Source organism: Ylistrum balloti, unplaced genomic scaffold (genome assembly GCF_031769215.1).
Source record: "Ylistrum balloti isolate Yb309-2 unplaced genomic scaffold, AGI_CSIRO_Ybal_v1 Utg370524, whole genome shotgun sequence".
In the NCBI taxonomy this organism is placed as follows: domain Eukaryota; kingdom Metazoa; phylum Mollusca; class Bivalvia; order Pectinida; family Pectinidae; genus Ylistrum; species Ylistrum balloti.
The window spans coordinates 2,886-74,974 of NW_026782335.1; the positions used below are offsets into that span (position 1 = coordinate 2,886).

General features: G+C 34.3%; 2 protein-coding genes and 1 long non-coding RNA gene across 3 annotated transcripts; 1 reads left to right on the forward strand and 2 right to left on the reverse strand.

Moving 5' to 3' along the window:
* Window positions 1-18,560: 18,560 nt before the first annotated feature.
* Window positions 18,561-19,818, reverse strand: LOC132555912 (uncharacterized). Its single transcript, XR_009554457.1, has 2 exons — window positions 19,649-19,818; window positions 18,561-18,775 (listed from the first exon to the last, which is right to left on the reverse strand). It is a non-coding gene; the product is annotated as an uncharacterized LOC132555912 (long non-coding RNA).
* Window positions 19,819-22,504: 2,686 nt separating this feature from the next.
* On the forward strand, window positions 22,505-30,802 carry LOC132555913 (uncharacterized). The gene is made up of 9 exons (XM_060220291.1): window positions 22,505-22,529; window positions 23,610-23,661; window positions 24,224-24,346; window positions 24,632-24,827; window positions 25,920-25,989; window positions 26,362-26,494; window positions 27,494-27,576; window positions 29,022-29,098; window positions 29,751-30,802. The coding sequence occupies exons 1-9, from the start codon at window positions 22,505-22,507 to the stop codon at window positions 30,702-30,704; spliced, it is 1,713 nt and encodes a 570-aa protein (XP_060076274.1). The 3' UTR covers window positions 30,705-30,802.
* A 7,690-nt stretch (window positions 30,803-38,492) lies between these two features.
* LOC132555899 (sentrin-specific protease 8-like) lies at window positions 38,493-60,099 on the reverse strand. The gene is made up of 6 exons (XM_060220278.1): window positions 59,978-60,099; window positions 58,543-58,631; window positions 57,880-57,988; window positions 50,604-50,719; window positions 47,069-47,122; window positions 38,493-44,855 (listed from the first exon to the last, which is right to left on the reverse strand). The coding sequence occupies exons 1-6, from the start codon at window positions 60,097-60,099 to the stop codon at window positions 44,683-44,685; spliced, it is 663 nt and encodes a 220-aa protein (XP_060076261.1). The 3' UTR covers window positions 38,493-44,682.
* Window positions 60,100-72,089: the final 11,990 nt, after the last annotated feature.

Below are 72,089 nucleotides of genomic sequence, written 5' to 3' on the forward strand. Positions count from 1 at the left end.
CTCTAAAACCTATCGATCACATTTCTCCACCTTCTCATATTTTGATAGGTGACCGTAAATTAAATATCATACTAACGAAACTTAGACACCAGTGCAGTTCTTTAAATTATTATTTATTCAGGATAAACCTTGTGGATATCCCCAGTTGTTCTTGTGGACATTTGTGTGAAAATTCTTATAATTTTTTCTTCATGTGTTGTCATTATAATTTACAAAGAAATGTTCTTTTTCAACATTTAGATGATTTAAATTTACCCATACATTGTGATTTAGATTTGATATTGTATGGTAATAATGATCTTTCTTTTGAAACAAAATCGAAATTTTTTTTGAATGTCCAAAACATTATTAAATCTAGGTTCACTTGACGTCATCTGCCAAAACTACCCCCTAAATCCTCTCTCTCTCTCTCTCTCTCTCTCTCTCTCTCTCTCTCTCTCTCTCTCTCTCTCTCTCTCACGCGCAAAATGTGGTTTAGGCGGAATTGGCAAGTTTTACTTCACTGTGGGGAGACCATTTTCTAGTTGGCAGTAGTCGCATTTAACTATCATATATCATTCATCAGATGTTTAACATTGTCAACACTCATTTTATAACATGAAAAGTAATTGAAGTAGCCATTTATAAAGCATGAAACATTATGAGGAGTCCGAGAATACTCTCACTATTATATGGCATGTATATCGGAACCCCTCTCCCAGAAATGAGAGAAAACATTATTGCGAAGAGGACTTACAGAATCACTTTCCCGATCTTAATTAATTTCAAAAGTGCCATGGCTCACAATAATACATAAATGGACTTCGTGAATTTGTGAGTTTTACACACTGACGTGGTCTATAGTACACTATGTTCTAATATTCATATAACTAAATACACATTAGCAAACTTTATTAATACCATAAGTGATTAGAAAAGTTGAGACCTAATACCATACACTCATTAACTACTTGTACTTGCCACATCCTGACAGTTTCTTCTCAATATTTTCTACACCTTACAAAGATTACACTTCCTCTTATACAAGACTTCCCGTAAAATGTCCCATTGGCTATGTAATAGATTTATTTCAATAATCTCCACTTCTCATTAGTATTATCGACCAAACATAAAATTCGACTTTCGATATTAATACTTCAAGCCCGTTATGATATGATCCTTATAATGCCTCGCATCCGCTGTAACCTCTCATAGAATTTCTCACCCACTTTACACGTAATACGTTGCTCCTAAAGTTTTACTCTATTCAGAACAGACTACCAGAAAAGTTTACTTTATTCAAAACAGACTATCAATGAAGTTTGAATTTATTATTAAATAAACAAATACATGAACTAATTCACTCCTGATAATCAACATTAAATCATCCTGTTTGGTATTTTTGTTAACTAGCATTGGCAAAATAACTAAATTTTCAGAAAACCCTTAGTTTCTTAAAGAATTTTGATTGATTTTAGGATTTGACATCGTAGATATTAAAAAGTTTTCCCTCAATTTTCAAATTGATACTGCTTTAGCAGCAAGCACTAGCTTTTTTCATCCACCATTTTTATTGTATAAGAATCTCCTTTGTAAATGTGTAGTTGTAACTCACTTGATATGCATAATTGACCCTTAACCAGGTTCTACCTTATTCATACGTAATATTATTCTCTATGACAACAATTTTTTCGGAGTTTATCCATCTTAAGCTTAAAACACATCACTCATGGAAATTAGCAGTAAAGTTTTCTCAATATTTATATACAGTGTATTTTAAAAATATGTGTAAGCTCTTGCACTTTGAACCATGAGGAATTGTGTCACTACTGCGGTATGTTGTGCGATGATTCTATTACATATATTATTTGTCACTGCTATGGAAATATTGATATTTGAGATAAATTAAGGTGTCACTTATTTAATGAGTTGGGCATAAATTTCATGACGTGGTTGAATAATTTGTCAGACTTTGACTTAGCAAATACTTTCTTGGCGAGTACTTTTAGCTGTGAAATGTTGAAAGAAGATTTGGAATATTTTTTCAGACTTGTAAATTTAAGATTTCTGTATCAAATATTTAAAACTTCTCACTTACACTATTATGATTTGTTTTGTACATTTATACAACTCTTCTTTAATGCTAAGTTTGTTTTAATTGTATTCATTCTTTTTACGTAATATTGGAATAAAAGGAATAATAATAACTTAATAATAATAATATAGAAATGAAATCATTCTTTTGATTTGATGTCAACAGGGGAATATCTAAGAATTTTACATGTTTGGAAAAATGTCAAGAAAACATGAAGCTATCTAAAAACATTGTGTATAATGTTGCATTTTTTATTGCTGCTAAAAATACATAGCTTCAAGCTGATATCCTTTTGTAGTTTCTGACAACATCAATATTGACAGAGGGGAGATAACTCATAACTAGCCATTACAGTTTTCTTTTCACAACTTTGAAGTGACATTGTGTATTAAAAATTAATTAATGAAACAAAGACATAAACAAATTTTAAAGTTTTGTGCAAATTTTAAACGCGTAATATTTCAAATTTTGGCAACAATTTGAGTGCATCAATAGAAAATATAGGAAAATGTTTATACAATAACTGTTAGCTTAAGAAGCACAATGGGTAGTAGTTTCATGTATGAGTTTGCTGAAGGTCAGAGGGGAAAATGCACAGATTTAATTTGATTTCTTCCAGATTTGTATATCCTATTTAAAAAAATCCTTTTTGAATTTTCAATTTGACTGGAAAATCTCTAAAGTAAAAGATATTTGTAAGATAAATGTATCTAAATCAGTTATGTAATATTTTGATGGTGACTTGTCAAACCTGTCTGTTATAAAATAAGACACCAGGGTCATTAATCATCTACCTCAGTTAATAGTTCAATTACAGCGTCATGTTGATTTTATTACAAAGAGGACAATTTTGAAAATGATTTCCATCCTCCCATTGTCATATTGTGGGTTGGAGACCCTGAACAACATGATTGGCAATTATGTCATGATATTCAATGATGAGACCAATTTTCTTGTTTGTAAATGTAAAAAGTCAATGACATAGCTGGAATTTATAGATAATATAGAGATGCTATAACATGAACAGAAATACAGAGAAAGGCAGAAGAAGATAACATTCCTATATAAATTGTAGAAAAATCTTCCCAAGGGGAAATGTGAAACCCTAAGGGCAAAAAAAATCACATTTTAGTGAATCATCTTTAATCCTTCCATCCCTGAAATTTGAATCAATTTGATAAATTTCAGTCCCCTACTTAGAGCTCTGTGGGTGGGGAGCATATAATTCCTAATCTTATGTAAAATTTTATTAAATTTGGTTCAGGACTAACCAAAAAATCCCCAGCATATCCAAAGTCCAGTTAACATTACAAAGAAACAAAATTCTGTGAAGTGTACAATTGTCTTGTAGGTATGGAAAACAAAATATACAAATGCCTTATGGCTGCTATGATTTTTATGGGATCTACATACATTCTTTTCGAATAATGAACAGGTAAAATTTACAGATAATTTTATTTGTTTTATGAAAGGAATTATGAAATGATGCCTTTTGGAATAACTAGGTAACATCAAGAATATAAATGTTCTTCAGTGTTACTATTAAAACCTGCACGAAACTGATGTTGAAAATGTTAGATATAATCCATAGAGTCACATGTGTATACAAAATCCTCCTTGGTACCATGTCCTCTTGTATTTCAATGATTGTCAATTAATTAGTCCTCCCAAATATCATGAGGTCACTGCTGCTTGTGTCCACATCACAGGATCAGGTTCATTGACATCACTAGCTACTCCATGTTTCTTCTACAGGAAAAGAAACTAGATTTAATTCACATTTTAATCTATTTTAATACTTAACAATCTGCAAAAAAGGTAATATCTTCACAACTTATTCATGTAAACAATCTAAAAGTAATATAAGGATATATTTCATTTTGTTTTTATATTTTTTCATTATAATTTTGATAATGATACGTTTCGTGCTTGTCTGTTGATAGGTGTCGTGTCTGTCGTTGGTAAATTGGTCAGTAGGTGTCGTGTAAGTCATCGGTAAGTTGGTCGGTAGGCGTCGTGCGTGTCGTCGGTCAGTCGGTCGGTAGGCGTCATGTCCGTCGTCGGTCAGTCGGTCGGTAGGCGTCGAGTCTGTCGTCGGTCAGTCGGTCGGTAGGCATCGAGTCCGTCGTCGGTCAGTCGGTCGGTAGGCATCGAGTCTGTCGTCGGTCAGTCGGTCGGAAGGCGTCGAGTCAGTCGTCGGTCAGTCGGTCGGTAGGCGTCGAGTCCGTAATCGGTCAGTCGGTCGGTAGGCGTCGAGTCAGTAGTCGGTCGGTAGGCGTCGAGTCTGTCGTCGGTCAGTCGGTGGGTAGGCGTCAAGTCAGTAGTCGGTCGGTCAGTCGGTAGGCGTCGAGTCCGTCGTCGGTCGGTCAGTCGGTCGGTAGGCGTCGAGTCCGTCGTTGGTCAGTCGGTCGGTAGGCGTCGAGTAAGTAGTTGGTCATGTCGGTCGGTAGGCGTTGAGTCCGTCGTCGGTCAGCCGTTTGGTAGGCGTCGTGTCCGTATTTGGTCAGTCAGTCTGTAGGCGTCGTGTCCGCCGTCGGTCTGTCGTTAGGTAGGCATCGAGTCCGTAGTTGGTCGGTAGCCGTCGTGTCTGTTGTCGGTAAGTCGGTTGGTAGGTGTTGTGTCCGTCAGTCGGTCGGTATGTAGGTCTGTAGGTGTTGTGTCTGTCCTCTGTATGTAGGTCTGTAGGTGTCGTGTCAGTTTTCGGAACATAAGTCGGTTGGTGTCATTTCAGTCGTTTTTAAAGTGTTATGATCATCAGTATAATGTTGATGATAGTTTTGTCGTAGGATATTACTTGTTTTACCTTAATAAACAATGACTGTCCTAGTCTTTAAAATAAATGATGGTTAGACTAAATAGAGAACGGAAATGTTAGTCAAGTGGAAATGGATAGCGGGTGCATGCTGCATACTTACCGTAGTCTGTCTTGTGTCTGGCACTTGAAAAATTAACGCGTTTAGAATCAACATAACATACACACAATTCCATTCTTTTATTCCATAGATTTCAAAATACAATGAAAATCGAATAAAATCAAAGCAATTGACAATATATACTTACAATGATACTGGTGTTTTGGCAATCTTCTCTTTTTCTCTTCATTTTGATGAAAGAAGAACGGGCAGGGGTGGGGCTGGGGAAAAGTGATATTGTCAAAGTAAAGATCCAACAAGAATGAAATATGTACATATTCAGGCATTTTTCTCTAAATACAATAAATAAAATGGGTAATTTTATATTGATTTAATGGATCAGAAGTCAATGATAATGCATTATATGAAAATTCTAAAACAAATTGTAGTTATATGGAATGATCTCCTTTTTTAAGTTTCCATACAGATTACAATATATTAAAAAATGTTAAATGTAAAATCTATTTAAGTAAATACAAACAGATGTACATGTTTCTTGGGGCAGTGGGGACATGCAGGCAAACTTACTCGGACTTTCTTCCAGTTTTTTTCAATCAGTTTCCTAGTTATATAATCTGCAATTCAAAAGAAAATGAAATAAAGGTAATTTACTGTTACAGAGTAATTTAACAGGTAGTAACAGGCAACAACAGAAAGTAAGAGTGAAAGTAGAGTATCAAGTAGTAACAGTTGATAAATAAATGTCACTGAAAATGCAGTAACAAGTGGGAAATATATGAACTCAGCTGAAAGTGGAGTTACAAGTAGCAGCAGGTATAAAAGAGGAAAGTAACTGAAAGTGGAGTAACACGTAGTTACAAGCAATACAGGAAAGTTATGAAGTTATGGAACAAGTAGTAAAGACAAAGGAAATAACCTGAAAGTGGAGCAATTAGTTAGAGGTAATAAAAGGAAAATAACTGAAAGCTAAGGAACAAACAGTAACATTCATTAAAGGAAAACACTGAAAGTAGAGTAACAAGTAGTAACAGGCAACAAAGTAATGTGACTGACAATTAAGTAAGTAATACCATGTGATCAATGAAAGTAACAGAAAGTAAGGTAACAAGTAGTAACAGGCAGTAAAGAAAAGTTACTAAAAGTTACAAGTAGCAACAGGCAAAAAGGGAATTAACATAAAGCTTAGTGGAGTAACAAGTATTAACCGCCAATAAAGGAAAGTAGTGCAAAAACTTCTGACAACAATAAATGAAAGCAATGTAACTGGAAATAGTAACAAAAAGGAACAGGCAAGAAAGTAAAGTAACAATTAATATAGTAACAAAGAGTAAAAATCAATAATAGGAGGAACTGAAAGACAAGTAACAAGTTGTGCCAGCCAAGAAAGAGAAGTAACTGAAAGAGGAGTATCAAGTAGTTACAGCAAAGTAACAAAATTAAGAAACAAAGTAGTACAGACAATAAAGGAAATAACCTGAAGTATAGAGTAAAGTTTTTACAGCAATAAAGATATGCAAAGTAACTGGAACGAATCACAAGTAGTAACAGGCAATAAATGAAAGAAACACTTAACGTTGAGTAACAAATAGAAACAGTCAATAAATGGGAGTAAAATGGAGCAACAAGTAGTAACATGATATACAGGAAAATAATAAAGGTAATAAACAAGTAGTACAGGCAATAAAGAAAAGTAACACATACAGCTCAAGTTACAAGTACTGACAGTGATAAGGAAAGTTACTGAATGTATGGTAACAAGTCTTTTCAAATTAGAGAAGTTAAGTAACTGGAAAAAGTGGTAAATACCTATATGCATTAAAGGAAGCAAACTAAAAGTAAAGTAACAAGAAGTGACAAACAATGATAGGAAGAACTGAAAATTAAGTAATTATTAGTAACTGAAAATAGATTAACAAGTAGTAAAATGCAATACAGGAAAATAACAAAGTTAAGTAACAAGTGGTAACAAACAATAATAGGAAGAACTAAAAATCAAGTAATTAGTAGTAACTGGAAATGGATTAACAAGTAGTAACAAGCTATACAGAGAAATAACAAAGTAAAGTAACAAGTAGTTACAAGCAATAATAGGAAGAACTGAAAATCAAGTAATTAGTGGTAACTGGAAATGGATTAACAAGTAGTAACAAGCTATACAGAGAAATAACAAAGTAAAGTAACAAGTAGTAACAAGCAATAATAGGAAGAACTGAAAATCAAGTAACTAGTTGTAACTGAAAATAGATTAACAAGTAGTAACAAGCTATACTGGGAAATAACAAAATTAAGTAACAAGTGGTAACAAGTAATAACAGAAAGAAATGAAAATCAAGTAACTAGTTGTAACTGAAAATAGATTAACAAGTAGTGACATGCAATAATATGAAGAATTGATGATAAAGTAACTACTAGTAACTGAAAATGTATTAACAAGTAGTAAAATGCAATACAGGGAAATAACAAAGTTAAGGAACAAGTAGTACATGCAATTAGGAAAGTAACTGAGTGTGGATCAACTAGTAGTAACAGGCAAAAAGGGTAAACAGTTCTACAGAATTAAGAGAAAACGAAACTGGAAAGAAAAACAATTATTAAAAGGCAATAAAAGGAGCGCAACCGAAGGGAAAAATTAGTAGTAAAAAGCAATATAGGAAAGTATCAGAAAGCTAAGTAACAGGAAGTAACGGGCAATAAAGGGAAGTGAATGAAAGTCGACGAGTAGCAACAAGCAATAATGGATTATTCCTAAAAATTAGAGAAACAAGTTCTTACAGTAATAAAGAGAAACAAAGTAACTGGAAAGAGTAACAAGCAGTAACAGGCAATAAAAGGAAGTAACTAAAAGTAAAGTAAGCAAAAATGAGCATAAAATAATATTTAAGATAAAGAAAAATATATGCAACTTACTTCCTTCAAGTCCAGTATACTGAGCTTTGTATTCCCTGTTCACTCTATCAATGTGGTTACTAAGGTCCTGTATCAAAATAAAAAAATAACTATATATCACAAGAAATTCATAATTAAAAGAAATAGAACACATTTCAACATGCAATATGGTGAAACTTAAAACAACACTTAGAAATTTGGTCAGATGTATTTGTTCTATATATAAAAAAACAAGGAGAAGTAACTCTGTTGTAACAAACTTCAATATTTTAACTGATGACGTCTGCAGCACTTACAAATACGGACACTTAATAACAAATATATTTGTAGTCCTTTCAAGCAAGGAATTTATTTCATATCAGTATTTCTTAAGTTCCTTTTTAGAAACATGGCAAACTTCAATAGTTATATTTATTGGGTAAGACAAGCAGTTATTTTTTAACCTTTTCTCAATAACGGAATCCTACTTTGATGAATTCCAATGAAAAAGATTACATCAAAAAATACAGAACTTGGGCTACTTTATTATATACTTTTTAAAAATCATAAGCAGGGGAGTTAACACATTTTCATGCTTCTTAAAATCTTAAAATATGAAAATTAACACTTACTTCACTTCTCAGGGTGTTGATTTGCTATAAGTGAGAAACATACTACTGAGTCCGTGACGTCTGTCCCTAACCAGTTTCTCCAGGCCCGTTGAGAGTGCCCCGGGGTACCGCCGGCCAGAGACCCTGGATTCGTCGTGGGTTGTCGTCAGTAGTCTGCTCATCGCCCTCTATCATCAGCATCAAATTACTCTGTCCACAAGGTCCCTTTGTTCTGTATTAAAACAATGGAAATATTTCACAAGGGGAGACAACTCAAGATCCTTACCAAAACTATACATATACATAAGTATATATTACATATATTAAGATATAAAGGTTGGATTCAGTATTGTGAAATATATTGAAATAACTTTTCAAACAACACATCAAATCTAATCTTAGCATTAGCCCGTTCATTTCTGAATCCCATGTGTTTATAAAGTAATGAAATTAACACTTACATGTATTTAACCGGTTAAAAATGTAATAAAAATTATAATATAAAAATTAAAGAATCTCTGGAATTTTTCTTTTAATCAAACAAATAAAACAAATACAAGCATATTTCGACTTGGAATCAAATCAATATTTAAAGACAAGAAAAATAAAATGTATGTGTATAGATGTATTTATATATATAACAAAAAACCATTCAGTTGAGTAATGATCGGCACGAATTATTCCCCTTATTAACACCCATTTCAATACTTTCAAAATGTGAATTTGCTGAAAATACGTCGTGTTCACAACAACATTTATATCCATCTTTATAATAATTATATACGTAATACATGTGTAAGTTGCTGAGAAGTAACAAATTTGACACAGACCTTATCCACAGAGGCAGCTCGTCCGGACATTTTTTCGCTAATGAAAAATGCGCCCAATTTTTTCGCTGCAGCAAAACGTGCAATTTTTATAAGTATCTGATTGGCTGTCCCTATGTACGAACCATTTCATTGGTCATTGGGATAAAATGACCATGATATTCCTACTCGGTATATAGATATATAATATACGTTTGTGTATATAACAAAGGAATGGACACGGTTTAAATTCTGGACACAATATAGTTCCTTATATTAAGCAATATATTTGGCTAAATATGCGATACCAATATAATCTATATATATGGTGAAAATAAAGAGACAGTTACATAGTACATGTTTGTAACTAAAAGAACACAAAGACTTCAAATTGTAATCCGCACTATATGTATTACATACGTGTGTTTGAGAGTGTGCTTGGAGAAATTATGAGTAGATGTCACCGATTTTCACTAATCGTCCCAGTTACATGTTATATGTGTGGTATACACAATATGTCGACTGAAACATTTTAAAAACTAGTTTCAACCTCGTCGTGCTTCTTTCAATTTGGTATGTCTGTAAAGAGTCTGTCCACACATATTTCCCAGTCCGTCAGTGAGTCTTGTTTGTATATAACAAAATACCTATGATTTATCAATCTACATTGTAGATTAATAATTTGAATAAGTCATTATAAAGCATACTGCACTGTTGTCAGATTGGTATAATAACAGATCCCCACCCCAACCCTCACCCCTGCCCCATCCCTCTCCTCACTCCTCCTATGACACTTAGCTAATCATTATATATTTAATTATCATGTCTGATAAGCCACTAGTCACTGTTTGGTTAGATATGTTTTTTATGACGCATCAATTATCATTAAAAAGATACATGTATATTCTATAATGTCTTTGGATATCTTTAACATTACGATTTCTGTGTGTTCATGATATATGAATACGATAGGATATGGAAAGAATATATATATATAATATATTTAAATGTTGGAATTCTATGTGATTGTAGTTTGATTGAATCATTCTTAACAAAAACCGTTTTCATTTTCTAGTTTTCCAAAAAGTTTTCAGACGACCTTTCCAGTAGATGGCATTCAGTGACGATTTACACGTATCGAGAATTAGAAGTTTGTCGACTAATACATTTAAATCAGTGATATAAGACTCCGATTTGAGCAAGAGGCTTGTAACAAATATCCTCGAAATGTTGTATGCATTCCCAAGTACATGTGGCGTTTTATAGTTACTGTAACTGGTACAAAAATACCGACAGTTGTTTCAATCGCCACACAATCTGTCAATTTAGAGAGTGTGCCAGGAGGAAGCTTCAGATGAAATGTATCTCCAACCGATATTCTCTTTCTCCTCCTTCACTCCCTTATTCCCTATTCCCATCATTCTTCCTCCCTTTTCCCGTTGTTTGGTTCGATTGTACCGGTAACGATTTATACTTAGCTCAAAAATTGTACAACGTCTCTGTCGCCGATACTATTTATACATCACGTCGTGCGAATCATGCTTTACTCAGAACACCTGCCAGAATTCAGCACGTGTACAGTAACACACCTGTCAAACTTGTCCAATATCCATCACGTGCTTCTCAGCAGAAACGTACGCGTGTTACATACGTCTCTGTTCTCAACAAAGCGCACTGTATATAATAATAACTCGTGAATAACATAGCTGAGCATAAAACCATGGAAAATGGATTTCTAATGCGGTATCACTTTCCGTCCCTCCATCCATCCGTCTGTCCCATTTCTAGAACAGGTCTTGCTTCAGTGCAACAACGGAGGTGGGGGCATCAATCGTGCCCCCGATATTCCATATCCAAATCTATCGGATCTGTAGTGGTGATAAGGACCGTGAAAGTCCGGTCATTTTTGGCAAGAAGCTCTGAATATCAACGGTCATGACGGAGATGTATGACTTTAAAAACAGAAATTTCTTCAGAGTACGTAGATAAAGGGAACTGGGGTCATAATCACTTGATAATATTTTCAAATACATTGCAATTACCATATTAGGAACTACAGAGAAAAGAACAGGAGTATGTTATAAGTTTATATGCATGTGACGATGAAAAAATGATGATATCGAACTGCTGATACCCAGTATGAACGAAAAAAAAATTAAAATAGTAGCACAATAACACTTATGGCTACGAGAAAGCAGAAAAGAAGATTTGAAAATAGTATTGTGAAGACGTATATATGCAAAATAAACCGAAACGTGTACTGAGTGAAATAACATCAGCCATGAAAAGTACTGGGAATTATAACCAGAAGGATTGGAAGGGGACAAATATAAGTTGAAGAGAGGCGTTTTTGGGTGTCTGGAGGATTATCATGGAATTGTTGACCCAACCCATCCTTCTTACTACCCATTTACTATGTAACATTTGATGTTAGATCAATTACGATTAAATTACTTCAAAATCCGGATATATACTATTTTGAAATTTGTATTTTGTTTATTCTTACTTATAGGTACATGTATTTTATATAGAAAGATAACTTGATAGCAGTGAGACTTTTTGTAACTCTTCCCCATAAAGCGATATATATTTCCCCGCTATTTTTTCCCGCCAAGAAATACAGCATCTAAAAAAATGGCAAAGAGGTACTGAATGGGAAATGACTCATCATTCCTAGACAGTCGGTTTACGGTGAAGTGATAGTCCATGATACGTATTATAAGGAATTTTCCATGTTTGGCCTCATTTTGTTCAGATTTACACCAGGATCACGAAAATATACCATATGTAAATGTGGGGAACTAGAAAATTCCCCACAAACTGAACGAACCCCATAACGTTGGTCCTAAGACTGCTGAGAGTTACTCACAACGTAGCGTATGCTAACTCTCTCTCTCTCTCTCTCTCTCTCTCTCTCTCTCTCTCTCTCTCTCTCTCTCTCTCTCTCTCTCTCTCTCTCTCTCTCTCTCTCTCTCTCTCTCTCTCTCTCTCTCTCTCTCTCTCTCCAAAAATATGTAGTTAGTGTATTTGTTTCCGTATGGCTATTGCGTTGTCTAATTCTATTTTGTTATATATTAGAGAAAGGGTGTTTCACAAGTTTTAATAACTTGTACCTAATCCTGTTGTTATAATTTTTGTAATAAAACATGTTTACTTAAAAATTAAGACAGTTGACCACTCTGTCATCTACGATAATTACATTCGTGTACGTTAAGTAAACCTTTCAAATTTGACAATGATTCAAGAGTACACCACTCAAAATGAAGTGAGTTCTGGACCCCTCAATATCGTGTGTGTTCCCCGCGAGCTGCAGTAACTGCACGAACTCTTTTGTGCATGGAATTGATCGGGGTATTAATCCTTATCATTGGTATACGATTCCATTCCTCATCCAACGCAAACTGAGCGACGTTGATTGGAGGATTCGGCCTACGTCTTATCCTTCTGTCCAACTCGTCCCATAAATGTTCTATGGGGAGAGGTCAGGGCTGTATGGGGGCCAGTCTAAGGAGGGGACATTGTTTGCTGCGAGATAACCACGGCAAACCCTCGCTACATGCGTCCCGGCGTTGTCCTGCTGAAACGTCAGTTGACGCTGCTGTACTAGAGGAACAATCTGCGGCGCTAGGACTTAATCTCTTTAGACGGCCTTAAGATTTCCCTGAATAACGACCGGAGGAGTCTTGATACCATGCGCAATCCCTGCCCATGCCATGACCTATACTCCTCCAAAGCGGTCATTCTCTATCACGCAAGCATCTGCATAGCGATCGTGGGTACGTCTATAGACACGACGTCGGCCGTCTGCCCGGTAAAGCGAAAACCTGGACTCATCTGAGAACAGGACCCTTCTCCAACGTTGCATTGGGAAGCGCCTTACGGAATGTGCGTTCAGCCATTGCATTCGTCTGGCACGTCGCCGCGCATTAAGCTGTGGTCCAACATATGGCCGCCGCGGTCTTAGACCGAAGGCACGCAGTCGAGTACGCACTGTCTTTAGATCAAATGGAACATGATGACACCCAATTGTATTCCTTGCTGTTTCCGTGGCCGTCAGAAAGCGATTGCGTAGGTGCGAAAGTCGCATTGCCCTATCCTGCCGACGCGTCGTCACACGAGGGCGACCGCCTCGGGGACGGTCTGCAACCCTTCCGGTGGCATATAGTCTTTGTTCGATGGATGGACTCCAAATTGATTAGCAACCTGATTTTGCGGGGTACCTTGCATAAGAAGTGCAATGGAACGACCCCTGTCAACTTCGGACAGTCGTGGCATTTTTTACGGTGAACTGTTTATGCTCAGAATGTGGGAAATCAAGACGGATATGTCTGAAGATTCGCACACACAGATTTTGAACCAATCCTTTATACTGGGTAAGAGATATCGTGCTTTTGTCTCTTATTCTTTTGTACAAGCGGCGTGCGCAGTTTATTTATGCATCAGTGATTTTAATACGGTTCCATAGGGACCTAGCTCAAATGCACGCATTTGTCAAGTTTCAAGTGTGTACGTCAAAGATTTAATTTACAATATCAACTTTCTGCTAATTGCGTTTCTTTTTCCTCTCAGTATATAAGCATATATTTCTCCCGCTATTTTTTTGGGTTTTTTTTTTTAATTGGTTTTGATATTGTTTTCGAAATAGTGGTTTCAAACGTTTGATGTTTTCAGCACCCAGATGACATTTTAACCGAGTAGGCTTTTTGCCGCTATTTCTTGGACGAAATGGATGGATCCTTTTTTCAAGTTTCGTGCGTGTATGTGTCGGTTTTCTTTTTTCCCCAGTGTTAAATGTTCAGTTTTGGGTACAATAGAAAACACCGGTTTACAAAAGAACACATTTATGTTGAACCTCGGACTGATCGTAAAGGTAACTTGCGGTCGCTATTTCAAATTCTAAATTTGAAAAAAAAACTGAAGGGACCGTGCTCTATATGAATGATACGTTACCTTCCCTTCAGGTCTGTTATTATGAACTTCAGAGAATGAGAATTAAAGAGAATATTTAGATAGTCAATGTAAAGAAATTTGTCGATGAAATTACATAGTAAAAAATTGTCAGTCTGATTAGGAGTGTAGCTCCGATGTTTTTCTATGAATGCTAACATATAATGTCCCTAGTTCGTGTGTGATTAAGGTGCCGTACACCCTTAAGTGTATGGGTCACTTGGTCAGTTATTTTAGGAGATGCCTTATACAAAGGTATTAGCCTCAATACATGCAAAGTATAAGTGTATTGACAGACGAGGCTAGAACCTGTGGACCATAGAGGTGTTTCAGGTAAGTGTGAGCTATCCCATTTTTGGTCCCCTACAACCTCTAGTACACTAAAAGATCCGCCGTCCTTGACATGTGTATATCATAAAGAATTTTCTGATAGAAATTAACATTAATTCCTCTTTAATTCCATTAATTATCTATAGATTTCTTCTTGCAAACTTTTGCCATTCTATGTTCAATTAATTAGGGGATAGTATGTTTGTTTTCATGCATATATAATTGCTAAAACGACAAAATTCATTATCAAATCTCAGTATATGCATGAATACAAGCATACTATATCCGTTCTAAAATAATTTGAGTCAATTTGTACAATTTTGTTCGAAACGGTCCCTCACGATGTCATAGCCAATCAAAACGCTCCTTTCAAGTAATTTTGTACATGTATTATCTGATCAGACACAAATTCAACATGGCACAACTATTAGATACCATGGAAACCCCATATATCAATTTAAAAAAGGGCAATAACAATCGTTCATTGTCAAAAATCCAAGTTGGCCGCCTGTCTTTCTTTCGATCAGTCCCCAAAATCAAAAGAGCACGTTATTGGACGAAGGGGAACCTACACAATGATGAAATTTAAGAACGAACCATCCAGTACTTCTCAATAGAGCTAACAAGAACTGTGGACGAACGGACGCACAACGTACCCCTCGCCTTGGACGGAAGGTGATTTCAATAGCCCACCATCAAGTGATGATGGGGTACAAGTAGGTATTTTTATGGGGATCATGACTGCACTAACATGTTACAAAATGGATGCCATGGCTGCCATATTTTACAAGGCCATAAAAATAATGCATTTTGTTCGCTTCCTTTTCTTAACATACCCACCAATTTTCAGTCCATTAGTACCGGAAGCAGTATTCTATGCAGAAATAATGTTGCGGCAAGTAGGGAAACTATGGCAAAATACAGTCTTGGTTTTTATAAATATAATTTGAAATCTAAATTTTAATTTAAAAGTACATGTATAACGAAGAGGCAGTAAGTAACAAATCATCAGCATCCCAGAAAACCGAGGCTATAACTTTTCCAGTCGATAGAACAGTATTTGCTTTCTTTGGCGGGGTTAAACCAGGGTGCTTCCATTATTCAGACTGTTGTTTGGCCTCTGGGGTGAAATAATGGATCTGGACCCATGCTACATCCATAGTCACAAACATCTCCAGAAATTTAGTAGGATCTGCCTCTAAAAGGTTCAGATTTACACACGACGAAGTCCGAATGGTGTGCATCTGATCAACTGTCAGAAGTCTTGGTACCAACCAGGTGAGAGCTTCCTCATGGCAAGATCCTCCGTAAGAATGGAATGTACTCTTTCCTGTGAAATCCCAACTGTACTGGCTATATCTCTCAATAACTCGCCTATCAGCTATAACAAATCATGGACATTACTGGCCAGTTCTGGGGTTGCAAGTGTAACGGGCCTTCCAGGACGGGCGTCATCCCAAAGGTTCTACCTGCCTGGCTTTAATTCTGTGTCACCCACCTTTACACTCTAGCATATAAAGGGACAGCACTCTTTAGTTTTGCTACCATATCAGTATGGATATCCTTAGGTGCTAGACCTTTCTTACTGAATCGCAGCTCTTTCAGCGATTTTGTCCATTTTGCAAAAGACACCTGTTTTGTTTACTTTAAGATGCTACATCCTCGACATAAACAGACCAAATAACACCAGTCTTCGGGTACACATCTTTAAATAGCCAGGGAATCGTAGAGCGGAAAAAGACATCCTTATATAGCCAGGGAATAGTAAAGCGGAAAAAAAACATCCCTGTTTAACTTCTTCCATACAAGGCTCACAATTTATCAATCAGTCTTCGTATCATGCAGATATTTGCTTTACCAAAGCATTTAAATCTCTGTCAGCGTACATCTTGCATAGTATACCTCTTCAAATTAAAACTATTCTTTGAATCAATAGAAAAATATCTTTGTATCACTGAATGTAGTCTATTCTGACGTAATTAAATTAAAGTTGGAAACCAGTCGCATCACAACGTTTGTTGTACATCCACATAAGGGAGAAGATTCTGTAATACTTGGGTATCCAATATTTCGCTGATGTCTGTACACAAGTAAGCAAATGCTACGCTATTTTAAAAGTTTGGTCTTCTCATACATTAAAATGAAATATTTTCAAGATGGCAGCCAAGGTGGCCATATTGGATTTCAGACTGACCAGATAAATAACAACACTATACATCTCAGGATCATTTCAGCTCACTCCTACTGTCTTAACTTGAGGATAAACTTTAAATAGGTAGTGTTTAGAGAAAGCATGATTGTGCAACCATGTTACAAAAACGCCGCCAATGTATAGCCATAATGAACTTTTGACGAGGCCGAAAATTCCAATACTGGTTTCCCTTCTTTATTGTTCCGATAACTTTCAGCTCAATGGCACCAGCGAAATGTGAGAAGAAGTTTAACTATCTTTTACAGGATTGCAGCCATATTGGATTTTCACCAACTTCACTTTTCACTTTGTAACGACCATCTTAAGAATTTCATATCTTTTGTATTTTTTTGGATGGGGGTTCCAGAAAAATGCAGTTTATGTAATATATTGAGACTTTAATTAGAATTTCAATTAAACATTTATGTATTTATATTGATTTTCTGAATTACAATGTATAACACAATAGTCTCAACAGTGATTATAACTTTACTCTCTTTTTGCTTAAAAACTGAAGGTTCTAAACAGAGACGTATATATCACACATATGTGATATATACGTCTCTGATTAACAGTACGAAAACTCTCAATAGCAAAGAGAAAAGAAAAGGATGGGAGAGAATATTCTGATTTTGAAAATGAAAACTTGTTAAACATATAAGCACCGCCTTTACAAATGCGACTAAAACCATAATATATTGTCTTTCACCATATTTTGACTACAAAATTCTTTCTTTTTTTAAAGCAAAGATGATAGATAGTCCTCTCTGCAATAGCTGTAACTCTAAAAGGAGAACTTTTGCGCATTTATCTTTTTTATCAATTTTTATAGTCTAGATATGTTGTCAAAGTCTTTATTAATACATTTATTGTTACCATTGAAACCGATAACCATCACAAATTTCAGTATTACTGAGCCAATACTCTGACAAGGTAATTGCTCAAAACTCTTCACACACAATCATTAAGCTAGTAGTATCTTTTGCTATGGGGAAGTTCTCCATTTAAATACTTTTTATGTTATCATGGAAACAGATAGGCCAAATCACAAAGTTCAGTTTTTTTCAGACCAGTTCTCTTAAACCATTCAAGGTAATTACCTGTTATTCAAAGATTTGTACAGGCATCAAGCTAGTATTATAGCAGAAGTTCTCAATTTTAATGCTTTGTATGGAACAATTAGAAATAACAAACAGAGATTAACTTGTTGTAATATTAACACACACACACATATATATATATGTGATTGTGTGCCTTTATTTTAAACAGCTGGGCAAAGGGAAAATGCCATGTTTTGCGTTATCTTGTCGTCTTTTGTTTTGTTCTTCATTGTCTGCCTTCATGGTGTATGATTGTATGTGCATGACTTACTAAACATATGGAAATTTTATTATTTCAACTTATAAAAATCACACTTGTAAGCATGAGAAGGTTCTAATTTTAGGAGAAAATCTGTATCCCTTCGGGAAATCAAACCCCAAACGGCTAGGTGAAAAACAAGTGTGTTACAACTGGTGCACAAAACCACCGCCTGATCACGGTGATGAATTGTTTTCTAGAAGGAGAAGAAGATGTGTTGCTGCTGCTGATGATGATATATTGGTACATTTGTATGTGCCGATGTTTTGTTAAAATCTTAAAAAACAAGCTTCAGTGCAGACATGGATCAGGCTGTACAAAATGTGCATCTTGTTGGCCAACTTGCGCTTGCTTTTAGGCAGTGTCTATTTCATATTATTTTCATTACAAGTAAAGCATAGGCCTTGGGGCCGTCAACGTAGCTAAGTACACAAGTTAAAAATGATACTCTACTTGATCATTTTTTTATATCCGTATCTAGAAATTCAAAAATAAAAATAGGTCTCAGCTTCATATATAAATTTTAATTCTCAAAATGAAAAAGTATTTAACAGACAATTTCTCAATAACCCAAGCATATTATTTACATTTAATTGTTTTGTGTATTCTGCTTATGAATTAGATATTTCCTTTTTTTTTTCTCCTATCTTTCTTTCACAATATTTCATGAACTCTTCTCTGATTTTTTCTTTTTCTTCTTCAACTTGTTCCTCAATGCCCTGTTTTAAAAAAAAGTAAAATTTTGTTCATTAACAGTTAAAGTAACCATAATATGTTGAAAAAAATATCTTCTTTGCTCTTTTGTAAACCATTCAGTTCAAAGGGTTCCAAAGATGATAATGCACAACTAAGGACCACATATACTGTCAAAAAAAGCTAATTAATAGAAGATGAGCATCTGTTGACCACCCTGTTTTTCTGATCAGTACCAATGGCCAGTCACATATATATAAATCTTTATAATTACTGCACTCAATGCAGGTAACGCAGTATATGTTGTACTTGTGAGCAAAATGTTGCTAAGTACATTCTTCTAGATGTGAAACAGGTCCTTAATACTGTGACATAAATCATTTCAAAGAGTTGTTGTAACACTTAACATTTCTCTCAATAGCTTAAAAGTAGTCTGTGTTACAAGAATCATCTAGTTTGTGACAATTGACCGTGTGTCGTCAAACCATAAAATGTGTTTGATGCATATTAATTTTAAATGAGACTGGTAAGTAAATCACAAACCCTTTATTCACCAATTTCGTGTTTCAAAAATTATTTGTATTTTAAATTTATTTATAGCTAAATCAAATTAAAACAATCTAGAATCAAGTATGTATAACTGTAGCTGGATCTGTAGGGCATGACAACTCTGGGAACAGTATAATGCTAATTGTATTGAGTGCATCTATATCAAACACAAGTGTTCCAGGAAGAAGATTTAGTCGAGAGACATGGTTTCACTGCATAACACAGGGAACTTTTTCTGTAAACAGTATCACACCACATGAACATGCATATGTCACAACTGCACAAAGTGACCCTTTAAATTTGGAACCCTGAGTCTATTAAATGCTGTGCTGTTGCTAATATTTACTTACTTCAAGGGGCTTGTACCTATGGAAGACAACAGTTGAACCAGCTATCCCAGTCATTGTAAATATCACTATCGTTGTTAAATACTGTGTTGCAGAAACACCAAAAGGCATGTTTGCCCTTTCCTAGTCCTAACAATAATAATCAAAAAATAATTCTCGATCACAATTGATCAGGATGTGTCATTCTGGTCTCCGTCTTTCCATAAGGAAGTCCAGTGTTATTTCTTGGTCTTTTATCAATTCATGAATGGCTTGCTTTTTGGCTTGTGTCTTTCTGTACGTTTTATCTGCAAGACAACACAAACATGAAATGTATATTATTTAAACACATGTAATATAACAACAAAAGTAAATGATATTATATCCTGTCCTGGCAACTAAAACAATTTTAGTTGTAGTTTTCTTATAGCAGGTTTTATTGAAAAAGTTAATGATCAATGCATATTTGTGAGATTTATATCTGATGTCATATCTTATTTGTATCTCCATCATAATATAGTATCCTGACACTTGTTCTGGCCACGCTATAAAGTATCAACTTATTTACAATTATATTCTAAACAAGTGTGTACCATGAAAATATGTTTGTTATATGATGACATTCAGAAAGCCAAGTCTCCAGGGAGAGATTCCTCAGACCACTGACTTATAGATTATATCAAAGTCCATAATCAGATATATAGACAGGAGATATATACGGTGGCCACCAGAAAAGCATCTATGGGACATTTAGGAAAACATTGAGGGAAACACATATTAATGATAGCCACATACATATCAGTTTTTTGCAAAATATTTACTTGTATGTAAATTTGTTTTTCAACAATGACGAAGCATAGTGTTTGAAAATAAAGAGAAAACTTTTATTTCAAATTTGGTGTAAAATAAATCTGTTAAAAAAAAGATGTTTTATTTCGCTTCAATATTGTGCAACAAAATCAAAAAAAGGGCAGACTCCCTGCTGGAAATATTTAACAGCATGTTGAGATGCAGAAAAAATTGAAAGTAGCAATGAAATATTTCTATCAGATCTAGGATATATCCTTTTTTCATGAGCAAGATGCACCCTTGTTGCGCTATTTCTTTATTTTTCCCCTTCGCTTCACGTAACATATTAAAATGTTTGTTAAATTGTAGGTGTTTTTACGTTGTTTTTATTCTTTGTTTTATTTATTTATTTTTTTTGCGATGAAACAATGCCATGTTTAATTAATGATATAATACAAAGTTTAAATATTACAAGGGTGATGTTTAAAACGCCATGAATCCTTTACTGGGTCAGCAATATAACACAGTATACACACATAAACACGACACACGTAACGCATTATGCAAGTGTACAACTTTTTACTGCTTACAAAAATTTGTCGAACCCGATGTCCAGTGGATCATTACATATTCAAGCACTGCGCCGCCAACGAACATAAACGGTAACAGTCGATAAACCCCAAATACTTTTTTTCCTGGGATAGCCTCTAGTATATCAGCCATAACCTTGGATCGCAGTTTCATCCTCTCCTTCGAAATACCGAGTTGCTGAAAAGAAAGCTTATTCTATTGGTGCAATGGAAAATATTCACCAATCAAATTGTTTGTTCTATGCTAAATTCGATCGATAGTATTTTATCAAATAATGACTTCTCCCTCGATTATATTTTTAGATCAAACCTGAACAGCGATTGGCTAAAATGGTAGCCTTTGAACTGACTTGACCAATGGGATTACAGGTTTCACAGACAACAAAGCATCAAGCACCTGCAGGTAATGGTTCTGTTTACGTCGAGTTTTTTTTTTGCACTAACGTATTCACGATTGGAAAGGTATAGATATTATATAATGTAGTTAGAACAGATAAATAATGTACGATTATATTAGTTGCAAACACATATTTATGAAACGATGGATGAGTAATTTATGGCTTCCAACATGTGGCATTGTGATTCATATTACTCAAAAATGGAGGGGTACTGTAGAGCAGAGGGTACTTTAAGCTCGATCAGGACAGTTTAAGAGATGCAAAGTTGAATTTGTTAATTTATGGATATTTTAATGTTTTCTTTCACATCGAAAGTTGCAAGTATAAATTTGCTTATTTGTTCGCTTTGATTTCCCCGTTTTCAGCTGGTTGTGGTCCCGTGTTGTATACACCAATGACCAGTCCTGGACATGTATTACAGTACTGGTCATGGCCCAGGGCAGGGCTTGTCCAACACAAGGTCGTCATGTTGTGTGACGTAATCATATATGTTTTTACAGGTGGTCGAAGGCATTGGGACATGACTGCTATTATCATATCCAGGACAATCTGTCGATCTACATAATATTATTGTTTAACTATATCTGACTAAATAATAGCAGCTCTGTCGACCTGATACAAGAATATCTGATAGCCGTTAGAGGTTCTGTGGTAATATTCAACATTTATATGAAATTGCTACATTTAATTGTTTCTTGTTATTGTTCATAAACGCGTTTTTGATGATAATTTTGCATCAGCAATTAAAAGAAATATGTTCACTAAAAAAAGGAACCCATTCTTCAGATGCTACTTGTTCTATTTTTCTGACATCTTATCATGAAATATATGAAGGAAACATTTTTCAGGTTGTTTGAAACAGCTGTTACAAGTCATCATGACTGTGAAGTGGAAGATAATGGTTACAAATATATTGTTAATTGTAACAGTTGATAGATAGCCCATTACCAGACAATTTAACAGTATATTGGTTGTTGATTCAGCTTAACATTCAAATCTACAATAGATCTAAAGTAGAGCTACTGCATGCATTCAGTTGATAGTGTCTTCTGGGATTATTGCCCCTGAATAGCAAGGACATCTGCATTTTGTTGTAGTAGCCAATGGTTAGTTCACTGAACAAGGAAGGTATGTTGCATACCATACAGAACAATTAATCCTAGGATAATGTGTCTTGCCCTAAGATACAACTACATCAACACAGATTGGTCCATTTCTCAGCTTTCTGAAAATTACAAAGTGCCAAGTTTAGGGAGCATTTAACTAAAACCTCGGATCTTATTCTTTATGATCAAACAAGGTTTTGATATTGGCCAATACTGTAACTGACTGAGCTGTCATGAGCTCTTCATTTGGTAATATTAACAACTGAACTTTATAACTTATATATTAAAGTTAGATCAGTTATTTTTCACAAATAAAAAACTGTCCTGCTGCCTGCATTATCATATTGTTAATTAATGATAGAGATGATAGGTTTCCATACTATTATAAAAAAAAAATATTAATTAAAGTAGATTTCACAAATATCAAAATGGTCCGAGGTTTTCCACTTAGCAACTGGGTGACGAAAATGTATTACAGACAGCTACTGCAACTATGCTGCTGATGTGTTTATATATCTGCTAATGAGAACATTTAGGAGGCAGCATCCATGGCATTTATATATTCTAGCCAGCATTTGAGTAATGAAGTATAATTGTCTGCTAAAAGGTTGTAATTGCAGATGTAAAAATTGTGCAATAAAGAGGACAATAGAGAAATTGTACCATTCATAAGCATCACACTTTGGTTCCCATTTGCAATATCTGCCTGTTATAGTGGTACCAACTTGATTGCTAATACAACCTATTTGTCACATGTATGCAGAAAAATAGATGCTCAGACCTATTGGGAGAGCTAGTGTCATGGTAGGGTACGGCATGTAGGTAGACTGCATGGTTGCAGGTTTAACCATTATTTACGTAAATGGCTGCCAGATCAATATCCACTCCCATCAAACTGGCAAGTTTGACAATTAGCATGAAAGATGTATTTTCTAAGTGGCATTTTATGAAACTGACAAACAAATGGTGTTATTAATTACTTGGTAATCAGTTCATTTGAAAGCAATCCTAAGCATTATGGCATGATGCTGATGAGTATGAATGATATGCTTGTTATTATATACATGGATAAATCATAATTTTATATGAATTTTAATTTTAGCTTTTGGGAAACTAACTTGCTGTGCAGCAATGGAACAAAATTCAGCATATTTGTAAGTATTTTACTAGACATTGTTTTTAGAGGGAACTGGGTACTGGATATCATTGTATCTGTTGGACAATATAATTCTGTTCATGTCTGATTTAGAAGAATGCTTTTGATCAGTTTTGAAGTATATTTTGTGTAACATATTGTATGATTAATAGCCTGACCAGACCAAACATGTTATATTCTATTGACCACAGCTTGGGACCTATAGGTTTTCTCTTAGTATTTACTACTATGGCTTTAAGTAAACTTCTTTGTAAATCTGAGATTCAGAGCAACTTGAGATTTGTTTAAAATCCAATGCAGAAAATGAAATTCACACATTTACCTGCTGACTTATGCTAAAATATAACATGATCACTTAGCATTAGGTGTGAAGATCTAGAGTTGTACATCACTACAATGATAGCATTTGAATATTGGAAATAATCCTAATTCATCCACTTCTAAAAATCAGACAATTTTCTGAGATCATGAAATTGATATGTTTTAAAGCAAATTAAATATATATTGACATGGTACTTCAACATTTGTTGTTATAGAATTAATCAATTTTTATCCTTCAGTCCTATGGGAACCATGAACCATGCAGGGATGCAGCACCCTGTAGTGGGATTAGCCAACAACTTCAACATAAAGACAGAACCTCAGTTAGATATCAAGTCTGAACCACAGGATATGTTTCAAAGGTACATGTAACTTAATTTGAGATACTTGGAAGCATTCGTTTGATAGGTATATCTTAATTGAAGATACTTGGCAGCATTCATGGTATACATAAGTAAACTGACATAGAACAATGTGAAGTAGAGCTAGCACTCTTTGACATAGAAATTGAGTAATAATTATTTTATAGAATGTTGATGTTCATCTCTTTAACTCTTTTTACTTGTATTCTCCAGGTCTGGAAATTCCAGCCACATGTACATTTTATACAGAAATTGTTTATAATGCCTTTTTTCTATCCCCCCTAGTGTTACTAGTAGTACAGGAAAGGGCAAATCTTCAAAGGCCAAGAAAAGAAAGACAGAGAAAGTGAAACAGGAAAAAATAACAGACCACATGCAAGTGAAGAAGAAGAAACATGATCGTTTTAAGGGCATGCCTGAAGAAGAAGTGATGAAGCGTCTTCTGCCAGATCACCTGGCAGAAGATTTAGACATTGTTATTGTAAGTTTCCAGGTGTATTCTTTCTGTTTTTTCAAAACCACTAATGGTAGTAAAAGTTTATGCTTATTGCTAAAAGGATGTTCATTGTGAGTTGGTCTAGTGTGTGGTGACATTATAACCTATCAATGACTAACACATTAGGAATTTGTCCTTGTAGTGCTGCGCATTGAATAGTAAACATGGTGTACTCAGCAGTGCTAGGCGTGAAGTCTTTTCAGTTTTAGTTGCCAATGTAAACTGGTCATTATACACAGGCTTATAGCTCATCAAACTTGGTCAAAAAGTGAAAATAATCAAAACTTTTAATGTGACACATTAGAAATTTCTAAAACCATAATTTCAGAAATGTAATAGCAACCTATATGTCAAAATTGAGATAGGGTCTGATTAAACCAAATGTTTTTTATAACGGTTTTTAAGGATATTAAATACAATGGTACTATCATCTTAAACATCAGTTGTAATTTGATTGGCATAGAATTGGAGGAATCTTGTCCAGACAACCATACATTAACTTGTGAACCAATATCAGTTACACAGGAACATTGGAAATGATGGGTAGCTGGGTGTCGTAATTAGCCATAAGCTGACTGTTTAGTTAATTCTGTTTTGCCATCATGATCAAAGTTGTGTGTATAAGAAACCAGACACATTGTTATAAAACTGACTTTTTGAAACTTGATTCACTTATGACTGTAGTTTCTACAAAACTGTAAAATATTATAGGCAGAGTCACTAGCTGGTCATTCTGCAGAGTGTAAAAAGACAGACCTTCCATTTAATGTGTGTACCTATTTTACATGATTTTGTCCTTATTACCACCACAATCCACAGAAAATTATATATTGACAGTTGAAATTACTTCAGTTTTAATGATCAGTTCTTTCAAGCCAAAAGAAATCTCCAAGGTTAACAAAAAGTAATATAAAATATGATTGGTGAGAACAAAATCATAGAAAGGTTTAGAACTTAGTCAGTGGCAGTTGTTTTTTTAGAGAAAAATAAACAATGAAAATAGTAGGTAAATAGGTAATTTTTCAAATAGAAATAAAAAAAATGAATAGCTAGTGATTGTTATAATTTTTTTTGAAGGTGGGAATCAATCCAGGCTTAATGGCAGCTTACATAGGACATCACTATGCGGGTCCAGGAAATCACTTTTGTAAGTAGACATCTAATGATCAAATCAAATTGCAGCTTGTTAGGCATAGTATGTATAAGTGTGGTGTATATATCAGCTCTGACCTTGATAATTCTTAAGATACTATATATTTGTCAGATTGGTAACAGACCCAATACATATGTAACCATGTAGACTTTTTACCCTTGCGTCTCTGACATCTGTTAATCATGATTCTGAACAGACAAATGATTGTCACGTGGGTCAATTACAGTTAAAATATACCGTTATGTTAGATGTCTTAAAAATATTTACTAGATTCCTTATAACTACTCTGCTGGAGAACATCTTGCATGTTTCTATTAGTTGAAAGGACTGATAATTAATACATTATTTGATAATTATTTTTTCCAGGGAAATGTATGTACCTCTCCGGCCTTATTCCAGAGCCACTCACTGCATATGATGACAATAAACTCCTCAAATACGGAATAGGCTTTACAAATATAGTTGCTAGAACGACCAGAGGAAGTGCAGATCTGACAAGGTTGGTTAGAAATTTGAACAGAAAACTGTTGTATAAACTTAATCTACCTTAGATGTTTAACTATATCCTGGCTTGACCCTCTGTCAATGAGGATAAAGTTTGCTGCCATATCTTCTGGGTTATAAGCCACACTGGTATATAAGCTGCAGAGCTGATTGTTGACAAATTTTTCTATTTGAGCCACATATAAGCCACACCCTTTCTTACAGTATGGTGACCACTATTGTTGATGTTTGATATACCGGCAGTTCTTACGAAGTGGTAACTATTAAGTTGACCAAAGTTTGTTGATATAACAGACAGTTTAGGGCAATTTATCAAGATTATCAGTGAAACATTGAATAAATGAATTATACACGGTTAATGCTTTATTTATTAATCTAGTTAAAAAAAATGTAAAATGGCAAATATCAAACACACAGATATAGGGCCTGTGTTATGTAGGGTATACTAAACAACCCCTCCATTGGTGTCTGTACTGTTAAATATTAATCTCTTACATGCTGAACATTCTAATATTACAATATTATTTCTTCTTGTAAGTTACACGAAGTCATTCATATTGTAAACAAGTGTGGTGCCTCTAGAATTTGACCTATAACCTGATAACCTATTGATCACAGATGTAAAAAGGCTATTGTAAATTTAGCTTCAAAGTAGTTGCGAAAATCCAGAAGAATAAGTATTATTGTTATTCATGTTTTCTGAAATCCTCTACAATAATGGCAGGCAATAAATATATTTTCTTTTCTTATTGTTTTAATTGTTGCTGCTTAGTGATATTTAAAATACACTTCATATTGGCATTTTGTTCTGATAAATCATTGTATTGTAGTTGACTTTTATATTCATTTTATGAAGTCACCATCGAATATTACTAACAGGAAGTGAGTCACATAAAAGATGATGAAATTGAAGGATATATAGCATGATGCAAATTGTATTGGAGTTAAGATGTATCGTTACATCACTAGTAATAAATTGATCCTTTTATTTCAGAAAAGAAATCAAAGAAGGGGCGAAATTTTTATCAGAGAAACTCAACAAATACAAACCAAAAATAGCTGTCTTTAATGGAAAGGGTAAGTGTTTATAAATAAATTATACTTATTGTTGATAAACTGTTGCATGTAACATTGACAACAATCAAACCTATGTAAAACTATACAGTCAAGTTAAAAGTTGGCATAATAGATTTTAATAAAAAAATGTAGATATTATCTTATTGACCAACATTGCTATATAGGGGTATAAGGGGCTGCCAAATATCACTATATGTAGTTCATTGCATTGGCATTCGTGCTAAGGCAAATGATGGCTTCTGATTGGTTGAAATTTAGACATTGCCCGATTTTGACAAAATGTGGTTTATATGGACATTAGGAGCTTCCAAACGTCACTGTATATGTTTTAATGTAATGACAACTATGCAATTGTCTGATCTTTACCTAATTTTGTAAATAGAGGTATTAGGGAATGCCAAAAAAAAAAAAAAAACAATATTCAACTGTTTTTTTAATAAGTTTTGAACAAATATGATTTTATGAACTAAGAGGGGTATTGCTCAGTATGACAGTTCAAGATGTTCTGTATGTAATGTAATTCATATTATTTAAATCACTATATAAAGGCTTCGTGTGTATAAAGGTTTATTACTTTGGTTAATTCTTTGTATGATGACAACAGGGAAGTTAATACTGCCTAAACCCACATATACTGCCTTGCTATATATATGATAAGTGATAGGATATGACACCTCACTGATAATGTGAATTTTTTTTCTAAACACAAACATATATTACAATACATATAACATCTTCATTGTGTGTCAGACTGTGACTACCTGACATCAAACGTTTGTGGTTGGTAATTACAATTTCCTTAATATCCAAAGAGGGAAAGGTTGAGGATTTTCTTCAGACTGGTATAAAGTTCGTCTTGGCCATCGTCTCAACTTATCATATGCTCTTGACTAAATTTTGATATATGTACATGGATATAACCAGGTTTTTTTCACTGTTTTCTATGTTTTTGCCATGTGATTGCATAATGAATTTTAATATAGACATAAAAAGAATATGTATTCTGTAGGTTCTGCTCTTTATGGCTGAAATATAGCGATGCTGAAATTGTGAATTTTTGTGGTTTTGACATAAAAATAATCAAATTTGTGTATGTCGACAACCCCTTTATATAAGGTTTATAACTCACCAGGATATTGCCCAAGTATGTCTGAAGCAATTTTTATTAATGATGAGTCTGTTTTCTGTTCAACCAAAAGTTTGAGACCCAGTATGTAAATTATTTCAGAAATTCATTGTCATATTTGAAATTCTTTTAAATGACTAAATAGCTTAATTAGCCAGGTGAGTGATGCAGGCCCCTTGGGCCTCTGATAGTGTGTATAGAAATCTTAATGTGGTGCACCCTTTCCAATTGCCAATGGCTATTTCCCACTTGAACTGCTTGTATGTTTAAATGAATTTAATATTCGTTGTAATTGAATGAAGAAATGACTTTGTTTTAGGTATTTATGAAGTATTTGTGGGACACAAGAATTTTGCAATAGGAAAGCAACCAGAACCTTTGGAGGGCACTGAAACGGTAATTATACAATCTGTTGTTACAGGGATAACCTACCTAACACCCCAGATAACAGTATAAATAGGAGGCAACTATAATTTGTAAGAACTGTTTATAGTAGTACCAAAATCTACAGTGAAATGTCGTCAGAAGTAAAATTGTCTTCATTGTACAAGTTTTTACTGCTGTGTTATCTTGTGATCATTCACATTTGTGATACATAGTTCTAGTTATTGGGCAAAATTTTCATGATTTTCTTTTAAAATGATCAAATCCTATTTTAAAGAATTTAAACTTCACAATCTGGATGTGAAAGGATATCTAATACCCATGAGTCTCATTACTTCACAGGATCAAATTTTCGAGATCCTGTTAATGTACAGTAAAATAGCAAAAAAGTGTGAAAATTTTGACCCCTCGAATTTAACTGGCAATGCAGTCTCTTGTTCTTTCTTATTTCTTACTTACTTCTATTAATTAACATGTTAAGTATGTTTACACATGATAGGAAAATAAGAGCCTTATTTTGTAAAAAAAAAAAAAAAACCACTTGTACATATTGCTGTTCTGTAGATCATTAGCAAGTGTTATTTCACTACTCTTTGATAAGCCCTGACCTGTCAAAAGTAATGTGCTGGACTGCTGGGCTTATACATTTACTTCTTCTTTACAGATTGTGTATGTGATGCCCTCTTCCAGTGCTCGTTGTTCACAACTACCTAGAGCTGTTGACAAAGTGCCATTTTACGCAGCACTGAAGAAACTGCGGGACCATTGTCGTGGAGACTTAAAAGAACTGGATGACTCAGAGGTATGTTTCCCTGACCTAGAGCTGAAAGTCATCAAAAAGGAAGACCGGCTGAAGGCAGAAGGCTACCCTGATGAAGACAACAAGGGACAAATTAACTTTGATAATGGCGGTGTGCCAGGTCACTTCACAAATAACCAGCCAATGAATGGGGCTGTAGGTCCCACAGGTTTAAATCACCCTGGAAACTTTATGTCCATCAAGCAGGAAGCTCCTTACAACTCACAAGATTATGGGAACAACAGCAACATGTTCCAACAACAGATGCCTGTGATAAGTTTTCCATGCCCTTCATATCCAATTTCCAGTATGGCATTTTCAGGAGGAGGTAACTCCCATCCCCATGGACCTCAAGGAATGGTTCCTTTACCAACAACAACATATCCCTCCTCCCAGGTTGGGCCATCAATGTTTGGAGGACAGGGGTCTCAGGGACCTCATCCATCACATTTTCCTACTAGTCAGGGTTCTTACATTCCATCAGTAAACTGTCATGGCAACTCCCAACAAGGTCAAAGCCAATTTTTGCCTCCTGGTCAAGGTCAGAGTCCAACAAACATGTTTTCATCCCAGGGTCCATCACAAAATCTACCTCAACATGTGGACCTGACTGTCCAAGGATCTTTCCAATCTGCGGGAGTGCGCATGTCGAACACCATGCATAGCTGGCCTGGTGTGCCTGCTCAGTCTTGTGGACAATCACCTCAGATACAACAGGGATTTGATCATATGCAAAATCCTGTGTTCATCAAGTCAGAACCACAAGAGTTTGGGTCTTCATCATCGTCATCCACTTGTCCTTTTCAAAACGCAGGTTAAGTAATTTAAATATTGTAGTCAAGTGTCAATGTATGTGTTCATTATAGTGACAATATTATAGTATTTTGTACGCTGTATTAAATGTCTTCTTAGTAGTCTGCAATAATTTCTGTTATTCAAGTCACCATTATGATAATCATATACAGTATATATTCTTCAAAATGTCATTGTCTCAGATATTCAAACTGTATAGCAAATCTGTTGAAAGTCATTTTCTTAAACTAAATGTTTAGTCCTTTATTGAAGAAAATTAAGAGAGCTCTGGTTGTATGTCCAATGAGATTAGGGTTCGGGACGAATGAAATTATCTGGAAGTTATGTTCCTGTAATATAAACATTAGAATACCTGTATTAAATCATAATAAAAGTCCTGCAGAATTAAAGATAGTACATGTCATTGTCAGAATAGCATGTCATATAATTATTGAAAGAACAAATTGCTGTAAATGTACTTAGTTTCATTGAAACAATCAGCATGCAAAGAAACTGCTATTAGCAGAGTCATGCTTTAGCACAATACTAATAGCACAATAGAATACTAAAATGAGATAACCATTAAAAGATGTATGTTTACAGTGTTATGTCAATTGACAGTCTCACGATGGAATGAATTTTCAAATGTTGAAGGTATATGATATTATAATGCTTGTAATACTATATAGAAATTTATGAAAGAGCCAAAACATTTACATATGTTCTTTAATAATCGGTTACTTATGCATTTTGAATAGTATTACTTAGCACATGAGGGTGAATCATGATTGTTACAATGTAACAAAACATAATTCTGTTAAATTAGAAATGTCACTGTGGTCATTACTAATGTATATAATTAATATGTTAAAATGAAATGGATACAATTAAAGTTTTATTTCTCAAAAACAATTAGTACATAATGCCTTATAGTTAAAGATGTGTAGTATTACTGGTATATAGGTCACAATAGATATTGCATGATGAAATTAAACTTAGACTGGTATTAAGCCCCTTGATAAACGTCGTGCTGTCAAATTTTCATTTATTTATTTATCAGCTGATTTTATGTATTTATTAATGTGAAGAATACCATCAGTTGATGAATAATGAAAATTAGATAGTGAAAGATGGTCATAAAGTCTGCATATTTGGTCACATTAAAACAATGTAGGAGTAAAACCGAAAATTGACAGTGTGAGCACACAATAGACATTTACATATCGTATTTTTTTTCTCATTTCATATGAAGAAGAGTAACTATTTGAAATAATAATACAGGCTGATCTCTAGTCGAAGAACCTCCTAATTTCTGAATTCCTATAACTGCTTTAGAGCTGTACATGACTGTTTAGTTGTACATGACTATATAGTTGTACATTACAGCTGTACGTGACTATATAAGTGTACATGGCATTATAGTTGTACATTACAGCTGTACATTACAGCTGTACATGACTATATAGTTGTACATTACAGCTGTACATGACTATATAGTTGTACATGGCGTTATAGTTGTACATTACAGCTGTACATGACTATATAGTTGTACATTACAGCTGTACATGACTATATAGTTGTACATGGCGTTATAGTTGTACATTACAGCTGTACATGACTATATAGTTGTACATGGCGTTATAGTTGTACATTACAGCTGTACGTGACTATAAAACTGTACATGACGTTATAGTTGTACATTACAGCTGTATGTGACTATAAATCTGTACATGGCGTTATAGTTGTACATTACAGCTGTACGTGACTATAAATCTGTACATGGCGTTACAGTTGTATATTACAGCTGTACGTGACTATAAAACTGTACATGACTATATAGTTGTACATTACAGCTGTACGTGACTATAAATCTGTACATGGCATTACAGTTGTACATTACAGCTGTACGTGACTATAAATCTGTACATGACTATCCAGTTGCACATGGCGATATAGATGTAGACATTATTTTTTCAAATGTAGAATAGCTTATAAGATCAGCTTCCATTTTGTAAAATAATAATGATTAATCTTATGATTTGTCAGCCATTTAATATCCATTGATTTATAAATATATATTATCTATCCAAATGTGTTGATATTGTGAAGTGATGTTGATTTTCACTTATTTAAAGATGCTTCCAAATTATTGCATTATCCCAATATTCACTAGTGTTCAGATATTACTGTATAAATATTATGTATCATGTACATAATGGCTTAAGCAATACACTAATTATACAAAATGTGTAATGTTTGTGTATACTTAGTATTAATATATATTTGATATTGCTATTTCTGCTGTGTATGTTTGAAAATTGATGAGTATGCATGTGACAGGATGTTAGATATTTGAGTGGAGAAACGTTTTATAATATCAGTTGATGTTTCCTGATTTCCGTTAAATATCTAAATGTGAATTTGAATATTGTTTTCTTCTTTGAAGATTCTGTCAAATTGGTGAACAGATGATTCAGTTAAAACAGTTAAACATTGTAGATCTGAATATAAGAACTTTTGCCTCAGATGAATATTTCATCAGATTGCAGGTTCCATTGCATAATTGTATTTAAACAAAAGAAAATAACAAAAGTTTTTCTGTTTAAGGTTTTATGAATTTGTGAAATATATACGCTATGAAGAGTTATGTCCCCTTAGAATAAACCTAAATTATTAAGAGAAACACCTGACACAAAAATGGGACTGAGACTACCTTCACTCCTGGAATATGGTTGTTTCATTGTGAGAGAACTGAATTGTTTATTGATAATGTTGATGATTGTTGTTGAATTCATGCATTGTGAAATTGTGTACACTGATTTTATAAAAAGGCACCTGAGAATTACATATGTAGTTACAGTTAAGGAAAGATGGATAGGATTAACCTTTTTTAGGTCACCATTGCGATCACCTTTTGTGTGGCATCATGTGTCATTAACTTTGAATATTTTTTACTTCACTTGAAAACCCCTGAACATTTTTTTACTTCTTCTTGAAAACCCCTGAACTGATTTCAGTGAAATTTTGCAGAACCTTCCATGGCCAAAGGCACACCAAAGTTGTCAGTTATACCAGTTACCATCCGAGGGGCTGGGCAAAGAAAGGTCAAATTAATTTAAACTTTAAAACTCTTCTTCTCAATACTCGGGTATGGTGGGATCGAATACAAAAATGTGCTCTTCATGGATGGAAAGGCCTTCAGATGCTTTACTAAAATTGTAAATTTCATTACCTCAGAGTCTCATATTTTGTCTCGGGGAAGGGGTTATATTTACTATAAATAACATTTTTGAAAATATTTGTTTATTTTCTATTGGAAATAGTTCAAACTTGGTAAGAATTGTTTCTTTAAGAAGACAGTTCAATAATATTACATATTAACCCTGGCTGACTGCCTAAGGACTGACGGGCGTAGTAAAAAATGGGTCAAATTGACTGTAATTTCCAAATATCTTCCCAAAATATATTTAAGGTAGAACCAAACACTCTTTTTGGATGAAAGTGTCTTAAGATACTTTGTTGATTTTCTATTGGAAGTAGTTTAAATTTGATAAGAATTATTAGTATTAGATGAGTTTGATGCTAGGCACATATTGATCCTGGCTGACCCCCATGGGCTGGATGGGCTTGGTCAAAGGGGGTCAGATTGACTCCCATTTTTCAAAGGTCTTCTCAATACCCAGAAATATTAGACTCTATCAAAGGATTGAACAGCTGTTAATGTTTACACAGTTTACATTTTGTGTACATTGTTTGTTAAGGCCTTTGGGTCTCTTGTTTCAGTAGAAATGACATTCCTCTGGTGCAAAAAGGTACAATGATATTCTAAACAGATCAAGGTAGGCCTATATGTATATAGACTTGTGTGACTAATTCTCAGGTCCCTGTAATTTTACACTGTTTCTATGTTTATTTGTGATGCAGTTTTGATACCAAAGATCTGTGGATATATGATTATAAAGGTTTATTCACATCTCAGGAAAGTTGCATTATTTCTTTACTTAACTGCCAGTTTACATACCTAACATATACCAGAGACCTCTATTATAATGGTTGTAATATTTAAAGGCAGCATATCATGTAACTGGAAAAAATCAGCATGTGTTCAGCTTTTTACTCTTTATCACTTTGTATATCACTTCAGAGAATCCCTAATACTATGGTAGTGTGTTACAGTGATTCCAGAAAAAATATCTACATCCCACCCCAGGATTCCAGGTTTGTTTAGGGCTATTCCAGTAAAACATCTACATCCCACCCCAGGATTCCAGGTTTGTTTAGGGCTATTCCAGTAAAACATCTACATCCCACCCCAGGATTCCAGATTTGTTTAGGGCTATTCCAGTAAAACATCTACATCCCACCCCAGGATTCCAGGTTTTGTTTAGGGCTATTCCAGTCAAACATCTACATCCCACCCCAGGATTCCAGGTTTGTTTAGGGCTATTCCAGTCAAACATTTATCTCATCCCAGGACCTAAGATGTTGTTTATGGGTTCCACACATGGAATTTGATTGATTACTTTTCTTAGAAGTAATAGGCAGGAAAGGAAGTCATGAATAGAAGTGGTTTAGTCTGGAGTCTAGGGTCAAGTTGGTATGCTTACCCTAATGGGTCAACTGATGGTGTTAAGAGGAAAAGACAAACCAAATAGTATTAGGGAATCTCACCTTTCATTTTCATCTAACATCCATGTAATCTGTGTAATCCCTTGTTGTACCAGTTTTAGTGATTAGGGTAATGAGATCAACTGTCTGGCCTACATAATCTTCATCAAGAAATGATCAGTTTTTAGTGGTATATGTACTTGTCATGGTTCTGATGGTAGGTTACTTATGATTGGTAAGATGTAAATTAATTGGTTTTAACATTTCATATCTAAATACCTCACACTAAAACTGTCTCCATGTCAAGTTGAATTCACCATTGAAATCATGTCGTAATATGTTATGTGCATTTAATTCTTCTATATTATCGTCTGATTTGTGAAAATGAAATGCGAGTTAGAGTTTATCATTGCTTTCTCGTTCCTTTTGTGTCAGATTTAGTGCAATGTTGATAATTGTTTTACATTTTCATTGTTTTCCATTTTTGGCACATTTTACTTCATAATGCTTATTTATAGGACATCTTCCTGAAGCACTTTGTTATACAATGTATCACTGTATTCAACAATCTTCATGTAGCTTTTTGTTATACAATGTTACACTGTATGGTCATCATTATACTCTTTAATTTATTTCTATTTTTATAAAAACAAAATATATATATATATGTATATGGTTTGATTTTTATACTATTAGAAATTAAAACAGGATTTTTAATTATAGTGCCTATATAAAGAAACAATTTTTGGGCAAACTTTTATATTTAGTTAATGTATTTACTTATTTCTTTATTTAATTTTGTAATTATTTGATTATTGTGTAATATTTCTATGTTGGAATGAATAAATTAATCTGAAACACCACCATCTATTTAATTATTGTATTTTGTTGAAAGTATTATGTGTTTTGCTGAAAGTGAGAGTTGATATTAATAAAATAACTGAGGTGACTTCAGTTCTTTCTGTAAATGAACCCCTGAAAACTAAAACTCAAGCCATTGGTAGGAATGATTGGATTTTGCCCAAATTTGTTCTGAAGCAATGTTGGGCGAGGAGGAATCAATTTAATATAACCAGTAAGTCTTTGGACCACTGGAGCTAGATCCAATAGGGGAAATATCCAAACAGGTATTAAGTTGAGGGGTTGCTGGGACGAAACTAACAAGGTTTGAGTAAAGAAATGACCTTCAAGGTCACAGAGTTTGAATTTGTTTAAACCTTGAAACACCTTTCGACTAAGGTGCAGAAGCATGGTATTTTACTGACAGGTTCCTAGAATGAAGCCTGACAAAATTTGTGAAAGGAAATGACCTTGACCCATGTTCATGGTCACAGGGGTCAAATTTGTTAAAACCTGAAAACAACTTCTTCTGAATAACTAAAAGGCACAGAAGCATTCTATTTGGCTGATAGGTTCCTAGGATGAAGTCTGACAATGTTTGCACAAAAGAAAAGACACTGAACTCAAGGTCACAGGGGTCAAATTGGCAATACCTGTGAAAGACTTTCTAATAAAGTCCAAAAGCAGAATATTTGGTGGAAAAGTTTTTCTAGGTCAAAGATTGACAAATTTTGAGAAAAAATGAAATGGCATTTACGTATAATCCAGGTCATAACTGATTAGAGTTTAGTGTTAAAAGCTGTTGTAGACATTGGTCAAAATTGATCAGTTGTGCTGACTGTGAATACCAACATATTTGTGATAAACACCAATTCTAGTTTTGATGAAAATACCAGGTGAGTGATACAAGCCCATTCACTTGTTTTTTTGTTTTTCTTAACATACACATTTTTTAGAATATGCTAAATCACCAAAGTCGAGTCTTAACAAGTGGCCCAATGGGCCTGCATTGCATCCTCCCCATCCATCATCCAAATTTATCTATCCAGCCATTAATTAATAAAATTTTCAAATATCAACGATTTCTGATAAAAACTCTATTTGGTCCCAGCCTTGTGGTCAAACAGAAGAAGGAATCTTAAATTTGGGTCCCCACCCCTCCTGCCCCAGGGGCCCAGGATGAACTGTTTTTACAAAAATGGCTCACCTTCACTGAAGAATACTTTTTGCAAAATTTGTGCATAATTAGAGGAGTTTGATTTTAAAGAAAATGGTAGGTTCTGTTGATGAAAAACAGTTGTACAATCTTGTTATAAAATGGCTACTGTGGTAAACAAGTTTTGATCAAGGCTGGAAAATAAGAAGTCATCTTTCTTTTCTTTAACAAATCAAAATCCAAATATTTTTTGGATAGTGTAAATCAGAATCAGAAAAATGTGAAAAAATAAGATTTGGTTCTGACAATCTCAGCATCACTTCAAGCAAGTTTGATAACATTGCCACTTCCTTAAAATGTTTGTCCAAATCTGCTTAAAATCTATCCAAGCATAAAGAAGAGTATCTTTTTGGAGCAAGATATTGCCAAAGTTCCATTTTTGGGATCCCTCCCCCAAGTCCCAAGAAATCGCAACAACTTTCTGAATAAAAGATCGGATATCAAACTTGCAATAATATTACAGACCAAATTTGGCTGAAATCTACCCACACATTAAGATGGACAAGAGATTTGAAGCAGAATTTCAGCTAAATTCCCCATTTGGTGCCGTGCTCCTCTTGATCCCCAAGGATGGAAACAAAATTCTGAATTTAAGAAATGACTGCCTACCCCAACTGATGAATTGGGCTAAACTTGTTGAAATCCATGCAGGCATGAAGGAGTAGTGTTTTGAAGCAAAACCTTGGATAACTTCCCCCTTTGGGCCGCCCGCCCCCCTCGGATCACTTCCCCCTTTGAGCCCCACCCCACCCCAAGTTGAATTCCAGGGTAAATTTCAAAGCACTTTAATTTCCGGTCATTATGTCATGTCATTCATATTGAGGGTACCGGATGTGAAATGGGACATTCTGGTGACAGAGAGTTAGGACTGCAATGGGTTTAGTTAGGAGAGAGAGCGACTTAGTTTGAAACCTATTGACAAAGTGCAGTGACCAATCACTGCTGCAGATCTAAATTCAAGAGTGTACTTAGTGAGCTAGGGGACAAAACACTCCATGGTTGAAGGCCCTGATTAGGGACGGTTGACATTAAAGTGACAGTTACAAAGCAGCTGTACATTACTTAATCTGTACATCCCTTGTATGTAGTAAATTTATACTACTGTGATTAACACACGAAAAAACAAGCTGATAAAATCAATAACCCTGAAGTACTTCCAAGTTTTTTTTGCTTTAATTAATATGTCCATACTTGAAGTCAGCAATAATAAATATTGTTGCTCCATGACAGAAAAAAATCTGCAAATATGCTGGAATCCATCATTATCTGTAAACATGCAGTAATCCATCATTATCTGTAAATATATTCTTAAGATTAAATGTACAATGTATTATGTTGATCATTCTAGCAAAGAAAAATAAGGTGTACAAAACTTCAAATGTCCAAATTCAAAAAGACTTCTGGCATCCTATCTGAAAACAGGGGCTAAACTTTGTTAACAAAAAACAATGGTGTATAGTGCAACTTAAACTATGTAGAATTCTTAACTCATTCAGATTTCAATGAAGGAAGATTGCAGTGAGATATTCTGGTGTTGTTGGAGACATTTATTCCAATAACAACACTGTAGGGAGATTTACCCTATAGAAAGACTTGGGTGTTGTGCATGCTCATTATTTAAGTACCTAATGTAGGTTACATCATCAGAAGTATAAACCTGCTCAGAAATTATTTCAATAGTCCAATGAGTTACTGAGCACAATTTACACATTTGAACAGTCTCTCCACTACTTAATCTAACATTGTACAGGGTGTTCATTCTTTTACTGATTTACAACAAAGTTGATCGATAGTTAATCTTATACATGAAAATTGCCCTGGTTATTTGTAAATAGATTTTGGCATCAACAACAGCAGAAATAACTGTACAAATGGCGACCAAAAATGTTGCATATACATGTATATATTTATTGATAACTAGACATTTCAATGTGTTTAAACACATAACTAGTAACATATCAAATACTTCATTTCTCAGTTATTGTCATTCTTAGACTAGTTTATCCTAAACATTGTACATTTCTAATTTGGACAGATTTTGAAATTAAAATACAGTATTCAACATCAAGTCAGTTCAGATACAGATAATGAAAGTAAACAGCATTTCATTGGTACTGAGATCAGTACTGGATGCGTGGATATACAAATAAGGCACATGTTAGAATGTAATTCATTACTGAAAATGTGTTCAAGATGACAAAGAAATTCAACAGAAATGTAAGAAAAATTCAGTAAAGTACACAAACAAGACCTATTGTTTTTGGCATGACAAAGTGAAAAAAAGAAGAGCACAACAATTTAATGAGAAAAATCCTTCGGTAAATATTGTCACTCACTACCATTAATAACTGTATTTATTCAGCAATAAATCCATGATTAGAAGCAAGTCCACAGACAACTTGTGCAGTTTTACTAGAAATGAGGTGAAAGACATCTCTATTGCCTGTAATCAGCCCACTTCCAGTTTTCAGTCAGATATCGTGTGTTCACCTCCTGGACTTTATGTAAGATAAACACCATTTGACTGTAAAAAGGACCTGGTGTGTGTTTCAAATACATAAATTGTACCTGAAAAGTGTCTGAAAGGGCACAACATCCTAGATACTGACTACATGTGTATATAGCTCCTTCTACATTGTTTTACTATGTGTAAAGAACAAATAATTTTGGCAAATATAAAATTTCACCCTGGTTCATATTGTTTTATAAGTATCGTCACAAACATCAGCTTGTTTCCACTGTTAAATACTAGATGAGAATTAATTTCAGCATAAAAGGAGTTATGTTGACACTATTCTCTCAAGTGACATCATTAATGTTCTTTCCACAAAAAATTTTTTTAAAAATACCATTAACTTAAATCAATGGTCAAACATCAGTGGTCATTGATATAAATTTAATGGTAATGAAAACCTCCATCAGATTAATGACATATTCATGAAACATTTTTAATAGTATTTTATAATGGATAATAAAATGAATCATTTCGATGGTCATCAGAGCTTTTTCATAAGAAATCAAAGGAGTTGACTTGAAGGTGTATGACTTACAAATGAGAGTGGTATCTAGTACCATGATACAAACATGTTCATTTCTTAAAACAAGAGGTCCATAGGGCCTGTTTCACTCACCTGACTTTGCTAGGCTGAACTTGCTTCATTAAAACCAAAGGAAAAAGAATTCTAATCTAAAATATCCCAGCACACAACACATAACATATCTATTTTCCCATTTTACCCCAAAATCCAGACCAAACATAGATACAATCCTCCCATGCCTCAAGATGAAGTATTTATTCTAATTCCCTGGGTCCTCGCCTTCCTACCCCAAGGTGTTGAGACACATCATTTACCAATTGATTCCCCACTACTCAACAATGTTTCAGGCCAAATATGGGCAGAATCCAGTCGTATCGGAGAAGTAGGATTTTCAAGAATTCATTCCATTTCCTCTAGTGAGCCCCGCCCCTCCCATCCACAGGTTAAAAATCTATACAAAATCGAAGGAATGCTTCCAGCAAAACCCAGTGATTCCTACTGGAGAAGTAGGATTTTAAAGAATTTGCTCTATTTCACCTATTGGGTCCTTTCGTTCTCGCCTTAGGGTGCCAAGACCAACCTTTTATACAAAATTGATTACCCTTCACCCAAAAATACTTCAGACCAAATATAGGCAAAGTCCAATCATTTCTTTAGGTGAAGTAGGATTTTAAAGAGTTTGCTCAGTTCCCTTTTTTGGGCCCTACAAATCAGGCCCCGAAAGGCCGGGACCCAAGGTTTATACAAAATTTGCTTTCTTTTTCCTAAGAATGCTTCTGACCAAATTTGGTCAAAATCCGCTTAGTAGTTCATGACTAGTAGGGATTTGTAGAGAATGATGGACATATGGATGGACGACAGACACCAACAGTATGGCATATGCTGCTCACTCGGCTTTTAGACCAGACTATCCAAAATATTTCGTAAACAATTCTTCACGTTAACTATTTTTCATTTCATGTACATATTGAAAAAAAGTAGTAGAAATACATTCTAATTGAGTAGATAAATAACAAGATATATAAACAATTACATAGTCCCCTCACAACAATAAATTTAGTGTCTCCATGTGTAATACATTCCTTAGAATAAACTTTCAGAATAAACCTTAAGACTATCTTTCAAAAATGAAACAGAAAGTATCTCATTGTTGCAGCATATGCATACAAGCTAAACAAAATGTAAAGTAAGAAAACTGAGTCGATACATTTAAAACCAACATTGTAATGTTAACACATTACACAACCAAGGATTTGTCAACAATGACATAACAAACTAGATTTTATAATGCTTCATCGTGTATTAGATCTGAACAAGACTTGAACCAGTTATCAAGAATCAATAAATCTGTACAAAACTTGACCAATTATTAGATTCCCACTAATTCAAATCTAGATCTTTATAATATAACTATAGATTGTATTCAGGTGATTACTAAATCTCATTGATCTGATTCTAATCACAAAAAATCTGACAATTATCAAAATGCTGACAAAATAAAAACTACAAATGTCCCTTTACATCTTTACCAATTATTGCTCTTTTTGAAGTGCATTTTTTTATTCATTGTAGGAGCATGCTGGTCCTTAATGACCAGGTGACCCAATACTAAATCAGACCTTCTCTCACACAGCTTTCTCATATATGTATACAACTTCTCCCTTTACCATAGTACAAAAATACATCATTCTTATAAGAACTGTCTAACTTGTTAATGTGTCATGCTAATTATCCAGTATATACAGGAAGTGGTTTTACCATGACAAGTTTAGTTTTAATCATGTGATATGTAACACTACATAAACTAGATATTGTGTATAAGAAATGTATGTTCCACTCCTATGCAAACAAGAATTTGATCAGCAGTAGAATTTGATGCTATGATATGGGAAACCACAAACAAAATCTGTTGAGAAATTCTCAAAATATGATATCAATTAAAAACAGGACAGGACACCAGCAGACAGGAGAGACACAGATTACACTAAAAAGAAGGCCCTATTAAAATGCAGGGCATAAAAACCACCAGGACAGCAATTATATCACAACTTACAACCAATACAGGCACAACTAGTCTAACTCAAATGCATTATCATCCTTTACCTGGTGTTTACCCCCCAAAAAAACCAACACTGTTATCTCCCCTGTACTGATGTCTACCAAAAACAGCAGTGTTGTCTTCCCTTGCCGGGCTGCTTTCACTTAACCCATACCATCTACCAAACAAGAGGCCGAATGGGCCTCCATCACTCACCTGATGTTCAGTGTTCATCAAAAATAGAATCGGAGTTAACATGTACACCATTGTCATTCAAAGAGGACGTATCAAATCAATTTCTACCAATCAACTAAATACCATACTTCTGTGTCTTTTGGTTAGTAAGAAGAAGTTGCTGTTAACAGATTTGACTCCTTTGACCTTGAATACGGTTCATAGTTATTTCTTTTCACAAGTTATGTTCAGTTTCCTTCCAGCAACCTACCAAAAATATACCATTTCATTTGGGTCACTGGTTATTGAGAAGCAATTGTTTAAATGGTAAAGTTGACACAGGACTGACAGATGACAGACAGTACACCATAGCATAACCCACATCACCCTTCAGTCAGTGAGCTAAAAATGACAAAGTGCTTGTTTAACAATGTGAACATCTAAACTGGCAAAAAAAAAAAAAAATCACAGCCAAACTATTTCTATTTAGTAATCATGAATATTTATCACAGGTCTCATCTATACTAAATCTGACATCAGCTTTGAGTAACGCGGATATCAGTACACCAGATGTTTCTTTTAATACAACATAAAACTTTAAGAACATATCGACATTCCTGGTTTAAAGTTACGGTAGAGCTATTATTCAAAACAGTAAACATCATGTATATAAACCTGTATACATCAGTTCAAGTCTGTATCAACAAACTATTTTGTACTGTTAATAATCTGTAATTCAGATGATGTTGAAGAACTAATTAACAGCATGGAATCATAACTTAAGATTTACCATTGCCAATTCTAAATAAATCTACCATTGCCAATTCTAAATAAATCTATGTGATTCCATTTTACTTATAAAACGCAGGAATGGCACAGAAGTCTCAAACCAGCAATTCCACTGAAATAATGTCTGGTCGCCTCCTTTTTTTCATTTTAAAGATTTCACAAGAATTGAAAAATTCCAAAAAAATCTGCTTATATGAGTCAAAAGCCTATTGTGATGTGATAAGAAATGTAGTTATATCAATTGAAGGTGTGTTCAAAATATTATGTCACCTAACTTTACAAACTAATAAGTTTGTACAATTTCTGAACTCTCTGCAATAGTTACCTCTGAGAAAAACTTTTTCAAATATGAATAGAAAAATAAATTCTAACACCAAATGCTATTAAACAGCTATTAAAAATTAATTCTGAAAATAATAAGATATGATAAACAATGTCATTGAGATTTAAATTTCCCCATCATAAGTTTTATTAATTCTCAGTTCATATTAAGATTTCTAAAATACAGGACTGGTACATGTGTTCATGAAATTATGTAAATTCAACAATCAGACAATCCCATTCACTACTTGAAAACTGGAAACAGAAATTCATGCTTTAATAGGTAAGTTAAATTTGATTGTCATCTTGAGTGTTTATTTTGGGACATGATCATTGGCGAGTGCAACTCTACATTACAAAGACAGAACAGCTGCATAAGGAAAACCATAGTAAGCTGCTTAAACTACAGTAAAAAGAGAGTTTTCTGATATTTTGCAATGAATATTTGGCACCAATTTTTCAATTTCATTATCGGTACTTTTTCATGTAAACAGAACAATGAATCATTCCAAATAAACTTATTAGGCAGTTTTTTAGGTACCTCATGCTACCCAGGGTAATACATTGTAGTACCCTTTGTTAAGTACACATGTGAGTAAATAATCATATGTACGGTATGTGAGGTAGTTTTAAAGCCTAATCAACTTCAGAACATATCAAATTCAAAACAAATACTTTAAGGTGCTTTGGAGACCATAAAGCTGATTTGACAAAGTGTGATAAATTTGAGATGTGATTAATATCTAATTAGTATGGTATTCGTTTGACCCCTCTGTAAGGACTAGCCCTCTGGGGTTATATAAAAGTTATAATATTAACAAAACTCGAAGTCTACCACAGATCTGTCTTTTGCTGAGTATAACACACAAATTAGGTTATACAAATGTCCAGTTGTCATCAGCTGTGTGTATAGGTACACAGATACATACTGGGTATATTGTAATTTGTACATGGAAATTTGGAGCTGGTCAGTCAGCTCCGTCAGCTGCCGGAGAACTCGGAGGAAACCTTTTGTATGAGCTGTATGAGCTGCTGCCGTTTGTTTTTCATCGTAGTACTGTTGACAGTGTCTGACAGAGACACACAGAAACCTTCACACAGTTCTTTACACTTGTGTTCCGCAGTCGCTATCACATATAGCCCACAGTCATATCCTATAAAATACAAAAGTTACAATACAGACAACAGTAATCATTAACTTCTGACATGTAACATATTTTGCTGCAAATAAGTATTATATATTTTTATGGTACCATACCATTTTAGAACCAAACCAAGGCCAAGGTGTCAAACCAAAACAAAACCTAGGCCAAGGTATCATACCAGAACCAAACCTAGGCCAAAGTATCAAACCAGAACCAAACCCAGGCCAAGGTATCATACCAGAACCAAACCCAGACCAAGGCATCAAACCAGAACCAAACCTAGGCCAAAGTATCAAATGAGAACCAAACCCAGGCCAAGGTATCAAACCAGAACCAAACCTAGGCCAAGGTGTCAAACCAAAACAAAACCCAGGCCAAGGTATCATACCAGAACCAAATCCAGGCCAAGGTATCAAACCAGAACCAAACCTAGGCCAAAGTATCAAACCAGAACCAAACCTAGGCCAAGGCATCAAACCAGAACCAAACCCAGGCCAAGGTATCAAACCAGAACCAAACCCAGGCCAAGGCATCAAACCAGAACCAAACCTAGGCCAAAGTATCAAACCAGAACCAAACCCAGGCCAAGGTGTCAAACCAGAACCAAACCCAGGCCAAGGTGTCAAACCAAAACCAAACCTAGGCCAAGGTATCAAACCAGAACCAAACCCAGGCCAAGGTGTCAAACCAGAACCAAACCTAGGCCAAGGTGTCAAACCAGAACCAAACCCAGGCCAAGGCATCAAACCAGAACCAAACCTAGGCCAAGGTATCAAACCAGAACCAAACCTAGGCCAAGGTATCATACCAGAACCAAATCCAGACTCATGTATCATACCAGAACCAAACCCAGACCAAGGCATCAAACCAGAACCAAACCTAGGCCAAAGTATCAAACCAGAACCAAACCCAGGCCAAGGTATCAAACCAGAACCAAACCTAGGCTCCAGTATCATACCAGAACCAAACGTAAGCCCAGGTATCAAACCAGAACCAAACCTAGACTCCAGTATCATACCAGAACCAAACCTTGGCTCATGTATCATACCAGAACCAAACCTAGGCCAAGGTATCATACCAGAACCAAACCCAGACTCATGTATCAAACCAGAACCAAACCCAGGCCAAGGTATCAAACCAGAACCAAACCTAGGCTCCAGTATCATACCAGAACCAAACCCAGGCTCCAGTATCATACCAGAATCATACCTTGGCTCCAATATCAAACCAGAACCAAACCTAGGCTCCAGTATCATACCAGAACCAAACCTAGGCCAAGGTATCATACCAGAACCAAACCCAGACTCCAGTATCATACCAGAACCAAACCTAGGCCAAGGTATCATACCAGAACCAAACCCAGACTCATGTATCAAACCAGAACCAAACCCAGGCCAAGGTATCAAACCAGAACCAAACCTAGGCTCAAGTATCAAACCAGAACCAAACCTAGGCTCCAGTATCATACCAGAACAAAATCTAGGCTCCAGTATCAAACCAGAACCAAACCTTAGCCCAGGTATCAAACCAGAATATACTGTTGAGGTTACTTGTAGCTTTGTTATCAAATACGTCATAATGACTTATACAGTTTTACCAAATCTTTAAGTCAACTATTAGTTTGACAATTCACCAAGGGAGACATGTATGCATATGGAAAACTGGAAAGTAAGACAACAGCTAAAGAGAACTTTGTTATATTCTGGAATAACTATGTGACAGTCAGGAAAATGAAGTGACATCTGATATATTTTGGTGTTAATTGTCTACATAACAGAATATGAAGCTAGCTTGTTGTCTTTTTTTCTCTTGCATTATAATTTTCCCCTGAGTTTTTTTTTTAAATTTTGAAGTCATAAGAGAAATGTAGTGACTTTTCAATTTTTTTTCAACATCATCAATTTTCACCTTCCCTCCCCCCTCTCCCTAGTATTTACAAAGGTTCATACTAATCGCTTGTACATGTAGTATACAGCAGTTCATCCTCACACCTTTCAGTATATATCAGGTTCATAAATAACACATTTATGAGTGTTATGAAGTGTAAATAATATGCACTTATATAAAATTTAACCACTTATATATATATATATATATATATATATTATTCTAAATTTTCTAATACATTGTATATTAAATTATCATCAATAAACATGATTATTTTTCTATCAATCATCTTTATTTACACTTAAACTAAGTCCTTGTAATAAGATTGTGCTTACCATTCTGTTGCTGAGGGCTATCTGCTTCAATAACTTTCATTCTCCCTCTAGGAGCTGCAAGGAAAGGATAAAAAAAGTATTATTTTTTGACATGTAATAATCTAGTATTTTTCAGCAGACTTTTAGCACTGCCTAGATGAAATCCTATACAATGCCTATATGTGTCCCTATGTTACCACAGTATGTGCTCTCAGAAACAATCAACTCGTAGACATAACTTTTTTTTTTTAATATATCAAAACATGCAATATTTGTACATTTATAACTAACAAACCATGTGTACTCAGTAGTGACCAGTTTTATTTGCTATTTTGTGGGACAGAAATCCTTAAATTTAATTCATCATGTGCATTCAGAAGCGATGAACGATTCACATTTGTTTTAAATATTGTGGACAGAATGTTTAATCAGTGCAGGTGCACTTTGTACATTCAAAACATCTTATAATGATAAGACTGCATAAGTATAGTCATCTAAGCTGTAACAGAGATCAATAACAACAAAGATTAAGGTAGGCATGTTAGAATAACAATGCTCCAAACTTCTGCTTACATTTGTGTACAATACATTCATTCATGTACAGGTAGCTGATTACATTTGTACACTGTTTCTGACATCTGAACTTCTCATATGTCAATGCCTCTATCGACAAGTGACACCCCAAGGTCACAACAAACTGCAGAGGTGGAGCACTAGATGTTATAATACATTGTGACTATTGATCACATTACAGAAATGTGTTGTTGACACTTCTTTACACTACATAAATAACAAGGACCATAATCCAAAGGACCACTGCCAACTAGGATATAATTTTGCCTTATTTGTATAACAGGCATTCTTACTAACATTACGTAACAAAGTCCAAGATCAAGGCTACTGAACCCTGTTCATCTTGTGTGGAGTATTTAAAAATGAAGAGAATTAGCACATGGGAGATTACCTCTCTCAATCCAATAGCTGCATAAAATCCTACAGTACTACTAAAATGCAGCCTAACTCACCTGAACTAACATGTGCAGTAGAGTGGACAAAATAAATGAGGTTACTGTAAAGTACAAAACACCTTGTTATGTGTCCCAGTCACTATTTGAACCTTTAAATGTCTCACTTCTCATATCTAATTCATAGTGTAAAAGGAAGAGGTAGGTGTGGCTTGTACATATTAGTAGAAAAAGCTGTCTCTGCCATGGAGCATGCTTCTATGGCTTAGGTAGTAGAGCCTTGGATTATCATGTCGGGAGACCCAGGGTGCCATTTCTGCACTCAAGCAGGAATGTCTTTTCCTTGTACTTTTATGTTGGTGCCCTATGTTGGAATTGAACATAAGTAAGATAACTTCTGCAAATAAGTGATTTAAACTTTCATCTTTACTGAGTAAATTTATCTATTTATGAATAAATTATTAAGACACCCTTTCTTACTAGTGGAATGAAGATTTACAATTTTTATGACACCATAATTCATGTACTGGCTTAAAAAGATCAAATATTTTTTCATCATATAGAATGAAATTAATTGTTAGCTGGGTATTTTAAGAATAGGAAATTTGTTCTTATTTCAGATTTTTTTGGCCCAAATTTTACAATTGCATATTGTACAAATAACGAAAATAATGTGTGCATTTGTGGTTAATGATGTGGGAACTGTATGTAAGTAACCTAATCTATATTTTTTGTTACAAATGATATATGCTTTTCAAGGAGAGATCTTAATGTATTTTGTCTGGATTGGTGGGCTTATAAAACATGTTACTCTTGTACAAACCACAGGCCTATAGAATATCATACTCTTGTACAAACCACAGGCTTATAGAACATGTTACTCTTGTACAAACCACAGCCTTATAGAACATCATACTCTTGTACAAACTACAGGCTTATAGAACATCATACTCTTGTACAAACCACAGGCTTATAGAACATGTTACTCTTGTACGAACCACAGCCTTATAGAACATCATACTCTTGTACAAACTACAGGCTTATAGAACATGTTACTCTTGTACAAACCACAGCCTTATAGAACATCATACTCTTGTACAAACCACAGCCTTATAGAACATCATACTCTTGTACAAACTACAGCCTTATAGAACATCATACTCTTGTACAAACTACAGGCTTATAGAACATCATACTCTTGTACAAACCACAGGCTTATAGAACATCATACTCTTGTACAAACCACAGGCTTATAGAACATCATACTCTTGTACAAACCACAGGCTTATAGAACATCATACTCTTGTACAAACCTCAGGCTTATAGAACATCATACTCTTGTACAAACCACAGGCTTATAGAACATCATACTCTTGTACAAACCACAGGCTTATAGAACATCATACTCTTGTACAAACCATAGGCTTATAGAAAATGTTACTCTTGTACAAACCACAGGCTTATAGAACATCATACTCTTGTACAAACCTCAGGCTTATAGAACATCATACTCTTGTACAAACCATAGGCTTATAGAAAATGTTACTCTTGTACAAACCACAGGCTTATAGAACATATAGAACATCATACTCTTGTACAAACCACAGGCTTATAGAACATCATACTCTTGTACAAACCACAGGCTTATAGAACATCATACTCTTGTACAACCCTTAGGCTTATAGAACATCATACTCTTGTACAAACCATAGGCTTATAGAAAATGTTACTCTTGTACAAACCACAGGCTTATAGAACATCATACTCTTGTACAAACCATTATTCTTGTACAAACCACAGGCTTATAGAACATGTTACTCTTGTACAAACCTGTACAAACCACAGGCTTATAGAACATGTTACAAACAAACCATGGGCGTATAGAAAATGCTATTCTTCTACAGACCACAGGTTTTTAGAACATGTACAAACCAGTACATATCACGGGCTTGTAAAACATGTTACCCTTGTACAAGCCTTGGTTACCGGTAGTTACAATTTGAGAAAGAATTTGTGGCTAGAATATTTGATAGTCATTCATGATCCAACTCCCCTTTTTATTTAAATCATTTAAAAGAAAAACAGAGATTGAGTTACTAGTAAGCAGTAAGCCATTCATAATGAACTGAGTGTTCATTTGGATTATCAGTAAAATGAAAATATATCACCATTTATTCTTTTTGTTCTGGGTTACCCCCCTTTCATAATCTTGTGTTCAATACCTAAGTCCAGGTAACCATTAAGGACTTGTATTAGGGGTATGTTGAGGGGTCATGTGTGTGTGTGTGTGTGTGCGTGCGTGCGTGTGTGTGTGTGTATCTAGACTTTTTGTTTATACTTCAAATCTAACTTTCTTTATATCTACATAAAATACTATCGTAGACCACAGTCAAAATTTTGTCCAGAGATACAATAAAAGCTGAATTTAAGTTGAGAATTTTTATGCCCAGAGAGATATTATCACTCGTCTGGTATCCGAGCCAGAATTGTCCACTATGCTGCAGCAGGTCAAGGATTGTAAAGGATAACATGTCCTCATGGACTCTTTTCAAATACACAGACAAAAGAAATTTTTTAAGAAACAACAATACCAAGGACATAGGGTTGTATCTTGTAGGCCAACTGCTTTGCTATTTCCTTGTTTGCACTCCCAGAGGAATCATAATGACGAAATTCCTGTCGACATCTGATGTACACCAGCAGGCTCCTGTAACAGATAGTGTTTCACTCTATATAAAATACTACAGCTTAAATGTAAGGTTAGGATAGAGCCTTTGAAAATGAGTTAATCTGACTACCAGATATAATATTTGTATATCGGTGGTGCATGGTATTGTGAAGCATGGTAAAATGAACAATAAAATTTAGGATGGAGCAAGGGCCTTCACTTTATCATTGATTTTTTTGGTGCTTGTATGAATTATAGTGGTTATTTGAATTAAGTGGTTATTTGAAAAACAAGTGAAAAAGTAGTTATTAGTAAGAAATTAGTAAAATGCTTTACTTTTTGTCATTTGTGTGTTAAGGTAAATGAGTGAAGGTAATTTAGAATCAAAGTACTGAAAGTACTGGTATGCTAAGACCATTAAAAAATAAATTCTTTGTTATTAGCTTGCTATATACTGAAACCAACTATATGCAATCAGTAAATCATTGCAGCCCATAAAAAATGACCAGCAGATATCAGAAATAACAAGCATAGTAGTATTACTTATGTAATACATGTCCCAAGTAGGCTCCAAGATGCAATGATAGGGAAGTTGTCCATTTCTTTGGATACATTGTACGGAATGTTGATCATGGACACCATATTAACACTTTAAAGACTGTGTATCCTATTGGTTTAAGACCATTAGTTAGACCATCATGCAAATAACATGCTACATACAAATATTGGACAGCTTCATTTTCCAGATTGTTTGTAAATGACTGCATAAGAGTGCCAATTTTCTAAAACAAACATGACTTGTCACCATAACTTAAAACAGAAGATGCCTATTCTTCCAGAAAACCTGGTCTTATTCTCCTTGTACTTTTTCTGGGAATCTTCAAGTAGATATTGACTTTGTTCCAATTTTTCATGTTTATATATTCTTTGTTCTCTAAAACTTGTCACAAGATATTTTATTCCTCTTGTATTATCATTTTTTTTAACATCCTTACAGTGACCTTGAACCTTGAAATTTACAAGATGTGAATATCTTTTAGGTTGTGAAATTTGATAGAAAAACGAGGGTAATACAATGGAAAAACACCCCCATGCAACTATCCGTTTTTTGACTGTGACCTTGATCTTTGATATCTGACCCTGAATTTCTAAAGAAACCGACTTCTCCTCACAAGGGATACATGTTCCAAATTTGATAAAGGTATACTAACTGTCTTGGTCTCAATGCGTTTACAAGGTAATCATATAGTACTTATGCAAGTACTGTGACCTCTACATTCAATCCTCAAAATCATTACTATATCCTCTCCACATTGCCCAGGGATAACTGAAACTGTAATCCAAATGATAACTAATACCCCCATCACCCACAGCCTTAGTTATCTCCCCATGGTGACCTTTTGCAAAAAAACATCCTCTGAAACACAGCGGCATGTGCACATGTTCCCTAATATTCCTGCAAAGTTTTGTTGAAATTGGTCCACAGGTTTAGAAATTGACCGACATGCAAAACCTGTCTATATTGACCAGATGCCATGGCAATCAATATTTCCAGGGGAAAATGGTGCATGCACATCTACACATTGTCCCAGATATTACTGTAGTTTCATTGGAGTTGTCTAGACAAGATGTGTCTACAGACAGACAAACAGATGGATGGACAGATAGACAACTTGATTCGATTTACCCACCCTTTTGGTGGTATAAGAATGCACAAGAGTGCTTACAAATTCCATGTGGACAGACATCATGGAAAAATAATAATGATAATAATAAAAATAAAAACATGATAAAGATGCTTATATCTTGTTTTCTTTATTCAGTATACTTTCCATGCTTTGATCAGCAATGTAATCGTGTCATGTCAATATCCTAGTATAAGATTGCATACACAAAATTGTTGTAGGTAGACTTTTAAGATAAATAAAAAAAATACATGTCTAAGTTTAAATGAAGGTTTTAAACAGAAGTTGTATTATGTTCAGTATACAGTGATTTTTCTAGACAATTGTAAACTATAAACTCGGTATACAGCGATCTTTTCTACACATTTGTAAACAACAAACTCAGTATGCGGTGATCTTTTCTACAAAAAGTTTTTTTATATATTGTATATACACAACTCAGAAAAAAAAAATAAGTAAACCTTTCTATGTACACTACAAACTCAGTATACAGTGAGCCTTTCTACATAAACTTGGTATAACTAGTGAATCTTTCTACTTAAGTAAATTGAAGATTGTAAAGAAATTTACTACAAATGCAGCATACAATGATCTTTTCCACATTTTTTTAGTTTCTGCCATTTGTTGATTCTTCTCTTGTGATGGTAAATATATTGCCGCCTTTAGAGAGTACTGTGACCTTAAAAGGCAACATGGTTGTTAGCATATCCTCAAGTGATTAACCATCTTCAACATCTAATTGGAGGTCGGAAAGAAGGACGTTTTTCTCCACCATAAGGTCCTCAAATCCATTGTTGGTCACAATGGCCAATTCCAAGTTAGAATAATCAAGAGATACCTTCTACCATTCCAGATTTCATTTCTTCAGGGACATCCACCTGCTGAAAGAGAGTAAAGCAAATAAATAACTATATTTCTTTATTGCTATGATTATGTGCAAGAAATATACACTTCTGTATAAGCTTATAGTCTTGAACTTCCCAATAGGAGTCTATATTAAATATAATTAATTGTTTTGACATTCAGGACTGTCAAATTATGAAGTGATGGACAGCTAGAAAATAAGAATATCTTGACCATGGTCATACAGAGATTGAATCATAAAGTTAAATTCATGAGATAAATCTGTGCAGTATGATAATTTATTTTGACGTTTGTATTTCAAAAATCATTATGACTTGAAAGGTAATGTGTAATTTAATTAATTACATTGGACCGTCATGCAATGGCAATGCCATTTTCATAATGTAATTGTAATTTCATTAATTACATCATCATGTAATTGAACCCATGCCTGTTACAAACAGTAGCTGTCCTAACTGATCCTAAAATTAAATTTGGCTATGTCTATCACAAAATTAATGTTGGCTGTCTATTACAAATGCCATATTTAGCTACAGTAGAGGTATTTCAAAAATGTATGTCATTGTAACTGAAAGGACACAATTAATGGTTACTTAACCAGAACTACAGTTCTGAACAAACCACTACAAAGCCTGGTTAACTGTACTAAGAAAATGTCTTCTCAATTAATCAATTTCATTGATTATTGACATCTTATTGTTGTACTTACAGTCACTTGAGTTTCTTAAAAGTTGCAATTTGACTTTTAATTAGGCCCAAAATGATAATACTGCAATGTCTAATTAGCTCTCGAGGGGTATTGGTTAGACTATTTATCTCATTTCATTCCATTCACCATGAAAACAAAACTCTAAAAAACAGTCGACAATTAATGACAAATATTGAGCCTAGGGCTGGGTAAAATTGATGAATCAAAAGTGTTGAACTGAAAGTGGACGCAGTTGACATAATACTGAAATTTCTGAGATGAACAAATACAGTACATATATCAAAAAGTTCAATTGTACCAATAATACTTTACACATTCACACTGGGACTTTACACATTCACACTGGAACTTTACACATTCACACTGGGACCTAACACTTTGCTAAGTAGTACAGTACAATATTACGGATAAGTTTTTTTTCTGGTTAATTTCCGATCTGTTGGGCCACTGACAGAAGTGACTGCGATGAGACCATTATGAAACGATCATTCCAAAATAAATCCATTTCAAAATACTGAAATACTTTACGGAAGCAACAAAAATGTGCTAGATGCTTACATAACATTTTTCAAATGCATACTGCTTCAAGGGAAAAGTCTTGAAAATATTTTGAAAAAAAAGTGCTATGGCGGCAGTGCCCAGCTTGCGCGTCGCCGTCAAGCCTAAATTCAATAGACGTGAAGGCTCATTCCAAATGAATTGTTGCAAAAAATGCAATTGATAGTTCAGTATAAGTATTGACTTCAAATTCAGCTAACATATATATATATAGTGATACTTACCTACATGAATTACCCGCCATCTTCTTTCAGCCGCCGTCTTCTTTCAGGGTCCAGCAGCACAGAGCACCCCGGCTGTTTCCGTCAAAATTTTATGCTACTCTAAATCATTCTTATTTTAGTTTCATTTTTATTTTCAACTACATATATCAGTATTTTTAATAGTTATCAACAGTATTAAACGGGAAGTAAATTTTCGAAAAAAGAAAAATAGAAAGATATACAAATGTATATGACTCCCACAATGCATCGCGCGGAAAAGAAAGTTAAGCCGCCATATTGGCATCGCCTCGCAAAATTTACCACCATAAACGTGAGTCTTTGTCATTGTATTTACAAATTTCGATGTCTGATTATCATTAATACACAACACAAAACATTTTCTTGATGTACAGGTAATGAAGAAAATGTCGATAAGGTTGTTTCATTTAATGACTAGCATCAGCAACTTGTAGGGGCGATAATCCAATGATTACGGTAATGTCCGGCAGATGGAGTAGGAGTAAACTTTCGATTTATGAACCAATGAAAACGAAGTACTGATACTCAGCCTCAGGGGCGATAGCAACATGCTGAAGAGCATTGAAAATGCTCTTAGCATAAAAATCATTTATGGAAAAAGGTAAGGAGTAAAAAAAAAAGATTTACTTTACCAAGGCCATGGTAAAGTGACACCCACGCCCCATCCTAAATTTTCTCAAATCTGTTATTAGCTTGTTTTATTATGTATGGAAGAAATATAATTAACTAAAGTGATTAAAAATTAAGCAAAGATCAATCGAAAACAAAATATAAAGTGACATCACTTAACTATCATGGATGTGGGAGGGATTCATTTTACAATGGAATTCCCTTCCTCCTAACACATAGATATAAAAAGAGAAGGTGTTCCTCTTTATTGGATTCCTTTATGCATATCATTAGTGTTAGATTACTCTACATATGGAAAGTAATATTAGAAAAGCAGTTATGAATTAATGTCAATAAAGAGGCCTTTAGGCCTTAACGGTCATCTGGGTTGAATTTTTGTTAACAAATGACAAGCACAAACATATGATAAAAATGCTTTATCCAACATCTAGCTTACAGATTAAAGCTTAGAGTATTGTTTGTAACAAGTGTGGATTGAAAGGACATTGCAGAAATTTGAACAAATTCAACTCTGCACTGAAGTTTTCAAAACATTGAATCTCCTTTACAACAAAATTCCAACCCGATTTGTAATTCCAACTTAAAATAGATACAACAAGAAGTCCATGGACCTTAACGGTCATCTGACTACAGAAAAATTTCAGCAGGGAGAAGGGATATTTTTCTACTTTGAATGAAATCTTACTAAGAAGCTGTTTTCCATGATGCAGATAGTCATTTTGGTGAGAAGTAAGTACCTGTAACATGGCACCTATTTTTTGACAGTAAAGTTTGAGCTCAATCCCATTATTGGAACTTTAGAGGAAGTTTAAAATGTGAAAAAAATTTATGCATGCATGCTACCAGCCTAATATCAGTCCTTTGGGTCTTGCAGTTATTAAGAAGAAGACATCTGAAGATTTTAAGATATTTGAAACCTTTGACATTGAGATCAAGGTAATTAATTTGAACAATTTTGGTAGCCCTTCATCCCAGGATGCTACAGATATAATATCAGAACTCTGCGCCTTTTGATTATTATTGAGAAGTCCAAAATGAGTTATTCAGTACATTATCATATTAGTAACATATTTTTTGGATTATAGGTTGTTTTTTTTCCTTGCGAGTCGGGCATGTGGCTTACATACAAGTGCTGCTTTCATGTGAATGAAGTAGAAATCGGCAGGATGGGGAAAAAAAACAGGAAGTATATAATTACGAGACGGTACTGATATTTTTGTTTACCTGCCTGTCACATGTTTGCGAGTGAAACAGATCGTCTATAACCATTATTTGCAATTGTATACAGGATGATTTAAGATTGAAATGAAAATAACCTTATCGTGGATTTAATAAATAATACCTTTTAATATGAATCACAATAATACCTTGTGGACTTCTGTGGCTACTTCAAAGCCATAGCAGAAGTTTACAATAGCCTTTTGTATCCTGGGATTTATAGGTCATCAGGTTATAGGTCAAAATTCTAGAACGACCACTATGCTTGTTTACAATATGAATGGCATCATGTTACTTACAGGAAGACATAGCATAGGAATATCAGAATTTGGTCAGTATGCAAGGGCCTTCGTTAACATTTAAAAGTAGACAATGATGCAGAGATTATTAAGTAAACCGTACGTGACGTCAGGCCCTATATATGTGCATAGACAATCTATAAAGGAAGCCAAACCAAACAAGTTCTATATTTGCCATTTTACCTTTTCTAAAATACATCAATAAAATAAATGTATAATTCATTTGCAAACTTCATTAAATGCTTCACTGACAATCTTGAATTACCCTCTGTTGTCTGTTATATCAACAAACTACGGCCAATGTAATGGTAAGGGGATATATATAGAGATATACTGATACAGTTAAACCTACCATTACAGTCACCCAAAAAAGAGGGATCTTAGCACCCACCATTGTTTGATCTTTATATGCTCTGATGATGGTGGGCTAATAACACCTGTCTTTCAAAACCACTCATTTGTTGTCTAAATGTAATACAATTTGATGTCATTGAACCTCCATACTAAGGTCACCTGTCTATAGTGGCAACTTTTCTTTGCTCACTTAAGTGTCTTTATAAACAGGTTTGAATGTTTACCTTACTTTAATTATCTAATTGAAGTCATTCTTCAATAGTAAATTTTAAACAGAAACTTTTAAGTATGCATGGCATTGGAAGAAGACAAAATTTCAGACATGGGGTCACATAAATAGCACCCTTGATTTCTCCTAGAACAAGTAACAATGAGATTTTATTTGAATCAAATGCAGCATTTACTCATATAAATATATCCATTTACAGCCTTAGCAAATTGTGTAGAAGTGTTAATTCTTGGCGAGTCCATAATGTTCAAAATTTTTGATGATACTGAATCTTCTTTCTTAAAAATATAAAGGATTTCCATTATATGTAGGCAAACAACCGGGAAAAACTTGAGTCAAAGACTCAGATACCTGTGCACTGAAAGTCACTGCCCGAGATTGATTTTCAGAATAAACTTTTATGAAACTTACCAGTGTGTGCCCCCTGCATTCTCAGGGTTACTGTTGTTATTGACAGCCATAAACACATACTCTTTCACCTTGAGATTCAGTGGCTCCAAAAAGACTCCTAGCTCCTCAGCTATAACAGACAATATTCCTGTCAGTAGGAGCAACACACAACTCCAATGTAAATTGAATTCTTAATCAAATCTACCTTTGTTTCCCCAAAATGTTGCGTCTCAGAGCAGGTAATTCTGTGAGCAGAATATCTTATCTATTAATATCATAAAGAGTGTGAATCTTATCTTTAGCTAAATTATCAGTGCTTGTCTTAAATTGAAATAAAAACAAGAGGCCCATGGGCCTTAACAGTCATCTGACATAAAATACAAGATTTCAAATTTTGAACTTGAGAAGAAGTCGAAAATGTGTATTCAAGATGGCTGCCATGGTAGCCATGTTGGATTTCGGACCAACCCGAAATTAACAAACTTTGGTCAGGATCATTTCAGGTAATTTTCAGCTCAATAAGACATGTAGAACTTGAGAAGAAGTTGAAAATGTTTATGACGGACGACGCCGGATAAAAGGTGATCGCAATAGGTCATCAGACCCTTCGGTCAGATGACCAAAAAACAGGCTCTTCTCTCATATGGTTTTCTGAATAATTAACAGAGTTACAGTTAATTGTACCTGGAGAAAGCTTTATGAACTGTGTTACATCAGGGCTAATCAGGCACAACCTATCAGCAGAGTGGCTGAACTGCTCTCTCTCAAAATACCTGAAAATTTCAAAAATAGAATCATTTCAACTATGTATCATTTGACATGAAATCACAAAGTATATTCCAAATTGAGCCTTGGCTGTCATTTATCACATGCACACTAAAACTACTTAATATTCATTTTTTTTAAACACATAGTTTAGAATGAGCAGAAAAGTAGCTTTATATAGGATATAGAATACAAAAAAATTTACTTTCAGAACTAAAAGTTATGAAATAGAAAGGCATTTAGGCTAATGCTACTGTTCAATTGATAAATTTAAAAGACAACTGGCATTTCACATTTTGTATATCACTTTTGTATTTGTAGTATTATTTTGGACGAGTCTTGAACACCAATTCCAAAATTTTGATGAGTACCAATACTAAGAGATATAGCGAGTTTTCAAAATTTTAGCAAATTCCACAGGAATGTGAGCAAAGGGCTGAAACATTAAAGTCCCAAAAATCACTGTTCAATCTTTAATCAACTGATAAGTATTTTGTTTTCAATAACTCAACAACCTCACCTGACCCCATTTTCATTATTCATTATAGAAATTTGTACACTTACTATCATGGAGGTATAATATAACCCAGTACTTTTTTTAAATTGACTGATTAAATACACCACCACGTTTCAGAATACCCCGGCTTCATTCTCCATGATGCAGACCACAGAACCAGACAAGCACATCCTTACAATAATTGTAGACACATATCAGCCAGCAATGTCAAAAACAAACTTTGCCTATTTACATGATCTCTTAATTTACTCGTACACATAGAATTCATATCATTTGGTGATTGTGAATATTCACAATTATATTTAATGGTTTTTATAACCACAATCTGTGACTTTCCTTCTGTATGCCACTGTGTTGGAATTTAAGGGATCTCTGTACCCAATGATGACAGGATACAAGGAGTATTAGGATACCCTTGAGCTTTCTAACCAATGGGTGTGTTCACATCTTCTCAAACTTAGGATATTCCCTACTCCTATAGTATTAAAGGCCGCTGATCAGTCGATATCCTGGCGGCATTGTGCTGACAATGCGTTTGTCATGAATTTCTCGTCGTGTAAACCTCTAACAGTGTTTGAAGCAGAAGTTCACAACCTGCTGGAATTAACTACGTATGCACTCTACCGAATTACATCAGCATTTTTCACAACGTGTTGCACACCGACTTTACCAGTAAACAACGTAAAAACAGACAGAGGAAGTACCTTGATGTCGTTCATATGGGCTAGCCTTGAGCGAAAGGTCAGTAGTAAAAGTGACCATTGCCCGAAAGCTGAAGCGGGGTACATGTTATGTATAAATGTTAACTTCTACGGCAACCGAAAAACGCAAACTTACTCGAAGCAAAATCCTATGAGTTTATCGTTTAACCAATTTGCTCCTTCAAGGAGTTTCAAGTCCGATTTCCGCAACAAACTGTCATTAAAGCTCAATACTATATCGTTGTCTCCATCTGCCATGGTCACAATCCATATTATGTGACGTCACTTCCGGCGTCACTGAAAAGGTCAAACCTGTTCTAAATATTAAGGCATCGTGTACTTCAATTCATGTCATACTGAAATCAGAGAAATTATCGATATGTTTATATAAGAGATTGTTGGTAAGTAGAATGACACGAGTAAGGATGTGCCATCATCATGGCTTAGCGTCATACATAACACTATCACTCTCCATTAGAATGATAATCACACATCCATGACAGCATGATAATCAATTATTGTGGGATTAACATTCCATATTTATTTTCCATACATCATTTTTTATAATCATAACAAAAGGACTTAATATTTTTTTCTTAAGTAAAATACCTTTTCACTTCAGCGAAAAAGAATTTCAATTAAGTGAAAAATAATGTAATGCAAACACTTAACTTAAGGTAAAATAATTTCACTTGAGTGAATAAAACAAAATTCAAATTAAGGTTTACTTCCCTTCAGGCAAATGGCTACATTACTTTTACTTAAGTGAATTTATTTTCACCTTAAGGTAACTAGGGACAATGCAGTCTGGATGTTTCTTATCCGTGCCTTTTAAATACTGGACAGATCACTGCATTATATGAGTTATACTGTTATTTGTAGGAACTAGTTGATGTATCTGATTTTATTTTCCTTAAGTAAAAGAAAATAAAATAAAATAGGCGTTTTTCACATAAAAGAAAAAAAATCGTTATGTGTTTTTCACTTATGTGAAAAAGATTTCAATTTTCATTATGTGTATTTTCACGTAAGTGAAATACATTTTCATTTCCATAATGTGTTCGGGCTATGACTGGAGAGATAGTAAACAACAAGTGATTGGTTGATAAATGGGCAAGTCCAAATCTGTTGAAGAGGGTGATAGTTCAGACGCCCTGTTTGTTCAATTTTACTTTAGCGAAAAAGACTTTCACGTAAGTGAAGAGAAAAAGATTTTCACTTAAGTGAAGAGAAAAATCTCTTAAGATTAACAAAATCTATTTAACTTACAAATATGACATATCATCTTAACGAAGTTAAAAAATTGATAATTATTCTCAACACATCCGCCAGATTTCACACATCAACACATAACCCTCATCGCCAAAATGTTTCAAGAAAAAGTACCTTTAACAGCAAAATAAATTTCTTAAACTTAAGCTTGAGAGAGAGAGAGAGAGAGAGAGAGAGAGAGAGAGAGAGAGAGAGAGAGAGAGAGAGAGAGAGAGAGAGAGAGAGAGAGAGAGAGAGAGAGAGAGAGAGAGAGAGAGAGAGAGAGAGAGAGAGAGAGAGAGAGAGAGAGAGAGAGAGAGAGAGAGAGAGAGAGAGAGAGAGAGAGAGAGAGAGAGAGAGAGAGAGAGAGAGAGAGAGAGAGAGAGAGAGAGAGAGAGAGAGAGAGAGAGTCACATTCAATCAAATCCCTATTTTACTTTTTTGCAATTAAGAGATATCATCATCTTTGCTTAATTTCTGATCGCCATATATGAGAAAATTTCTGATCGCCATATATGAGAAAATCTAATTAAATTCCCAAAGAGAGGTTGTAACTGTCTTATTAATAGATTTCGATTATGAATGTATAGGGGACAAACATCAAAAGAGTAATAAAAGTCATCACATGGGTTGCTGCATCTACATTCAGGTGTATTACCTTTTGCTCTGAAAATGCGTAATCAAGAGATCTGGCAGGATTTCTCAAACAGAAATGAAGTATGTTTAAATTACGTAAATCCTAAACCTAAAAGTATTTGTCATGTATTATTTCTGTCTTACCGATAATTGATTTAAATGTATTGAAAGAATAAGAGTTCCTTATTGAAATATCTATGTCATACCACTTTTTTGTTGTTGACGAGAAAAAGAATTTCGCACGCTTAAGAGATAACCTGAAGTTCTAGTAATTGGAAACCATTTGAGAATTAAAAGATTTATGTTAAGATTAAATATCACATCTCAAACAATCAACGATTTAATTGTTTCATTATTTTAATGACCTCTAAAGAAACAAAATTGAAACAATGTCGTGAAAGTTTCGATATCATGTAATTTCCCTTTTCAGTTGAATAAAAGAAAATGTCAACTGATGTTTAGATCCAAGCACCTTTGGAGTCGAGAGCGGAGAGCTTACCACTGTGCTATCGTTACGTTACACATGATAAGTGAACATTTAGGAATCTTATTAAGTATGTAGTTTACTCCATCTATTGAACATATTTTGTGTTTGTGTGGAATGCAAAACATGTGTCAAGAAAAACAAAGATGACAATGATGCGGTCAGTACATTAATGACTGATTTTGCTAAAATGCGAAAAATTCAAATATCTCCATATCAACAAGCACTGCACCCCTACCCTTACACTAAAAATCACCCAAATAATATACATTACACAATTCTGATCTTTTATTGGGGAAACAAAGTATCTATTCGCTAGCTTTTTTCTGTAAGTGTGCGTTAAAAGTCGTACGTCAGATAACCTGTTTTACACTGAAAGATGACGCCAGCAATATGTGTTTCACATTGTCTATGATTAATGTATAATACAAAAGCTTATCTTGGAATCAAACAATTATTACTGGTTAGTCATATATCATTCAATGAAAAAAACAAGTTCATTGTAACATTTCACTACGTTGCGATGATAAAACCTTGAAAAAAGTGAAAATAGTTAAGTCCGCTTTCCTCGATATTCCAATCACCAGCAAATTAAAATTGAATTCATCAATATAATAAGTAGATCCTGATCAAGAGTAAGTCGAAAATATCGGGAAAATCCAATTTGCATATTTAAATAACTTATTTATATTTAAATAACTTATTTAAATATGCTGTCAAATTTGGGCATAGCGACGTTTCAAAGCCCCTTTTTTAAAACCAAAGACACGCCCACATCCTCCCTTTGGTGCATTTCTTATATTGGTGTCATGACGTCGTCTATGTGGTTTTAGAGTCATTTGCATACATGGTGCTGTTTCACTTAAAATTCAATGCAACAAATAAAATCAAACTGTTAGGAGGTATTCATGTTTGAACTACGTAGAAATTTTTTCGCGAAAAACTGAAATATGGTGATATTTTGAAGCTATCATTCTATAGTGTTGCGGGTACATACGTTCTATATACGTTACCTATCCCGTGATACCTAACGATAGCATGTAAAAACAATGAAATAAAATCAGTTAAACGGAGGTGAAGATCGAAATTCATCACCACAATTTACAAATTGCAATGCCCGACATTAGCTCTCTGTCTGATTTCATTGCTATTCTGAAATGAGTGCATTTTAAATGAATATATTTGAAACACCGCGATTAAGATTTGTCCTGTTATATATATACAGTCACACTATTTTCGACTTAGTGTACATATGATTATAGTACAGTTGAAAAAGTTGGTCGATTCCGTACCATCTCGTACAATACATACTTCCGTGTTAGTTTGTCTGATTTTGGCAGTATAGTCATCGGAACGTCACACTCTAATCTTCTACTGATTGTGTTATAAAACTTTTATTCTATATTAGGAGAAGGTGTAAAGTTGTAAAATTTGTGTTTCATCCCTTGTTCTAAGGATGACAATAAATATATTTAAATCTATTTGAAAATACCGCCCCAATCATTTATATTTATATTAGATAATGTCATGGTAACTTTGTACATGTATTTTATTATATAATTCCTTTGTATTACATTGTCATTCTTGCGATAATTTATTATAAATTCAATAAATACTGATATAACAGATCCGGGTTCATAATGCGAACGTTGGTAGTGCGGAAGGAACGAGATACACGTAAGCGAGCGGAGCGATGGAATTCTTGTTTGAGATTGTTTATATTGAAACGAGGTACACAAGCGCAAAATCCAGTTTCTGGTTACCTGACAATATAATACACATTTTGCTAACACATAAATATTCTTAGCTATGTAATTAGTACAGTATGTTTGTATTTAGAAATAGTTATTATTATGGAAACAGCCGCTATATACTAGCACTGCTGATTAGTTGTAAAAGTAATAGCGTTTAGTTATTATATGCAATGCTGGGTAAATGAATAGTAAATATGTAATTCAGCTTTATGTGATATAACAGGACACAACAGTTAGATATAGTCATATTTATGTCGTTCCAGCTCTAACCCATGGCAGCGGATGGGGAGAGATTCCTTACCCATAGGTTGCACCTAGGAAAAGTGATCTCTGTGGCGTTTTCTGAACCCCATCTTAGACTTGTTTAATGTGTTTTCATAACATTGTTAACAAGAAAATTTGGTATATGATGTACATTCATGATAGTTTACATATGTATATTTATATATATACGTCGTTAATAAAAACGGCCAATTTCAATTCATATTGAGTCTTTGTGGTTTATTTACAAGTCTAACTAGCTTGCCATGGTAGCTGTTCATAGTGGAATCATTTATAAATATGTGATATAACAGGACACAACATTTTGATATAGTTATAATTTGTGTCGTTCCAGCTCTAACTCTTGATGGCGTGAGGGCAGTGGTGACACGTACCATAGATGTACCATAAAGCCCTTTTGGGGGCAAGACGGCCATTTTTACAGTCTGGTGTGGACGAGGTAATTACTGAACTGTGTGGGCAGTTCTACTGTTGTATGCAGTCCTGTGTAGATAGCTCTACAGCTGATAATCTGAAGTGGACAACCATGTAACTCCAGATGTCCTGCGGACAGATGTTCTGTTAATTGTTCTGAGTGATGATAGATGTGACGGATGTCGTTTGTGGGCAAGCAGTTACACAGATGACCCTATTTGGGCAACTTTATACTGTCTGTATTGTGAGAAGGTCACCACATTTCTTTATGGTAGAGTATTGTGATCGGAGCAGCGATCGTCAAGGGGAAGGATTTAGAACATCCGTGTACATTTCTGTGTCGGACGTTGTTTGAATGACTTCTTGGTGACTAAGTGGATATCAGTCTGCTATTTGCAGTGATTAGACAATTTACATAAGTGAATGTAAAATTATAATAACGTAAGAGTATGCTTGTTTATAGGAGCTGTGAGTGATGTGTATGGGAGATGTGTTAATGTATATATATACGGGTATACATAGTGTAATAAAGTCTTGTATATATTGTACATCTGGTGATTGTGCCATTCCTATATCAGCGATGCTAGTCGTGTTCGTCCAGGTTACATTGATATCGTCAGAATTATCTAATTCCTTCGAACTACGAAACGCCTATTTGTAATCTGACGTTGCAAAGCATAGCTGTTATTGATCTCACCTATTCCTTCCACAGAGGCCACTACCAGTCGTTAAACTTGTGACGTCACAGCCGTTAGAGTCCCATTCACCACGGGCCACCCTTACGCCATTCTCGTCCCTAATCGGCTGTCAAGCTTATTGCTATAATATTTCCATTAACTCGGTATCGGACAGGCCGATTTTGATGCGGTTTTCAATCTTTTTATTAAATTTTAGATCATATATTCTCCCAAGGTAAACTTTAAAGGAACAACAAATGAGCATGCCCAAACTTACAGTGTCAAGTAATTTATCAACTTCAGACATATTTTTTTATATAACCATACCAAAACCACTTACCATTTTGATCCAGAAGTTTATTAAGTGTAACGTATCCATTAGTCTCGAAGATATGATATTAATATCTAGTGATATTATGAGGTAATTCAAAATTGCACCAGCCAAAAACATTTCTGCACAAACACCCTACATAACCACTTACACTTAGTCCGTCAGAAGGGACTTAAAATGGTGGCCCGTGATAAAATGTTCAACTCGTACTAATAAGATCCTTCTGCGATAAGAAAAGGGACATCTAACTTTAACTTGTCAGCGAAAAAAATAAACCTAGATTGACAATTTCTTATTATGAATATCAGCAAACAATAAATTTCACAATGCAGTTTTTCAATCTTTGTTTGCACATTTTTAGTTGCAGTTACTGATTAACTTGAGGCCAAGATAACAAAGGAACAAATTTAATACACCAGAAATGAATATAGTTGATCCTATAATAGGCCAAATCAACTCCATGTGCAATACCAACGACACGGGAAGGGAGGTAACTCTGTAACATCTGTGGACATGACAAAGTAATTTATAGATATGGTTTTATGTTTAAGGCAAGTAAAACAGGAAGACGCGTTCTCGCCTATGTATTTCTAAGTAATATAAATTCAGAATGAGTATGCATCCATGTATCAACAAATTTTGTTATTTTTCGTCAATGGACATGAGAAATAAAGTACACTGCGGCAACGACATGTCACAGTAACACCAGTAATATTAGATAAATAATACACCGTAGTAAGATACATAACACACTCTAGTTAGATAAATAATACACTTTAGTTTGTTTTACTAAACAATAGATTGAAAGAAATTCAGCTTAATTCATAAAGCTCAGGATTACGGAAATTTTTCATGTTCCGTGAATGATGAGGCTAGCGATAACGACAAAATTATTCATGTCTGAAATTCTAGCACGTCTTGTGCATTAATGTTCTGTCCCTAATTATATATAGATTGCCAGTTTAATCAGAGGGTTAATTGAAAGCTCGGTTAAATGTCTGTAATGTGTTCTTTAGAATGTTTAGGAGGTGAGAATGTGTTTAGGTAAACTGGCTCAATATGTGCATCATTCGACACAAACCTTTGACAAGTTAAAAACTATTTTTGAAATTTGATTTTATATGTGAAATTTGATTTTATATGTGATGTATAACATTAAGACAAATGGAACAGACTGGATAGGCGAGAACTGATGTAAATCTCATTTCAAATCAATTCTATTTTCGAGTAGTATCAATTGTCATTTGGCTACTTAATTGTAAACATCGTAATATCATCTACAACAGTACCATAACTTTCAATTCTATCAAATTCCTACCAGGACAAGATATCAGGATTCAATATCCACTATCAACAACCAGAATCCAGGCCTGATGTTGACAGTCGATGTCGTGGGCTGATGTTGAAAGTAGATATCCAGACCTGATGTTGAAAGTAGATATCCAGGCCTGATGTTGAAAGTAGATATCCAGGCCTGATGTTGACAGTAGATATCCAGGCCTGATGTTGAAATTCGATGTCCAGACCTGATGTTGACAGTTGATGTCCAGGTCTGATGTTGACAATTGATGTCCAGGCCTAATTTTGACAGTCGATGTCTAGGTATGATGTTGACAGTAGATGTTCTGACCTGATCTTGACAGTCGATATCCTGACCAGATGTTGAAAGTTGATGTCCAGGTCTGATGTTGACAGTTGATGTCCAGATCTGATGTTGACAGTTGATGTCCAGACCTGATGTTGAAAGTTGATGTCCAGACCTGATGTTGACAGTTGATGTCCAGATGTGATGTTGACAGTCGATGTCCAGGCCTGATGTTGACAGTAGATATCCAGGTCTGATGTTGACAGTTGATATCCAGGTCTGATGTTGACAGTAGATGTCCAGGCCTGATGTTGACAGTAGATATCCAGGCCTGATGTTGAAAGTAGATATCCAGGTCTGATGTTGACAGTAGATATCCAGGCCTGATGTTGAAAGTAGATATCTAGGCCTAATGTTGACAGTAGATATTTAGGCCTGATGTTGAAAGTAGATATCCAGGCCTGATGTTGACAGTCGATATTGTGGTATGATGTTGACAGTAGATATCTAGGCCTGATGTTGACAGTAGATATCTAGGCCTGATGTTGAAAGTAGATATCCAGGCCTGAAGTTGACAGTCGATGTCGTGACATGATGTTGATAGTCGATGTCTTGGCCTGATGTTGTCATACAAAAGAAAAAAATCATTTATCTATGATAAAGGAGGGGTGACTACAACAGGAACCCATAGAACAGCAAAGTTAGATTAGAGACAATAGCATAAATAAACTTGAGGAAAAATAAATAATCTACTTTTCGCAATATGTACAACTAGAATAAGACTAGAAAGAATAACAAATAAAAGAAGGGACAAGGACAGGAATAAAAGATACTTCAAAACTACAGAAACTTATCACTACCTACAACACCAAACGATGATGATATACAGGATCTGAAGTAACTCTAACACTACAGATATATACAACAGTAACCACACACTTTGTCAATAGGAGAGATCTGACATACAGGATATGAAACGTCACGAAGATAAATAGAAGTGTACAGCAGTAATGACCACAACCTACGTAAAATCATATTAGAATCAACACGATAACACGATATGAAAAGACTAAAAACAACATCAATGTTGAGAAGATATCAAGTAAATACAGGTTATCATTTCTTATATTTTTAACCGCGACCGTTCACTTGGGAAGCTATTCCTTCGCCGGAAACATTACGTTGATCGATTTCCCCTTCTAACCGGAAGGTATCAAGTAGCTTCTGTAAGTAAATACAATATTCGCTGACTTTAGCTTGAATGACACGAAGACTGGTCTGATAGTAAAATGATAAGTATTATACGGAATGACAGTTATAAAAGTGTAATTTATGATATTGCGACAGAGAGATTTTAAGAGAGTTGACCTTTTCATTTCTGACTTTTCACGAATTATTACATCTGGATGGCATAAATTTGTATAGCCCTGTTGACCCTGACCCTTATTAGAACGGAAGTCAGAAGACCTGCTGCCGATATTTATTAACCCACTTTCTCTGTTATCAGATTTCCAACAGGAAGTAAATAAGACTTTATAACACATCAATGACCGCTTTTATTGACCTTAGCTTAAACAGGACATTGGATCTAAACACCAAGCATTAGAAAATGTCCTGAAAGGTTTTCATGGAGATAAATGGGCACATTTGTAAACGATAATTACAACACTATTACTTTATTTTGTTGATCGTTCAGAACCCTACATAGGAATTTATAATGTGGGGTGACGTCACAACAATTTGTACGTAAGGGGAATTGCATTTGTATTTATAGTCGACCTCTTCAAACAATAATTGCAGTTACTGAAAATTTTGTACCGTTTTAAACGGTAAATATCTATATATTGTAGACAACTGATTTTTGTACTTGTTCTTCTAGTTGAGGTAGAATTTTTTTGTATAAATTGTCAAGCCAAGTATCTGGTAAATATATCTTTGCTATGTCTGAAGGTTGATGCCACACTGATTATTCTGTCGTGGTATATCCTGGCAAAGACCTGTATATTACCAATAGTATATAGTATAAAATGTCATGTTATCGGAATATATTGATCTGTTTACAGAAGTAAGTAATGATTTTGTCCTTTAACTGGTTTTTAGTGCCCTACTTTATAGGTTTGGTGTTTGATGTCATTGTTTAATATAGAGTAATTAAATATCTACAAAAAATAGCATGTGGTTATGATAGAATAATATATTATATCATCTACAATGATTACCTTGTGTTAATGTTAGAATATCATCTACAATGGTTACCATGTGTTTATGATAGAATATCATCTACAATGATTGTCATGTTTTTGTGATAGAATATTTTCTATAATTGTTACCATGCATTTATGTTAGAATATCATCTGCAATGGTTACCATGCGTTTATTTTAGAATATCATTTACAATGGTTACCATGTGCTTATGTTTGAATATCATCTACAATGGTTACCATGTGTTTATGTTTGAATATTATCTACAATGGTTACCATGTGTTTATGTTTAAATACAATCTACAATGGTTACCATGTGTTTATGTTTGAATATTATCTACAATGGTTACCATGTGTTTATGTTAGAATATCATCTACAATGATTACTTGGTGTTTATGTTAGACTATCATCTACAATGGTTACCTTGTGTTTGTGTTAGAATAGCATCTACAATGGTTACCATGTGTTTATGTTTGAATATTATCTACAATGGTTACCATGTGATTATGTTTGAATATTATCTACAATGGTTACCATGTGTTTATGTTTGAATACAATCTACAATGGTTACCATGTGTTTATGTTAGAATATCATCTACAATGATTACTTGGTGTTTATGTTAGACTATCATCTACAATGGTTACCTTGTGTTTGTGTTAGAATAGCATCTACAATGGTTACCATGTGTTTATGTTTGAATATTATCTACAATGGTTACCATGTGATTATGTTTGAATATTATCTACAATGGTTACCATGTGTTTATGTTTGAATACAATCTACAATGGTTACCATGTGTTTATGTTTGAATATTATCTACAATGGTTACCATGTGTTTATGTTTGAATATTATCTACAATGGTTACCACGTGACTATGTTTGAATATTATCTACAATGGTTACCATGTGTTTATGTTTGAATACAATCTACAATGGTTACCATGTGTTTATGTTTGAATATTATCTACAATGGTTACCACGTAATTATGTTTGAATATTATCTACAATGGTTACCATGTGTTTATGTTTGAATACAATCTACAATGGTTACCATGTGTTTATGTTAGAATATCATCTACAATGATTACTTGGTGTTTATGTTAGACTATCATCTACAATGGTTACCTTGTGTTTGTGTTAGAATATCATCTACAATGGTTACCATGTTTGTGTTAGAATATCATCTACAATGGTTACCATGTGTTTATGTTAGAATGTTATCTACAATGGTTACCACGTGTTTATGTTAGAATATTATCTACAATGGTTACCATGTGTTTATGTTTGAATACAATCTACAATGGTTACCATGTGTTTATGTTAGAATATCATCTACAATGATTACTTGGTGTTTATGTTAGACTATCATCTACAATGGTTACCTTGTGTTTGTGTTAGAATATCATCTACAATGGTTACCATGTTTGTGTTAGAATATCATCTACAATGGTTACCATGTGTTTATGTTAGAATGTTATCTACAATGGTTACCACGTGTTTATGTTAGAATATTATCTACAATGGTTATCATGTTTTTGATAGAAAAATCATCAAACGTCTACGAGGGATAACATGTGTTATATGTTATATGATAACATTCAATTATCATTCATTATCCTGAATAAATGTCTTTAATTTATTATGAAATTATATTGAATAATACAAAAATTGTCATATATAAATATATCAAATTCATTTATAATTTAAAAATTTCTCTACAGTATATTTAAAGGTAAAACATGAAAAAACCCATCCAAATCTAAAAGAATGGTTTTAAACATTTGGGAAAATGTAGCGCGTTCTTTGAAGTCCGATATATTTGACGTTTCGCTTGACAATAAGACGACACTATTTTGGATAGGTTGCTATAGGTAGTATTCATTCATTTTATGCTGTATTAAAACATCGCTTACTTAACTGTTTCAAACACCAGATTAGAGGAAACCAGATATTCATTAGTGAATTGTTTGTTAGAAAACAAAACTATCAAACTTTCGCGTTATATACGTCCAAACAAGGCAACTGAAGAGTGTTAATGCTAATGTTAAAACACCGATCTGATTGGTCAAAACTTTGAAGTTATATCATCGCTTTAAAGTTAAATCATCATTAATGAGGCTTTACAATAAAGTGATGATGTATGTTTTATCAAGATAATAAATTCACATATTTCAGTGGGGGAAATGTAATGAAAAATCAAAATAACACGTATATGATATAAGTAAAGGGCAGCACGATTTTATATGTATATTGATCAGTTTATATATGAAATTGAAATTGTTTATGGTTTTTTTTCGTATATAAAACTGATTATGTTTATAACTTGTCTCATGACTTTAATTTTATAAAATAGACCGTTAACACTTCTGAATTATGTATAATGTTTAATGTTTATATATGAAACTGACAATATTAAGGATTTGTGTATAACTACTGTGTTTAAATATAAAACTAACAATATTAATAATTTGTGTATAAAGACTGTGTTTATATATATAACTAACATTATTGATGATTTGTATATAAGGACTCTGTTTAGATATAAAACAAGCAATGTCAATGATCTGTGTAAAAAACTGTGTTTATATATAAAACTAACAATGTCAATGATTTGTGTATAAAGTCTTTGT

Excerpts from the sequence above, each read along its gene's own strand:
- LOC132555899 (XM_060220278.1), bottom strand. The coding sequence starts at position 60,099 with ATGGCAGATGGAGACAACGATATAGTATTGAGCTTTAATGACAGTTTG. Across the intron at positions 50,720-57,879 it reads AATGCAGGGGGCACACACTG|GAGCCTGCTGGTGTACATCA; the intron begins GTAAGTTTCATA and ends TATCTGTTACAG. Across the intron at positions 47,123-50,603 it reads GATACAACCCTATGTCCTTG|CTCCTAGAGGGAGAATGAAA; the intron begins GTATTGTTGTTT and ends CTTTCCTTGCAG.
- LOC132555913 (XM_060220291.1), top strand. The coding sequence starts at position 22,505 with ATGGTTAGTTCACTGAACAAGGAAG. Across the intron at positions 24,828-25,919 it reads AAGATTTAGACATTGTTATT|GTGGGAATCAATCCAGGCTT; the intron begins GTAAGTTTCCAG and ends TTTTTTTTGAAG. Across the intron at positions 29,099-29,750 it reads CTTTGGAGGGCACTGAAACG|ATTGTGTATGTGATGCCCTC; the intron begins GTAATTATACAA and ends TCTTCTTTACAG.